This window comes from Erigeron canadensis, chromosome 9, assembly GCF_010389155.1.
Source record: "Erigeron canadensis isolate Cc75 chromosome 9, C_canadensis_v1, whole genome shotgun sequence".
NCBI classification, from domain to species: Eukaryota; Viridiplantae; Streptophyta; class Magnoliopsida; order Asterales; family Asteraceae; genus Erigeron; species Erigeron canadensis.
Window position 1 is genome coordinate 8,518,868 of NC_057769.1, and position 71,865 is coordinate 8,590,732.

The 71,865-nt window shown below is 33.1% G+C and overlaps 6 protein-coding genes, 1 long non-coding RNA gene and 1 pseudogene across 8 annotated transcripts in view; 5 read left to right on the plus strand and 3 right to left on the minus strand.

The window, feature by feature from the left end:
* The window catches only part of LOC122582872, a 1,847-nt gene extending 117 nt beyond the window's left edge, over nucleotides 1–1,730 (minus strand). The window contains exons 1-3 of the long non-coding RNA XR_006321268.1: nucleotides 1,589–1,730; nucleotides 1,091–1,248; nucleotides 1–332 (exon numbers count right to left, since the gene is read on the minus strand). The exon at nucleotides 1–332 is cut by the window's left edge and continues 117 nt beyond it. This is a non-coding gene — a long non-coding RNA (uncharacterized LOC122582872). The remainder of the gene's footprint in view (nucleotides 333–1,090; nucleotides 1,249–1,588) is intronic.
* Nucleotides 1,731–5,193: 3,463 nt separating this feature from the next.
* On the plus strand, nucleotides 5,194–9,264 carry LOC122582388 (U1 small nuclear ribonucleoprotein C-like). The gene is made up of 5 exons (XM_043754774.1): nucleotides 5,194–5,279; nucleotides 5,399–5,441; nucleotides 7,207–7,248; nucleotides 7,327–7,579; nucleotides 8,648–9,264. Exons 1-5 carry the CDS (start codon nucleotides 5,272–5,274, stop codon nucleotides 9,091–9,093), a joined length of 792 nt encoding a protein of 263 aa, XP_043610709.1. The 5' UTR covers nucleotides 5,194–5,271; the 3' UTR covers nucleotides 9,094–9,264.
* A 2,151-nt stretch (nucleotides 9,265–11,415) lies between these two features.
* On the plus strand, nucleotides 11,416–22,324 carry LOC122581769 (protease Do-like 2, chloroplastic). 2 transcript variants are annotated; one of them, XM_043754044.1, is made up of 22 exons: nucleotides 11,416–11,674; nucleotides 12,817–12,993; nucleotides 13,601–13,651; nucleotides 14,354–14,427; nucleotides 14,576–14,639; nucleotides 15,100–15,144; nucleotides 15,699–15,806; nucleotides 15,998–16,075; nucleotides 16,460–16,526; nucleotides 16,680–16,738; nucleotides 16,936–17,035; nucleotides 17,440–17,519; nucleotides 17,642–17,698; nucleotides 19,124–19,227; nucleotides 19,444–19,531; nucleotides 20,026–20,111; nucleotides 20,218–20,242; nucleotides 20,347–20,418; nucleotides 21,005–21,055; nucleotides 21,201–21,261; nucleotides 21,680–21,967; nucleotides 22,054–22,324. In XM_043754044.1, exons 1-21 carry the CDS (start codon nucleotides 11,471–11,473, stop codon nucleotides 21,925–21,927), a joined length of 1,899 nt encoding a protein of 632 aa, XP_043609979.1. In that variant the 5' UTR covers nucleotides 11,416–11,470; the 3' UTR covers nucleotides 21,928–21,967; nucleotides 22,054–22,324. The 2 variants fall into 2 exon arrangements, with proteins under 2 accessions (XP_043609979.1, XP_043609978.1); XM_043754043.1 differs by having other exon boundaries at nucleotides 21,680–22,324.
* Nucleotides 22,325–27,893: 5,569 nt separating this feature from the next.
* LOC122582685 (classical arabinogalactan protein 26) lies at nucleotides 27,894–28,811 on the plus strand. The gene has a single exon (XM_043755111.1). It carries the CDS (start codon nucleotides 28,054–28,056, stop codon nucleotides 28,477–28,479), a length of 426 nt encoding a protein of 141 aa, XP_043611046.1. The 5' UTR covers nucleotides 27,894–28,053; the 3' UTR covers nucleotides 28,480–28,811.
* A 7,974-nt stretch (nucleotides 28,812–36,785) lies between these two features.
* Nucleotides 36,786–38,911, minus strand: LOC122582317 (protein NETWORKED 3A). Its single transcript, XM_043754687.1, has 3 exons — nucleotides 38,757–38,911; nucleotides 38,298–38,414; nucleotides 36,786–37,858 (listed from the first exon to the last, which is right to left on the minus strand). Exons 2-3 carry the CDS (start codon nucleotides 38,395–38,397, stop codon nucleotides 37,242–37,244), a joined length of 717 nt encoding a protein of 238 aa, XP_043610622.1. The 5' UTR covers nucleotides 38,398–38,414; nucleotides 38,757–38,911; the 3' UTR covers nucleotides 36,786–37,241.
* A 1,824-nt stretch (nucleotides 38,912–40,735) lies between these two features.
* Nucleotides 40,736–47,444, minus strand: LOC122582019 (sodium/hydrogen exchanger 2-like). The gene is made up of 15 exons (XM_043754364.1): nucleotides 47,435–47,444; nucleotides 47,075–47,264; nucleotides 46,866–46,984; nucleotides 46,093–46,190; nucleotides 45,729–45,788; nucleotides 45,244–45,290; nucleotides 44,959–45,153; nucleotides 44,257–44,303; nucleotides 43,698–43,764; nucleotides 43,515–43,615; nucleotides 43,308–43,409; nucleotides 42,803–42,941; nucleotides 42,329–42,391; nucleotides 41,736–41,822; nucleotides 40,736–41,137 (listed from the first exon to the last, which is right to left on the minus strand). Exons 2-15 carry the CDS (start codon nucleotides 47,252–47,254, stop codon nucleotides 40,826–40,828), a joined length of 1,617 nt encoding a protein of 538 aa, XP_043610299.1. The 5' UTR covers nucleotides 47,255–47,264; nucleotides 47,435–47,444; the 3' UTR covers nucleotides 40,736–40,825.
* Nucleotides 47,445–55,812: 8,368 nt separating this feature from the next.
* LOC122581508 (tubby-like F-box protein 3) lies at nucleotides 55,813–61,661 on the plus strand. Its single transcript, XM_043753739.1, has 6 exons — nucleotides 55,813–56,413; nucleotides 57,932–58,019; nucleotides 58,659–58,788; nucleotides 58,861–59,040; nucleotides 60,002–60,475; nucleotides 61,464–61,661. Exons 1-5 carry the CDS (start codon nucleotides 56,072–56,074, stop codon nucleotides 60,462–60,464), a joined length of 1,203 nt encoding a protein of 400 aa, XP_043609674.1. The 5' UTR covers nucleotides 55,813–56,071; the 3' UTR covers nucleotides 60,465–60,475; nucleotides 61,464–61,661.
* Nucleotides 61,662–68,796: 7,135 nt separating this feature from the next.
* LOC122583143 lies at nucleotides 68,797–69,785 on the plus strand (annotated as a pseudogene).
* The last annotated feature ends 2,080 nt before the right edge of the window (nucleotides 69,786–71,865 follow it).

The following is a 71,865-nucleotide window of genomic DNA, read 5'->3' on the forward strand; positions in this document are numbered from 1 at the left end:
ACAATTAGGAGCTTGACACATGAATTTAGCCAAAAACTTGTCAATCCTAGCCGATTCTTGCCAATGTTGAGGGTGTAGTGTCATTTTTTGCCAATTTGTGTCAATTCTTGCCAAGCGGTCACTTTTGACCAAATAAAAAAAACACGCTCCCAACATTCACATGTCAGGCCTCAACGTTCACTTCCATCGGTCAAAATTAGTCGATATACCTTGCCAAAAGTTGCCGATACACGTGTTATAGTTTTGTCAAATTGCTGAAGCTTGCCGATGGTTTTTGCCGATAAAACAAGTCGACTACACCCTTGCCCCTTATATTGATCTTTGTATTGACTCTGGATACATGATGTTATTATAAGATTTTATAACAAGATATATAACTTATAACAATAAAATAGAACATATACTATACGTATATAACTAAAAAGAAACAATCTACATATATGAAAGAGAAAAAAAACATGATGTTACTACATTTTATTAATAATATAATAATATAAATAAATAAAGATGAAGATTTGATTACTACGTTAATGTGCATATGTACTTGAGCCTTATAGTATAGTTTTATGACATAATATATAATATAATTCGAGTAATGTCTACTTTAAGGAAGTAAACGTCTTCCTCACATAGTTACACTGTTAATACTTAACCAACTTCACTTAGGTAAGTTAGCCAGAAGTATCTTTTAAATTCATTATGTGAGCTTCGGAGGTAAGTTTTCTCCAAGGTCTCGGGTTCAAATATTGGGTTTCTCATCTCAAGGTATTTTCCATGAAGAAGGGGTTGGAGATCCAGCGAAAACAATATCTAAATTACAAATATCTCCAGCTAAAAATTTAAATAACAAATATACCCAATTTTTTCTTTAAAAATACATATTTATCCATTTATATACATCTCATTAAGCAAATTATATCTCAAGACCATTATACCTTTCTTCCCCTTTTTTTTATCCACCAAAAATCAAATCTCACAAACTAAAAACTTTATTTGTTTAGTAAATCAAAATTCCATATCTTCTAATAGTATCTAAAAGTTAACACTTCAATCGATCTAAGAGCATAGGGTATGGATGAAATATGCGGACCTCGAATGATGACTTGGCAGTTGGCGCCGAGCAGAAGTCCATTCTTCCTATGTTCTTTACCGGATACTAGATCAAGAATCATCAATATTCTTCGTTAACTTGCCGATGTGCGGCATTGATAAATCTTTTTGTCTGTAGTAATTTGTAGGCCCATCTATCTATTAAATATAGTACGAGTAAAACTTTTGTCTTTGTTGTTTTACTCCGTAATAATCTAATATATTAATATTGCCTTTTGGTTTTTTGATTGGATGAAGATAAAGGTAGCCAAGAGCCCAAGATATGTGTGTTGCAAGTGTTTTTTGTTTATTTAAATACTTAAACAACTGTAAAAAGAGAAAGAAGAAGGAATTGTAGTTGTGTAAAAAAATTTGTTAATTTTTAAATATCTAAAGGTCTTTCAGTGAAGATGTAGTGGTTGGTTTGTTTGAAGCAATCCCATGTTAGATCTAACTAAGGATTCTTAAGGATTCATCAAATGGTTTAATTAAAATTTACCTTTCAATCTTTCACTTAGATCTCTTCGTTTCCTGGCGGTAGGTTGTTGGAAGAAGAAGACGAGGAAGCATATATATTTTCAATTTTCCACTACTGCAATGATGAGCTTGTTTTTTTTTTCTTTGAAAAATAGAAAATATATTCTTATAAACAAAATCGAGTGATAATAGAACTATTCACGTGGTATCCTTTAGTTATCTACAACATGAAAACTTCATTTAGGAATTAAAAGTATATAATTCATATTTTAATGTAACAAGAAGCCATTTGCTAAGTACTCTGTATAATTTTTTCATTAATGTGTAATATATACTTGAATTAAATTGAGTTACAAAAATATTTTGTGTAGTTCATAATAATAAATAAAATAAAATAAATGATGTTCTGCGTGCTTCTGCATCCATAACTGTTTAAAGTTGATGAAATGATGAAAACTGATGTGGCGTTGAGATGACATTCTGGATGGTTCTGTATTCTGCATCCATACCTGATGCTCTAATCAAAGATTCCCATCATTCTCATCATTATCAAAATGGAGTTTTATAAGCATACAATTTTTTCTTTATATGTACAACCCGTTAATCCTCGTCTACCTTATACAATCATTATATCCTCCACCAATAATCATATCTTTCTCCACTTGTGGTTGTTCAATATTCGACACCTCCAGCTGCTGCTCACTGCTACTCCGTGGAATATTTGGGCGGCTAGAAAATAGCCGACTGGATATGGGTAGTGAGAAATAAAGTAGATACGTGATTTAGGCAGATATAGATGAATGTATGTGTGATATTATATATTGGTGATGATATAGGCATATGTGACTTGTGGACAATTTCTTTGTTATTTGAAAGTATACATATACCTACGTGATATATGATATAAGATATACATACATGTATTTGTATACATAAAGATAGATGGCGAATTGGTGATGATATAGAGATAAAGATAAAAGAAAAAATTTGCTGTATAGTTTATGTATGTATGTGTTTGTATGATTATATGTTTGAGAATTGGAACAATTGAGGGTATAATTGTCAAATTTATACGAGTACAAAAGAATAAGATTGGGTATATTTATTATTTTAAGTTTTGTTGGAGATATTTGTAATTTAGATGTTGTTTTTGGGTATATATGCAATTTTCCTTTTTTTTTAAATGTGTGGATCATTTGCTCGCAACATGGAATCTAAGTTACGTTGTCTTAACCGGGTCCGCGTTAAAGTGCCCCATCACCTTCAATACCTAGTAGGAGGAGATCCCCCCAACTAAACCGCCCGAAGGGACGACAATTAATTGGGGTAAAACTCTGCCCCCTCTGTAGGACTCAAACTTGTTTCACTGGAGGACTTTATTTGTGAAATACCTTAAAATGTTCTTCTCATGTCTCGAACTCGAGACCTGCAGCATGAAAAGTTGGTGCTCAACAATTGAGCTAGCATGAAAAGCTTATGGTTTATTTGTTTTTTTAAATATTAGTGACTAAATTGATAAAGTGATTAAATAGATAAATAATATATGTATAGATTAAATCAATATAATTGTTTTATGTTTATTAAATCAAATAAACAAATAATTTTGATGAGTTAATAAATGAAGTGTTTTTATCATTGAACTTTTTATTAACTTAAAAAACACTATAATTAAGTAATGATATGAGTGAGATTTGAACACCTAACCACAATTTCTATAATTCTTGTCCTATCATAACTTGAGACTATCATGTGGACTGTTGATTAGCTTAGTTAAAACTATTACAATATTCATGTATTATCCGGATTACACTTGATAAAAAAGTATTTATCACATACACATTCTCTTGATCAACAAATGGAAATCGATATACAATGTTAGCATAAAGTTGAACATAATTAAAATAACAACTCAAATAAATTGTATACAATATTTGGTTTGCTCTCATTTCAACCTTCAATGTTGGTCTCAAAGTTTGGCCTCTAGTATCTTGTTATTGGTCTTTGTGTTTTAATATAATTTCATTGTTATAAAAAAATGTTGGTCTAAAACAAAATATATGTTGGATATTTTTTTGACCATGAGAAGCCTTGATCTAAATTTACGGTTATAATTTTATCTAAAATGTTTTTTATCTCATATAATTTTTTTCACACCATCATTGATATAATCGGTTGAAATCCTTTATGTCAAACCTAATTTGCTTATGGAATCTTTGTCCAAAAATATGAAGTTAACACGTAACCATAATAAAATCCTCACAAATCTAAATTAATAATCTCGAATATATATTCACATTTTACAGCTACTGATCTAGTAATAATTTAACATCTGAGTGATTTTGCAATCATGAAAGTATGTTTAACTGAATCCAAACCCATTGACCAAACCAAGCACATTAGAGATATGTTTTGAACTAGGTGAAACCCGTGCGTTGCACCGGGTTTGTTAGTAGTCTACGTGATTCATAGAAAATGACCTACATATAATCCAACACATATTACGTACAGTACTTTGTTAGAAAAATGAACCACATACAAATATGAATGATATTATACACGTACAATGATTAAATTGGTCTATAGAATTTGACCAAAAGGAACTGAAAAGGGAAGTACCAAGAGTAGTCTAGATACATAGATTAAAGAGTAAAAGCTTAAAGATTAAAATACAGATGATTATAATAAGCTTGACTTTTGGTTATCATAACATGGTTGACAAAGCTCACCACTAAAAACTATATGTCCAGTTAATGTAGAAGTAATGCAAAACACCAAAATACCTCCTAGTAGTACGAATATATCAAAAAATAAAGCCAACAGTCAAGAATGTCGAGAAAAAGCCATGAGTTTTATCATTATAAAGCAAATAAAAAATGACTGTCAAAAGTCCTCAAAAGTCGCAAATATCGAATGTCAAAACATAACATCAAAACCCGGGCATATAAAAACAAAAATTCAAGTTTAAAGGGCAAAACAAATTGCATTATTCAATAAGCTAATAACTCCGGGGGCTGCAGAAACAATCATCCAGTTATACTACTCTTCATCATTCTGAACGCTTAGTCGGCTGCGTATCTTGTTTGTCGAAGACTTTCAAGATTCAGGGGCAACATCAGGTTCCTATTTGATTTACAGCGGCATACATAATGGTGCAAAAAGAAGACATTAGAACCACATTTGAAAAAAACATCCTATTTGATTAATATTTGATTTTTCTATATTTATCATTTTTCAACTATAAGGTATCACAAATTAGGAAGTTATGTAAAAAAATAAAGGTATCACAAATCTAAATTAATAATCTCGAATATATATTCATATTTTACAGCTACTGATCTAGTAGTAATTTAACATCCGAGTGATTTTACAATCATGGAAGTATGTCTAACTGAATCCAAACCCATTGAACAAACCAAGCACACTAGAGATATGTTTTGAATACCTAGAACTCTAGAAGAAACAGATTAATACGGGAGGGAGATTGTGTCGCCAAACGAAAACATTAACTTCGATAGAAAATTAAATAACTAGAACGACACATATATAGAAAACATATGTACAAGGGTGCAAAGTGTTAAGTTAATATATCTTCAAGTATATATCGAAATAAATACAAACAAAATCAGAATCAAAAGCACTTTGTTTTCCATCAGCTCATTCTCTCCCGCGAACTTTTAGGGTTTTTGCGTTGATCTGCACTCCATCATGCCCCGGTGCCGTTTTATTTTGTTTTATTCTATTCATTTATATATATATTGTAAATCTGTTTATATAATAATTATTTTTTATTTAATTTGAGGTTATATTCTAAAATTTATTTGAATTTTGGCAGGTATTATTGTGATTACTGTGATACGTACTTGACCCATGATTCGGTAATTCTTCTCTCGTTTCTTTCTGTTATTATTTTTATTGCATGGCTTGTAGTATATATTATTTATGTTCATTGTGGAGTAAAATATACTTAATTGTATGGGCAAAATTCAGACAAAAAGGTGACATAATTCCATGAATTTTCTAGTTAGGGGAGCAGAACATGATTTTGAACAAAAAAAGGATTATAAGTTTAATTTTAGTTAGAAAGTCCGTATATGTTTATCTTATAAAATTTGTACCTCGGATTTTGCTTTATTTCGGTCCAAGGTAGGAAACTTTTGTTTGGATTATTAGGTTAGTTCTTAGGAAGTGAGCACAAATCAACAAATCTGTTTAGAGATGTGGAGTTTGGCACGTAGTGATCAGAATGAAGTTCAGCAAACAAGGACCAGCTATAAAGAACACAATGTATAAATAGTTTGGTACAAGGGAATTGCTTATATCTACGGCCCTTCTAGCGAGTTTCGTTGGGTACTTGTATCAGGCTTACATTCTTGTTTAGGATTGCTTTTCGGGAGGCTTTACAAAATGAAACTATCTAGAAAATAGTGTGTGTCAAACAGTCTGAACACAAAGGTTATTTGAAATAAAAAAGATACTTGATTTTTTGTAGATGGCCCAAGCACTGAACCTGTTTAGGGAATATGTATATATACTAGTCATATGCCCGCGTGATGCGGCGGTGTGGTGGTGGCAACGGTGGCTGTGTGGTTATCTTTAGATTTATATATATATATATATGTGTGTATATGTACACATATACATAAATAGAAAAGGAAAAAGCAGGGTGATGTTGAAGTGATGTTGAAAAGACAGCCTTGCCAATAATCCTAGTTATTCTGTGCGTGGGTGACCTTGGACGTCCACTTTGCGTCAACTTCGTGAAATTTCGGGAACGATGATACTACAACTCAACTCTAAATCCATTTGTGCGAGTTTAACTAAAGCATTTCTTGATAAGTAAGGCCCAAGCAATTGCAACATTCATCTTACTATAAACGAAAGTGGTTTTCGTTATTAGATACATACCCCTTCCCGTCATTACTTACTCACCAACATAAGTCACCAGCCAACTGTGAAGTTTACTTTTAAGACAAAATTTGTTGTAACTTGGGAACCAAAGGTTATATTCTATTTGGCTAGGCGTGTCTTTCTGTTAGCAGAGCGATATTCTGAAAAAGGCATAGTATTTAGCTCTTTTGTAGTGAGTGTTATACAGTTATATAGGTAGAAATGGCTGCTTCACCCATTTGTATTCGTAATTAAAAGGAGTGTATAACTTTGCTCTACATAAGGTCCAACTTTAGAGTCAATACATGGTAAGTAGAGCATGGTGTCCATAATTCACCAACATAGATAGTGGAATAATAAGAAAAAAAGATGAATTACTAGAATTCTAAAGCTAAAAGGAACAAGCCTAACAGTGTAGCTTGCTACTTGGTGTAATGCATGTCAATATATTATTAGATTATCTCTTTTTCTGAAAGAGAAGCGTTTGAGCATGCCAACATGTGTCAGTTTATGGACTTAATAATATTCTTACGTTATGCTCTCCATGACTACCAGTGCATTGCTTTCTAGAAAGGAAAGTGATATGCAAGCTCTTCTCACCGATTTGAAATATTGTTTGCACACTGGAAACTAATTTTGTTTCTATTTTATCTGATGGTTTGTCTAGCACTTGAGTATATTACTTAAGTTAGTGTTACAGGAAGTCTATTTACATTTAGCATGTGATTGACACTTTCTTCTTGTTTTCTTCAGCCTTCTGTCAGGAAGCAGCACAATGCCGGCTACAAACACAAGGTACTGTCCACTTAAGTTAGAACTACATTATACAACAACTTTAGAGATTTTTTAAATGTGTAGTATTATCCTTTACAGGCAAATGTTCGAATATATTATCAGCAATATGAGGCACAACAAAACCAATATTTAATTGACCAAAAGGTTAAGGAGCATCTTGGACAAGCTGCTGCATTCCAGCAAGTTGGTGGTGCTTACAACCCACTGAGACCCCGTCTTCCTATTTTACCTATGCCAATACCAGGAAATCCACAGATGGCGATGAATCCAGCATTATACCCTGGAATGAGACCGCTTGCCCCTTTGCCAAGACCTATTCCTGGTACTGCAGGTAACTTTTCCATTTGATAGATTGTTAGTTTATATATTGGCAAATCAGACAAACATGCCATATTTTCACCCTTTGTGTATGTATTTCCTTTAAGAGGATTCATCAGTTACATAGTTATATCATATATCTGTGACCTTCTTAGTTATAATCAAACCATCTAACGTTGATAGTTAATATAAGGGTTTGAGAAAGAAAAAAAAGGGCATTGGGAATAACCATTCTTCAGAGAAGGTGTTAATCATCTTGGCTAATTGATGATTTATGTTAAGATAGTTTGTTTAAGACTTTAAGTTGGACAAAAGTGACATGTTTGATGTACCTACAAGAAACAATAGTAGGAATTTGGTAAATCTTATTGAATTAAGAAAATGTGTTGGTGGAAAAATGAGTGGGTCAGGCTGGTTGGGTAATAATGCAAGATGGTGTGTTAAGCCTTTGATGTTCAAAAACAAAAAGTATGTAAAGGCCATCCAAATGATGTAAATGCCTTTTAGGCAATGCAAGTATGCATCTGATCAATGTTTTACTAATTCTGGTCAAACATATGGTGTATGATGAAAACACACTTTTTATGAACAGCCAGCTATACCTATGACAATAATTCGATAAATCAGTTTATCATAGGTGGAAGGTCTTCTTCAATAAATCTTAATAATGTTTTTGTCATTCCACATGTTTTTTTATATGAATTAGTATAAGTGAAACAAGAAAAATAAAATTTTTCAGCTGTCTATAGAGTAATTTTAATACTCGTAAGTGGCCTTAATGGAAAGCGTTGAATACTTGGATGGCCACTACGTTTGTTATCACTACATCTTATAATGAAATGTACCAGAAAGTGTTTGCAGGTTAACATGACCCGAATCGATTATTTGTGCTTAAAGTTACTGTACCAGCTACCCTCAATCTGGCCCGTTTTGCTACCTTTATTCTTTCTTCACCACTATTCCGGGTTCTGTAAAAAGTTAAAGTAACATACCTATGTTATTTATTTGATTTACAAATATATTGATGGTGGCTTTTGAACCGATCTTAACCCTTTTTTTTCTTCTTGTTTTCCTCTACCAGGATACCCCGGAATGCCACCAACGCTCGCACCACCTGGTGCCCCTTCCATGCCAGGTCAGGTTAACCCGTCCATACCAGGTCAGGGCAACCCATTGTTGTCTGGTCAGGTCAACCAAACGATGCCTGGGCAGGTCAACCCATCGATGCCTGGTCAGGTGAACCCATCTATGCCTGGTCAGGTGAACCCATTGATGCCTGGTCAGGTCAATCCATCAATGCCTGGTCAGATCAACCTATCTATGCCTGGTCAGGTTAACAATGGTATGCCAAGGCCCATAACGTTAAATGCCCCTATAATGGCCCCAGGGAGCGCAGGAACCCCTGCTTCTGGTGCACCACCTACAATGTTTACACCAACCATGTATCAAGCCAACCCAATAGTACAAGCTCGTGGAGGTTTTGAAAGTCCAAATGCCAATACCCAACCTCAGGAGGCTAACCGTTAATGTCTTCAAAAACACTGTTGTCGTTCCTTGTTCTATAACTAGCCTTTACAAATTTGATACATCCAGTATCTATTCTATCTCTCTATATATCAGAGTTGATTTTGTATGAGATGTCTCTTTGAATTTACAACATATGCCTATATAACAATGGAACCAAGTAGTTGTTTCCTACGTTTCAGTAGTTTGTTAGTTGTTCCCTATGTTTCAGTAGTTTGTTTGAAATTTACAATGTAAAGCACTTTCCTTTTGCTTTGTGTAGCTACTTAAGAAAGCAGATATATGCACTCTGTCACTTCCGAGTGTTGCTGCATATCATAAAAACTAGTATGCTGGCATCAGAATGTTATTTTGAGGTTAGGGTTTATAATAATATGTAAAGTGAAAATTTACAGAAGAAATTTTAGAAAGTGAGTTTCAGAGGATTGTGTTTGTGAATGAAAAGATGCAAATGAACAGGGTTGCTGTTTTGCTTCCTTGTCTGCAGCTTTTTGTTTCAATCTGTTCATTTTTGGCTTGTTGCCCTTAATGTTCAGTCGATCATGGTCATCAGAGATGTCCCTGCCTGTGTTTTGCTTGATTTTCTTTATTTTGCTATTTTCTTGGAGTCCTGGGCTTTACTTGGTTATCTGTGTCTAGCTCCGGACCACAGATAGGTAAGATGAGCATCAAGGTTGATGTGGAAGTAAATAACCTGTTGAAATGTTTTCTAGTCCTTTCATCATTAGTGTGCATTAATGTGGTTTTCTTTAGGGCTTGGCGAATAGCATAGTGAAGTTTATTAATTATTCTTCTTCTTGGCTGAGTGATTAATACCCAATGCAACTCAAGTTTTTCGGTACTTTGATTGAAAGTTTGAGTCACGCTTCCGGCTTTCTATTGCAAGTTTCATGGGTGTAGCAAGGGTCTGTTAAGTCATGTGATGGAATTGTGTTCAGATAATTTTTGTCTGGCTCGGGTAATTTTTTAACTGGCTCAATCATTGTAGTCGTCTATTATTAGTTTTTGAGGCAATCTCAAGTGGACAAGTTACTCTAGTCATTTTTTGCAAGGTTTTGTAGCAAGTTTAAGCTGTCAGGTCATTTTCAGCTATATGATAGTAGTTTGAAGCCTTATTTTGTATGTCCTTTATGAAGCCTTATTTTATAGCTGTTTTGATCAAGATGGTTTATTGTTTTAATATCTTGTTGGAAGTTTGGATGTGGATTCAGGTTAGAGATGGGGTATTTAAGTTAAGGGTTTTCAAACATTTTCCACCTAGTGTTGTGACTAAAGTACGTATTTGGTATCGGATGGTTAGCTTGGTTAGGCCATCTTGAATGATACACTCAGTTTGTTCGAGCACAATGGCCACCTCAGCAACATATTAGTAAACTGTTTCAGAGTATTGAACCAACAGACTAAACTCATTTTGCTTCCAACCCAGCACATGAACTACAAAGTTTAAAAAAAGCACATGAACTGTCAATATATTCTTGAGACACAAATGTTATGCCCCACTATGCACTTTGAGCTAACAAATTGGTGAGCAAATTGAAAGTTTAATGGTAACAAACTGCGCTTTAGTTTGCCCATTGTTGCGCAGGTTGGTATGTCATCTCCATTGGAGAGGACCTAATAGACAAGTTTGTATGATCATATAAGTGTGTGTTTGATCAATTTTCTATTCGTTTTTTTTGTGTGTCTGAATGTAATTTCATGTTAGCAACGTTTAAGTTTCATTATAATTGTTAATCTTTTCCAAATTGGCTCATCTACACTAACAAGCAGATAAATTTCCACAACTTAACTCTTATGAAACCAGATAAAGTGTTTGATCACACAAAGGATTTAAGGACACTATATTGTTGTCCACATTACTTGTTTAATAACTCAACTATTTTATATCACAGTGATTAATAGAGAAACTACTAGTCAATACTGTCTCGTAAGCATGTAATCATAGATTAGAAGTGACTTTTTACCTTTTTGGATAATGTAAACATCAAATGTACTTTTGATTTATAAGTTAAAATACTACCATATTAATCTATAACATATCCATAGCGGTCCCCAAGTTTCCATCCTCTTGAAATCGAGTCACTTAAAAAAATGATTTTGGATCACCGTCCAACAAAGATTAAACAAGTCTTAATTAGGTTGGTCAGTTGGTGTTTTTAGATTTACAAATTAATTGGGTGTTTAAAAATTCCAAAATAATAAATTAATTAAAAACCTTCATAACATGCAATAAATTAAAAGTAGAGGGACTATTAATATAACTTTACTTTAAACTTACTGAACAGAGAAAGGATAAGGCAACTCAAACTTCATTTTAATATCTCCTTTCTTCAGTGCATACGTATACATACAGTGACACACTTTCAAGCCGCCGTGGAAAATGGCGATCACCGTCGCATCTTGCTGGTTTAATGCCGTCGCATACGCCGGAACTTCAAGCTATTCCGTCTCATCTCAACAACGTTTATTCGCATCTTCACAAATATCTGCGACTCGTTTAGTCATTCCAAAAGCTACTAGTCAAAGCAAAAATCCGAATAAACGAATACCTAATGAACGTCTTCATAAATCATCTCCACCTGAGGTATGTATATATATATATGTTCAATTATATATGTATATATGTATAATGTAATATTATGAGCCAGTTTAGTTCATTTCAGCAGCTCTAAATTTGAATTTTGAATTTAAATTGTTGTTGTTGTTACTATATAACTTTAAACCTGAGGTGTATGTATATATATATATATATATATCCAGTAGTATAATATAGTATATTATGTATTTGTATAATATAATCTGAATTTGTTTAGCTGATTTTAGCAGTGATAAATATGAGTTTTGAATGTAATTTGTTTTTGTTAGTTCATAATTATATCACCTTAGTTATATGCTAAATTGTAAGTAATTATGACCTTCTTTAGATGATTTTAGCGACTTAATGTGTGAAATTGAGTTTATTGATTAGTTTAATTTGTTGTTAGGTCATAAATCTATCATGTGAGGTGTATAATGAATTGTAGGAAATATTGAACTTTTAAGCTGATTTCAATGGAGGTAGAATTTTCACTTGGATGTAATATGTTAATGTTACTTTGCAAATCATAACATGAGTTATATAATGGACTAAAGTTAGTAATGAGCTTGTTTTAGTTGAGTTCGGTAAACGTATTTGTGAAAATGAATCTGTATTTGAGTGTTATTTGCTGGATTGTTGCCTGCTACAGAGTTTGTTATGTAGGCCAGGTGGTTTATTTACTAGTACTGTTTTAGGGCATTCGTTTTTTTTGGCTGTTGAAACTGTTTTTCATATGAGGTAAGCTATGAATCAATGTAATTGTTGATTAGTATTTACACGAAATGTGAGGTTATTTCTGGCATTTTGGCTCTTTCTAAGGCTTAATGTTTCAGACTCGGCTGGATAATGGATCATGTCTGTATTTGTGATGTACTGCTATGTAAAACTGACAAAGAGCTTGGTTCAGTTCATTCTTATAGTAGTCTCATTTGCACAAGGATTCTAGCTGGTTGAGCTTATTAATTTTTTTTATTGTGAAGTATAATTTGCTTCTCTCATTTACCTTATGTGATGTTGTTAATGCATGAAAACACCTCTAGTTGATATATATGCTCTATCGTTGCTTCTTCTTTTGGATGCTTGAAACTCAATTCTCACTCTGACATGTTCATGATCTTGATTATTTGATTTATTTCTGGTATATTTAGAAAGAAGTTAATATTCAAAAGATTTCAAGAAGATCACGGGATGAAAGACATTATTTGAACGCTGATGATCATAGCGGTTTAAAAAATGCAGAACAACCTCAGTCAACGGCCTTCAAGTCATTTGGTACACAGAGAAAAAATGCCAAAGGATTCATGGGTAACTTGAAGGATGAACAGGTATGATTGCATTTGATTTCATTTGGATTTGGGGAAGACAATTGGTAGGATTTATGGCAACTCTTGCAGTATATAACATTTACAAATTTTTAGCTGTTCCAGACATGTGTTGGATATGTAGGTAAATGCACATGCCTTACTGCAAATATCATTATCTCTTGTTTTTGGAAAAGCAATAGTATTGCCAGATGCATACCTTGCGATTATTGTCTTCATTTTTTCTCCTATTTTGAATTTTTCTAAATAAGTAATTACAATACATGTCTGCGTAATTTTATGGTATTACTTGCTTAACTATTCTGAAAGAAAGAACGGTTGCTATTTTTCGTATTCCTGTGCCATGAAACTTAAGAATGAGAATCCAAGTTCACTTTCGTTGGACTGTAGTGAGTGACAGAGTGCTTTTTAACATATATATCTAGGGTTTGGTGGTGATGGTTGTTGATATGCATCCATCATCTTTCTGATCCTGCAAAAGTCAGACACAGAATCTTCTGTTATCTAAATATGTTCAAATATATGATGTACCAACTTGACTTTTCGGTTTAACGCAGGGGCAGATACAGAACCTCATTTACTGCAATTTTAACCACCTTTTCTTTTCCAGGCTGAGACTGCTAAAATTCAAGATGCTTCTTTTCTTAATGCTGTTGTGAAGGTAACTTAATATATGAATCTACTTGAAAGCTTTCAAATTGTTTCCTTCATACATAGTAGAACTGTGTTCTATTGTTTATAAGTTCTTTTAAGTTCCCTGCATTAAAAGAAATAGATTCTCTTTTACAGCAAGAGAAAGATCCTAAGTGTGCATTTAGTTACAGAAAATATGTACTTTTTAGTTTTTTCTTATTTGTAAGAAAATGTAAGGGGCTTTTTATCTCCAGAAAGCCATTGTAAATTTCCAAATGTGTTTAGCTGTCTTTATTTTCAAGTTTAGAAAACCAACGACTTCCCATTACTGAAATACGAAACTATAAACAGGAGTTTTCAAAATATAGTTATAAGTTAGAAAGGTGAGCTTTCAGTATTTACTGCAAGTTTTATGAAGAATAAATTCCAAGTTGGGTATGATTTCTGTTTTTAAGTTTTTTCGCAAATTTTCTTAGAAAACACCCGTAGTTTTCTTGAAATGAACAGGCCCAAGAATCTCTTGGGTTTAAGTTTGATGGTGAAAAATGAAGTAATCACATTTTACCGATAAGTAGATTCTCTAATTTTTTTCAAACAAGCAAAATGGGCCGTATCTCATATAATGTGGGTCTCTGCATGCACATAGATGCAGTTCATCCCAACACATTTGTCATTCTCATTGCTTTACATGGTTAGTTTTTACATGTTTCTGTTTGTTTCTTTTCTTTAGGTTTATTGTACTCATACTGCACCTGATTATTCTCTCCCTTGGCAAAAGCAAAGACAATATACAAGTACAGGAAGGCATGTATTAACCTCTATTCCTTTCTGAAAGCGAAAAGTGCTGTTAGGAGTTGCAATTCATATAGAAATTGTAATTATTATTTCCAATGTCCATGATTGTGCATTGTTTCTCATGATCGCATTGTTAACCTTCTCATTGTGGATGCAGTGCTTTCATGATTGGTGATGGAAAGCTTTTGACAAATGCTCATTGTGTTGAACACAATACACAAGTAGGTTATTTCACTGTCCTTGTTTATATTGCAAATTGAAGTTAGAAGATATGTACATTTTCCTGTACCTTGTACAGTAGTTAAACTTAACCAATGCCAACTAAAAGATTTCCCAAGTCTATTGTTAATTTATCATTGTGAAGTAAACATAGGAGTTATTTTTAAGTGTTTAACATTTGTTTTCACATTAAAAACTTAAATTGCCGACATGCCTTTTAAGAATTTAACCTATCATTTGGTTTCTGTGGTTTTTGCATTACGATATATTATTAATAACAGCACCACCATATGAATGGAGGAAATATATATACTTATATGGAGTCGTGGATTTTTTATTGTTGCACTATCTATTCCATATAATGTCAATATCAGAAAAATATTACTTGAGTTGTATTAGTTTATTTCTGAAAAGTGGCTGATATTCCTTTAGCTGAGTATCATTATTAATCATTTGTTGCAGGTCAAAGTCAAGAGAAGGGGTGATGATACCAAGTACGTGGCTAAGGTATTCTTATTTATATAATAGATAAGTAAACTCATACGGTCATACCTTTCCTCTCCAAGTTGATATGATCTCTGCAGTTATTACAACTTATTATAACACTGTAATGCTAACTATGGTTATCTATATCTATATCTATATCTATACTACTCTATAAAACAAACTACCCCATCCCTTTCAAGTAATTAAAATTTTGAAATGACCATATTACCCATCTTCTTTATTCACTAGTTTAAACTTTTCACGTATTTACCTATAAGACCCTTAATTAAATAAATTACAACATAGATCCTCTAACCCTTAAAGAACCATATTAACCCCTCTTACATTAATCAATCACCACCACGACACCACCACCACCGCCTCCGCACATCGCCGCCACCACTGCCACCGTCGCCACACCTTCGTCGCCACCACCATCACCGCCACATCGCGCGGGTATCCATCTAGTATAAGATCATATATATATTTTCCATAATTCTTTAGCATTGTCAACATTTCATCAGTACCTATGCTGTACATACTGTTTCTCATGTGATCACAAATACACTTTACAGGTATTAGCTAAAGGTATGGAATGTGACATTGCTTTGCTCTCAGTAGAAAATGAGAAATTTTGGGAAGGAGCTGAACCACTTCAGTTTGGCCATTTGCCTCGTCTTCAGGTTAAATCTCCTGCACACTTTCCACCCTCCCCAAAAAAATAAAGATAATATTCAAAGTAGTTCATGTTACAAGATTTATAAATATTTCCAGGATTGTAACGCTAAAGTAGTGACTGAACTGATTATGACACAGAAATAAAACAAAGAAAAGATTTGATCTGTGATTGTAACTTTAAATTTCTCATCTACAGGATCCAGTTACTGTTGTAGGCTATCCACTTGGAGGAGACACCATTTCAGTTACCAAGGGGGTTGTATCTCGAATAGAGGTTTTTTCTGCAATATGTTCATCACTGTTATAACTTAAAGTTCTTAGGAGTTCTGCATTAGAAAATTATTGTTACTACTCTACTATGAGATATTGTTAACTGCATTCCGACTAGCAAAATTTGAAGTTAAAATGAAGAAGTATTTTCAGAGCTTTAGAAAAATAGAATGTAGCTCTTTTAGCTGTTTGCATAAGGTGAAATTGGTCCTGCCAGTCTTCATAGTTCAAATAATAATAGCAGTCACATTTGGTTCATATTACTTATGGTTAAATTTAATATTTTGAATATGAAATGTGCTATAAGATAAATAGCATAGACCTTAAAACCAATCTAGTTTGCATTCTAATGGTGGTTAGAAGTAATATTGTAGTTTTCCACTCTCAGGTTACGTCCTATGCTCATGGATCAGCTGAACTGCTGGGCATTCAAATTGATGCAGCAATTAATCCTGGTAAAACCTACAATTCTTATCATTTTTGCAAGATAATTTAGTTTGTGTTGGTACTGGTACTGCCATATTACAATATTCCGTATGTTTTGCTAATTTCATGATGCTTTATGTTTCTTCCCACTGTAACCACTGCTTATACCAGCCATTTTGTAGGTAATAGTGGTGGTCCTGCTTTCAATGATCAGGGAGAATGCATCGGTGTCGCATTTCAGGTAACTAATACTCGAATATGATCAAGCATTATAAATAAAAAGATTGTCAGAAATGTGAAAAATCCCGAAGTATAGTAAGTCAACATGCATAATCTCCTGAATGGATTGAATGATTTATATAAGTTTGGCTTGCTTCTGTTACAAGAACGAGCCGCTTATTTCTTGCATAAGTTACTCATGCCTATTTCTGCTTGCAGGTGTATAGGTCTGATGATACTGAGAACATTGGGTACGTGATTCCATCAACGGTTGTGTCTCATTTTTTGGATGACTATGAGAGAAATGGGAAATACACTGGTGAGGAACTGTTCTTTTAAACTTATTTTTGTCAAAACGTTCTATTCACTTATGAATGGGTCAATATGTGTTATGTTTTATATTCGATGGTCAGCTGGGTAGAACAAAAAGTAGTAGCTAGAAAAGAAACAAGCCAGACAAGCCAAACATGCCTAAAGTTTTCAAAGTGTACTTTCAATTTATAAAAACCCCATTTTGCCCGTTCTAATTACAGCTTACTTAGCCATATTGTGTTTTTAATGTCGAAAGAATTGTTTACTATATGCAACTGATGTTGATCTTATATTGGCTACCTTCTTTGAGTTTAACTATATCAATTTTTTGTGCAGTTATTTGCCGTGTTAAACAGCTCATACCATGCTTAATAAATTTATCTGTTATAACCAAGATCATTCAAATTTCAGGTTTTCCTTCCCTTGGGATATTATTGCAGAAGTTAGAGAATCCAGCTTTACGGGCCTGCTTAAAAGTGCCATCTAACGAGGTTCAATTATCTAACAGAAAAGCACTACTGTATTTATCACTTCAAAGTTCATACGTATGCATGACCATAGAGGCTTTACTAATACCTTTGCCTTCTCCTTCCTCAACTGATTGTAATTGCAGGGTGTGCTTGTTCGTCGTGTTGAACCAACTTCCGGTGCCAGTAGTGTCTTGAAAGAGGTACACTACTTTTTAGTCTCAAGATAGTCATATTTATAAAGTTGGTGATCTCGACAAATTTGCTTATGAGTGGGATGATGTTGGGTTATATAACTATTTATCAAATCAAATCACAAAGCACGCAGCAGAATAAAATCTATGTAGTTAATTAATTAACCAAGATAAGAAACGTGTACCTTAAATTGAAGAGAATAAAGCAAGAAACTTTATGAAAAGGTTTAAAGTAAAACCTCTCTACGATCGCACACACAACGTTAGAATGTATGTATGCTAGTACTTGATCACGAACCGAACAACCCTTTGTCAATACCCTTTAATTCGAACCAAACAAAAACCCGAAACCCTTTGTTGTTGGTAGAATCGGCCGAAGCCAAGAGAGAGGGAGAAGGAGAGATTTTTAGGGTTTTAGAAAACCTTAAGATTTTTGTGTATTGAAAACAATTAACTTAGGCCTCTATTTATAGGATTAGGTTTACTTGATGACCAAGTTTAGGGTTTGTGAAACCCCCTCCTTCACCTATTTCGATCGGCCCCCCTTAGAATATTCTAGAGGGTTTCCTAATTGTTTCCTAATTACAACTCTCCTTCGTCAAGTCCGTTAATTAAGTACCGTTAACTATTAACCTTTTAACGGACAATCGTTAGTTTTTTGTGATCTAATTAATTAATAACTTACATTTAATATATTAATTAATTACAGTTACATTCGTGTTGAACATGTGACCCCGTAGGCTTAAATACTTTCCGGACATACGTTCATTTTACGTGATCATATTCTAACAGATGATTCATCTCAAACGGTTGAAATTAAGAAATCACTTAAAAGGAAACAGGTCAAATGGGTGAATGGGCCCAAAGAGTTAGAAAGTACATTCTGAATGCATAAAACTCGTATGTTGTTTTGGTATGATATACTGTTATTGAGATAGTATACTTGCTTAATGAAACTTGGCAAACTGGTTCTTTATGTAAATACTCGTATAATATTTTTGCAAAAAAGTGATTCACAGTCTCACTACTAAAGTTGTAGGGAATATAAGATATCAATGAAACATGTATTTTTGTGGGCACTGAAATTAGGAAAAACCAAGGGCAAAGAGTAAAAGAACTTAAGAAAGCCACCCTTAAAAAGTGAATAGGAAGTACAAGTCTTGCCCATCAATAAATTCTTGATAAGAAATTAGCCTTCAAAAATACAACCACCGAAAGAGTGATGTGAAATCAAAAACTTCCTGGGTACACATAATGCTTAATATGCGAGGGCTGCATCTATTTAGACTTGGTTGATCACTTGATTTAGGAGTTGAATTTCATCCAAATTGTCTATTATATTATGGCAGCATATAGGTTGCAATTTGAATCACAAACTACTCTTCCATATGTACTAACAATTTGATTTTGACAAGGAATTTTATTTCTTTCCAGGGAGATGTAATTGTAAGTTTTGATGGTGTAGACGTTGGGTCAGAAGGGACCGTTCCATTCCGATCAACCGAGCGCATTGCATTCCGCTACCTCATTAGTCAAAAGTAAAGCCTTTGATTTAACGTTCACAACTTGTTGCATATAACTTGTCATAGCAATAATACATAAAAGTATCTTCCTTTCCTTTGTTATTGTGATCATCATAGCACTACCAACTATGAAATTAAAAGTAAAATATGAATAAAGGGTCCATTTTTTGTTTTTATTTTCATTGTTGGTGTTAAATTCACGTTAAAATTTCTAATAGTGGTATACTTCAGATTTACTGGTGATATAGCAGAGCTTGGTATCATCAGAGCAGGAGTTTCCATGAAAGTTCAAACTGCTATGAATCCACGAGTTCATTTGGTAAATAACCATTGCCATGATTCTATGTTGTCATGAATTAGATGTGGAAACTTGGACCTGTTTACTTTTTGATGTGTTGAATTGGATTCTTTTGAATCTCAAAAGGGTCAAACACGTCAGATAAAGTAATTTAGCTATAAAGGGATTGGGTGAAATGAGTCAAATGGGTAAAATATGGTTTGGAAGTCGTCCAAAGTGTTTTTTTTATGCATACAACCATCTAAATCGTTTTATTTAAAGATTTAGCTTTACTATTGCAATAGGTTAACGTTATTGAATTTGTAATCGTATTAATGCATTTATTTATTTTTTTGATTTTAAAATCTAAAAACTGGATCACAAAGTATTTTGAGTCAACCTGATTTTTAACCTGTACTTAAAGTTGACTCATCATGGAACCTGCTTGATGGGTCTAGGTCCTCACCTCTAGTGAAACTATCAATAAAATTTCTAGTATAGCTAATCCGTTATTGTATGACATGGTTACATCGCAGGTACCATATCATATCGAAGGGGGTCAGCCATCATATATCATAGTAGCTGGCTTAGTTTTTACTCCTCTTTCAGAACCACTGATAGAGTATGTATTATCTAAATATACATGATTTCCTAATTTATCAAATATATTTTTGGTTAGTTGCTTATGCCTTTATTTTTTATTTTTTTTGCATTTTTTTTCTTCTCAGCGAGGAATGCGAAGACAGCATAGGGGTAAACTTGATTATCTCTTATTTATTGTAGATACAGTCATATATTCCACAAGCTCATGTTGGTTTAGAAGTTGATTTTGTTATCCTCTCTTTTTTCATATTTAGTTAAAACTATTGACAAAGGCACGGTACTCCATGGCAAGGTTTAAAGGAGAGCAGATCGTGATCTTATCACAGGTAATCATTTATGAATCTTAATGTAATGGCCCTAATGTTGCAGTTGTATATCTGTATACACAAGGTTTCATCTAAAGAAATTGACTTGATCTAAATAAGAATTGGCAGTTTTTACCTGTTTACTTATAAATGGGGTTGATTCGGTTCATGTTTTATTTCTAGCAGCTCAAACAGGTCAAGAGTTGCCTGCAATGTATTATCTTATGTATACATATACCCTTCGAAATCATTTTACTAAAAAAAGATTATTATTGAAATAATATGATTTACACTTTAAGTTTTTGATTTAAAGTCGGGTTTGGCGGAAATAGTATTTTGGGTCAACCCGAAGCTGACCATTGTTTATTTTACGTGTTATAATCTATTACCCAACCTGACTGACCTCCCATTGCCATTAAGGGTTTGGTATTAATAGACCAACGTTGATGCTTATATAAATGTATGTATTTATATCAAAGGTTACCATTTAATGTAACTATATATCTCTTTATGTGACAAAATAGCAATTTCCTTCCTTGATCTATACTTGCATTGATTTACTAAGAAAATGTAGTTCTCTTGATCTTGTATTCAATTAAATTTGCAGGTATTAGCAAATGAAGTTAATATTGGGTACGAGGATATGAGCAATGAGCAGGCAAGTAATCTTTTTTAGGTTCACAGTTCTATCATTATAGTATTATTATTATTATTATTATCATTTTTATTTTGTTTACTTTATTTGTCTTTCCTTGTTTATATTACTCGGAAATGCTAACTTTCTTGTGAAATTGATTTGGCAGGTTCTGAAGTTCAATGGAACTCGAATAAAGAACATTCACCATCTTGCTCATCTTGTTGATAGTTAGTTCCTGCTCTGACCTTATAATTTGCATTATTAAAAGGAGACAATATCAACCCATCTACTAGAAATGGGTTGATTCAGGCTATATTTTACTTCTAATGGGTCGAGTTGATGAAGAGTAAAAACTTCGGTTGAAAATTGGAATTTGTCAAGGTCACCCTAGTTCTTTATCAAGGCTTACAAGTTACATCATCTTGAATTGCTTTATTCAAATAAGTTTAGATTAATATGATGCTTGTAATATAGTAAGTACACATATTTATAGATTTTAAGAAAAGATATAAATGTGTTTGCAGATCAATCAACCTCGACTCACTAATTAGAAATTACCCGTTACCTGTATATCCGGACCACTCATTTTGCTACTTCTACAACCTTTGGTGATTCCAGTCCTTACTGTGTTTTTTCTTTCCACAGCATGCACGGACAAGTATTTAGTTTTTGAATTCGAAGACAATTACCTTGCTGTTTTAGAAAGAGAAGCTTCTTCTGCTGCATCATCCTGCATTCTTAAAGATTACGGCATACCATCTGAGAGGTCTTCTGATCTTCTGGAGCCATACTTGGATCCTGTTGGTGAAAACCAAGTGATCGAACACCATGATCTTGGTGACAGTCCAGTAACAAATTCAGATTTTGGTTCTGATGGGCTTCAATGGGCTTGATTTCTTTTCCTGGCCAAAAGCTGTCTTAACCCACATACAGGTCATCTGCAGCCATTTTTTTAGGCTCGAGTGCAGCTCCGAACGTCGTTAAAATGTTATCACTTACATTCATGGACACTGAAACAGGGCTGTTTTTGATATTCTATCAGAGAGAATTATAACTTCTTGGAGATTTGTAGAAGTCACAGCTTTGCGTCCAACAAGGAAGTTGCAGCACTGAGTGTCCACCGGTAAGCAAAGCAAATTGTTGTATCTGTATCCAAAGTTAGTTATTGATGAATTTCATTATTTCATCATTTATAGGAAAAGACACAAAATTCATTTAGTTCAGTTGACTCATAATCCCAATTTTCATTTGGGTTAATTAATTGAAACCAAAATCCCAATTTTGTGTGTATCTACTATTGTACAAACTACAATCTCAAATTGTAACAGTATCCATTACAAGGCTGTAAAAGTTATCCTCCATCAACCTAGTGGTAACTATAGTTATTATAACACGTAATTGATTGGTCAAATTACGTCCCACAGACAACCATAGCCTCTTTATTTACAACTTAAAACTTTGGCAGTTCAAATGTTTATACATGTTAATAAATGATAGTAATTTAATATAGGATTTTGCTGACCATATCAGCAATAGCTAACAAGCCCAAAAGTATATAAAACGTAATGGCCTGTTAGAAATGAGGATCAACTACCATTGCAATAATTCTTAATGCCTGTTACTTAATTGTATGAATTATGGGTAGTAAAACCTTTTATGTCAACTAGCTAGTGGAATATATCCTTGAACGGAGAAATATATAGAAATATGGACTGCAGTTCAAATAACTATGTATATATGGAATTATGGGCTACCAAATATGCAGAAAAAGAACTAGGAAAAGCATGTAGATTTACCAACTACATTCAAATCCTACAGCTACATGATGATCCATGTTTAAAATTATCACCTTCAATTACCTGCCCTGCCAACTACTCACTTTTTACTACTTTTATGTTTTAACCGCAACTTTGCAACCTGATGAACCCATCCTAAAGTTAAAATTAGTCAACAACAAATGCCTTCAATTTATAACAACTCCATAATCTTCTTTGACATCAACCAAACACCAACTTTCACGCTAAAATTTGTGTTTCATTTTCATACATTACTATTATATTATATACTTTACTAAAGGAATTGATTGTAAAATTTCATGTATAAATAAAACAAATACCATTTACTAACATAAATATAGTTTGGAAGGAGTCGTTTAGGCCTCTTAAAATTTCTAAAGAGGCGCAGGTTTAAAACCAGGCAGTCCTATCTCCCTTGAATTTTTTTTCTTTCCTTTTCAAACTTACATTTTGCCCCCCTCCTATATTTTTTTTCTCTTACCCCTTTTTGTTCTATTGTTTTCCTTTTTAAACCCCTGAGGTTGTGCTATATATTTTTAAAATTTTTTAATAACTTTAGTTGTATCATTTTTTTTGTTTATTTTTATTTTTTACCATTTTTGAGATTTATACTTTGTAATATTTTATTTTATGTACCTTTTGATTTTTTTTAACATAAAAGTTTTTATAATTTTTTTTCTTTTTTGGTTTTCTTAAAAATTAAAACATTTTCTCTTTGTTATTTTTGAAAGTAAACATTAACATGTGTTGGATTATTTTTGCTTTTATTTGGAATATTTTGTTTATTTCTTTTAATTTTCTAATTTATTTATATCAATAATAATTCTTTTTAAGCTAAGAGCAAGTTTAGACTATTTTTAAAATTATTCTACTTTCTTCTATATTTCTTTAGATTTTAAAGTTTTATTCTATATGATGTTTTTACGCTTGATAATGTGGTTGGGGTCTTGCCCTTAAGTAAACATTTGTTTAATTTTGATTTGTTTCTCTAAAGGGTTATTAAACATTATGTTTCGCAAAATTGTTATTGCAGGAATAAACACTTTTAGGTTGTCGCTATTATGGTATTGTCCTAAAGAAAACGCAGATGGGATAATTGTAGCCCTGCAACGCGGGGATTCGAACTACCTATATATATTAAAGGGCATGGCTATGAATAGTGCCATGCCCTTTAAGATTTTGCCACATGTCACCAATTAATGTCCAACATGTGTCACTTGATCAATGGTTGATTTTATACCCCGTAACGTTATTCGGATTTTGTCATATCGGATTTCGTTTAAGTTTTTTCTCTTTCGGTTATTCTTGATTTTTTTCATAGATATTTTTGCATAGTAACCCGCTTATGTAGCGAGTTGCTATTTGTTAATGTCACACCTCGTAGACTTTGCTAAATCGCAACCCTTACGGATTTTATTGCTTGTTAACTGCTCCATCTTGACTAACTTTAACATCTCTAGATTTAGTCATTCAAAGTCGTATATTGCATTCTGGGTTAACTCTTAACCCCTTGTTATCTTTATTATATAATTGTATTTATTTGTATCTACAAAATGAAACCACCATAGGTTAGGCAACTTGATATACTCACGAGCGATCCCAGGTTTAAACCTCCGGGCAGGAGAAGCTTTAAGGACTCCGTTGTTTATTTCGCCTAGTGATGTAGTTTTATCCGTAACTCATTCAAAAATTATTTTTCTTAATGATATTATTTAAGTCCTGTAATCTTCAACCCCTTGAATCTTTAATTATTTTTGTTAGTCAGATCAAATCAGGGGTGAACAAAAACCGGACCGAAAATCAAAAAACCATGAAAACCGAAAAATGCGAAACGAAAAAACCAATGGATTTCAGTTTTGATTTCTTATAAACCGAATTTTTTGGTTCGGTTTCGGTTTCAAATGAAAAGTTGAACCATAAAAATCGAATCATAAAAATCGAATCAAACTAAAAGTATATCTTGTTTACGTACAAAATAATAATGGAATATTCGTGCGAGTAAAAGAAACTTGTCATTCTCGAGTAACCTGTTATCTGACGAATGACATATATGTTGAATTGGACTTTTACGAGAAATCAAGCTTTAGCATTTCAAACCAGGTTTTTTTTTTTTTTTAACGGCATGTATGATAAATCTATTTTATTAGCAAAATACCAACCAGCAACCACCATAATTGGCGGAGGCTTGGACAAAATTCAATGTGCCGTCATAGAATTATTTCTTTCGATTTGTATATATTTTTTGAAGAAATGAAATTCTGTTTAGGAGTAACAAGACAAACTTCCACCACATGTTACACAGACACAATCTTGTCCCTTTCCTAAACCACTTATTATCTGACAACCTGTTTTCACACTACCAATCCGCTGACACTTTTTATCCTCACACAAAACTCCACCAAAAAGTTACTACTAATAAATAAATACAATTCATGGTATATATTTTATCGCTGGTTTGTTGTTAACTTAAACGGGTCAAGTGTAAAACTATAAAAGGAGTAGGGGTTTTCATGTAGGAATATCGTTCATATAAATACTAATCGTAATATTCGAATTATAATACAAAATTATTAAAAAAACTTAAATAGAGGTTGAAATTACAATACATAAAAAAAATCCGCAAAGAGAAAATGTAAAGGAACTAGTAATTTTGATTTCTCATGAGGATTCAAGTTTTAGGAGGAGGTTATTTAAGAGTATTTTCATGAAGACCTATGCTTCATCCTAGGCTTCCGAACTAGTTTAGGAGTAATATATAAGATAGTTTACAAGTTAAAAAAATAAAATTAAAGATAAAATGAGAATTTCTATGCCGTTCTTAAAAAAAATGAGAATTTCAATACTGGTTTCGCACCCTCCTAACCGCCCGCCACTAGGTGTTAGTTATAAGAAAATTTTATTCCACTAATTAGATTAAAGCTCTTCCTCATCATAAGTCGTAAACCATTTACAAGTACTATTTAAGCAATGTGGAATCCCTTCATGAATAGATCGATATTTCTAATTATTACTGTTTAGTTTGTTGTAATCCTCATATATAGACGAACACATCCGGCTAAATATATCAAGTATATTAGTAACACATACTATTTACTATTTGTGTCCAGAGTAGGTGAAAAGTCATATTTTTCACAAAATTACCAACATATATATTCGATAGGATGTTTAGGTTACAATAGAAAGACGAGTCGTTGATTGTATATTTGTATGTAAGTTAACTAGCTTGGCTATTTATTATGTGACAATTTTCAAATCTTTTCTTGACTACTTCAACATGTTTACTTAAAAAGTATTGTTTTTGTTTGTAACTTTAATGAATAGTCCGTGAATGAAATAAATCTTGGCTACTCTTGTATTATACCGGCCTCCTGAAGATATCCGACAGAATTACATAGAAAAAAATTCACTTACATCAATCTATCTCCACCCGTACGTTCTAGATAAAAACATGCGTGTATATAATATTAATATTAATTTCTACCTAAACAATACTTTAATTTCTGCATAAAATTTATACTCCGTACATTTCTTTATTAGACCACGAAAACCTAATTACCTAAACATTGTATTATTGTTTTGTGACAAGGGAAAATATGAACTAATTAACAGAAAGTTAGAATATACATGACTTTAATGTACAGTAGTTATGTCAGATTGAATATATATTTTTGGAATTCTAACAGCAGGGGGTGAATTCAACTATTCAAGGTGCCAACGTATATAAAAAGAGATCCACTTGACTAGCTTAATTTGCTAACTATGGTTCTACGCGCGCCATGGTCTAACAACTATACTAATTTTATTTTACTTTTATGAAAAAAGAATGAGATTTTTCCTATTCCGATTTCCAAGATTGATCTAACAAAATTTAAGCCTGAAACTTTTTGTGAAAAGTTAAGACCAGGATTAATGTTATTTACAAAACCATATTGGTTTGCAATTGTTGATCCTATTGATGTTAACTAGACCTTTTGAATTTTTGGGGATTCTTAGCATTTGTGGTTTGATCATAATTAAATAAATGGGTACGTAATTCATTCAATTATCAGTTTCTTATTAGCTAGGCAGAAAAGAAAACACTACAATAATTATAAGTTGAAGAATTTGACTCTTACAAGAGATCGAGTAGTATGCATTTTCAAGTTGAAAGTTTACAAAGGAAGAATTACTTGTATTCGCATAAAAAGTCACTCACAGTTGTTGGATGGGGTCTCTATGTCTTATTTTTTAAAATTTCTCACAGATGCATCAAGAATTATATTCTAAATAAGTAATTAAATAGACAATAGAGCATTTATGTTATTTTGTCAAAACAATGGAGTAATATTTAACAAGGCCTTAATTGATGAACTTTTTTATTAACTTTTTTTCCTTACTTTTTTGTATCGATCTTTTAGTGAGAAATAATGATGTTACTAATGAAAACACAAAATGCACATGAGTAATTGTAATGTTCTTGTTAGAAATGAAAGGTTATATAGCATGGTCGTTACAACCAAACCAATTCAATATATATAATATGAGGGATTGAGGGGTAGTCTCCGGAGTGGGAGACTTGTTATTGAGCAAATTAAACTAGCCCGACCTTGTAGATTTTGGCGAGCAAAATGCCGCAACACGCACACATGCCCCGTTTCATTCGTTGTTCACTTGCAAATTTTTCTGAACTCATGATTGTTGCCAGCAAAAGGTCTTGATTTCTCGCACATCGCTCAATTCCTTGGTCGTTCTCGAGGAAAATGACCCGACGCGATTAAAAAAAAAAAAAAATCAATATAACATGGATTGGTTTATTAACTCATGGATAGTAAAGTAGTACTGTATTAAATTTCTTGAAGAGTTTCAAACCTCCCAACAGTTTACTTGAAGTCAATAAATCAACATTAATTTATAATACTACTCTTTATTTATGACAATTATATGCTAATAATTTTGAGTGAGAAAAAGTACACAAAACATGTTACTTTTGTTGGACATACCACACCACCTATATTCCAAATCCCATATGATTCCTAGCTACATCAATTATTCTAAACATTCATCATGTACATAACCTCTCTTTCTATTTCTCACTCTCCACATTCTATCTATCTTTCTATACTTACACTACAAACACACTTTTCTGTCTTTCTCTGCATTCCCATAAACCACAAGAAAACACATTGATTACACTTTCTTGAATACAACTTGATCATTTAATTTACTCCATCATCATCATTTAATATGGCACAATCAAGACTACTTACTATACTTATGGCATTATGTGTCATATTTTCTTTACAGCTATCATCATCATTTGCACAAATGTTGCCAAATACAATCTCTGCAGCACCTGCATTACTTCCATCAACATCTTCACCACCACCACAATCTTCTTCTTTATCCCCTGCTTTATCCCCTGACATCACTCCTTTATTTCCTTCACCTGCAAAAGGTGATCAACTTTCACCTAGTGAATCATCATTGCCCACTATTCCTTCTAGTCCTAGCCCACCTAACCCTGATGACATTTCAACTTTTGGGCCAAATACTATGGCCATTTCACCATCTGGGTCACTTCCTGTTTCCTCTTCTGTTGGGCTTGGAAGCACTTTCTTGATGGTTGTTATGTCAATAGGGGCATTTTGGTCATTTCATGTTTTGATTTGAAAGGTGTCATGACTGTTGTCTTCTAAGATGCTCGGTTAAGTTTGGGCATTGGAGGAGGAATCATTTGGTGATGAGGGCATTTTGGTCATTTTGAATGATGTCACTTATGGTACATTTTTTGTTTGATTGTGAATGGAGATGGAATCATTGGTGGAAGAACAACAAATCATTTGTCATCTTTATTACTTTTTTTTTTTTTTTTTTTAATTTTCTGTTATTCTACTCAACTATTTGTAGATTTGCTATTCAAAAAAAAAAACTATTTGTAGATTTCACTTTTACTTGCCTTTTTCAAGGAGTATATATAAATATTTTACAGTGATATCTTGTTATGTTCTTGTGGTCATGTTACTTTAGTGCATCATGTGATAAGATTTGTCTTTTTATTTTTATTTTTAAAAGTGTATCCAAAAGCAAATAAAAGTCTTGCCTTTTAGCAGTCCTTATCTATTCTTTAATCTCTTTTTGGGACTTGAAGGACTGAGCTAAACAAAGCATTACAATTATTAATCATTGAAGCATTATTATTTGAAGTGAACCATATTTTAAATGTCAAGCACCATCTATTGTTTAAGTTTTGTTCTACTTTATATGCACTATAAGTTCAAAACCATGATCAAGTGATCATATGTCTAGTGTGTATCCAATTATGCATTCAGACCCTACAATCATTATGTTATGAGTTTAAAATTTAGTATAAAAAAGTGCTTATTGGTCCCCCTTTGCTCCATTTCAAAATCATGATCGATTAAGGACTTAACTTATGACCTTATAATTAATCAAACCTGTGTGCTTTTCTCAAATAAAGTATATCACAGTTTTAGGTTTCATAAAGAGATCCACATTGTATAATACAGTCTTCCTCAATGATTGTCAAGTGACCATTAGTCTTGTTTGTTTTTTTAACCATTAAGTGACTGAATGGATAAATAATGTCTGTGTGGATTAAGTCAATATAGTTATTTTTTGTTTATTAAGTCAATAAAACAAACACTTTTGATGACTCAATAGATTAAGTTTCTTTGATTAAGTCATGACTTAATCTATTAAGTCTTAAACAAACACCACCTGAGTAGTATCCCATTAAGATCCTAAAACCGAGGTTGCGAGTTTAATTATCTTCAAAGACCATGTTTAAGAGGCATGGCACAAATTATGTCTGTTTTCCATTTCTATATTTGGTATCCTCAGATATAGTCAAACCATAGTAGTGTAAGGTTTTATCGAAAGAATTAAGATCTAAGATGCATGATGATTAAGGTATATCGGTATGACAATAAGTTTTACTTTTCGAGTAGTTAACCTTCATACCCGAAGCCAAGTGAAAGCAATCAAGGATGCGAGACAAATTTGAGGCATTGTTCATGGACCAAGCTAGTACGCTCTCATAATGAGACCATGCTCCTCAAATTAGAGATGATATAAGAAAGAAAAAAAATACGTGATTAGCCAAATTTTTTATAAAATATATCAATTTAGCCAAGTTTTTTTTTATAAAGTTTTCACAAAATAGTCAGCAAAATAGCAATAAATTGTCAAAACCGTAATAAGATTTTCAAAATTGATATGAGATTCATAAAAATGCAATGTGAGTTTGCAAAATCACAATGTGATTGTGCAAAATCGCACACATTTTGAAAATCTCGTAGAGATTTTGCCAAGTCGTAATACTTTTTTAAATAGTTTTTTTAAAACCGAAACCGATCCAAACTGAACCGAAAAAACCGGCAAACCGATCGAACAAAAACCTAATCCAATGGATTTGGTTTTCTAAAAACCGAATGTATCGGTTCGGTTTTCGGTTTTAGCTAAAAACCGACCTAAATCGACCCATACTCACCCCTAACACAGATACATATATATATATATAATTCCACCATTTTTATAAATGAAAAAAGAAAAAAGGGTAACAAACAATCACACGCTCCCTCTTTCTTCCTTCCCTTCTCTTTCTCCTTCTTCCCCCATCGTTGACTTACCCCGATTTTGCCTTTCTCTCTCCTGGGGGAACTGCTGGTGGCGGTGTACCCACACAGGCTTGCTAGCAGCAAACGTCCACCCTGCGACCACTCCCTCCCCTCTAATGCAAATACTTTGCGACAGTTCTTACCCCTAATATATTTTTTTTTGGAAAATGCACAAAATATATAACTAAAACTTAAAAAATATGATTAACGTGGAATATAAAAAACACGGAGGCATATATAATACTAGTTATAATAGATAGGCCTACAAATCTGGTCTAAAAATATGACTAATCCATTCAATTCTTAATACATTTTTTTGACAAGTGAATTTTATCCTAGACGCGTATGGTGTGTGCTAATCGCACAACGAAAGGGTCCCGCATTAAGCGGATCTTAAATAGTCTTTCTCACCATACCACCTCCTTAAATGGAAAATACCGTCGAGGAGAACCTACCGCTCGAACTTGAGACCTTGGAGTAAACTCCCCCGAGGCCCCACATAACAGGTTTAGTAAAATACTCCTGGCCACTGGGGTTTTTTAATACATAGATTACACATTTTTTCTTTGTTAATTTTTACAACTGATTTTGTCATGTGTCAATTATTCCTTGTTAAGCATAGTTTTAGGCCTACTTTTTAGGCACATTAAACATTCCCATATAAGTACTGATATCTTACTTATTTGTAAACATAACATCTACTAACGTTCAAAAGAACATTCAAAAATGAAGGATTTTGGTATTCGACAAAAAAAAAAAAAAGGATTTAATTTTAGGTGAGATGTTGAAGGCATCAAAAATGGAAACTAGACTCCTGGATATGAAAAAGATTGAACAGTTCTTCGATTGCGTGATTATCATAGCCATGAAATGGTGATTTCTTGTTTTGAATCGATAATTGGTGGCACCATTTTCAGTTTATCACAGAAAAGGTACAAGCATTTTTCTTAAGTTTACAGTAAAATGCTGTTGTTGGTATTCATATTCCATTTAAACCTGGCATACCCATTATTCTATTACTACTTTGATGTTTAAAAAGTTATATTTTTTTCAAACATTTAATCGGTATACGACATCAGGGAAACCACACCATATAATGGTGAAGCCTTGCACGTACTCAAGACAACAAGATATTGACCATGGGCCGTTACAAGTATTCAGAGAGAAAAACTTCAAGGTTTTGTCATCCCTAAAGATCGAACTCAAGACCTTGGGTAAAAGCGAGAATGTCTCTAACCAGCTGGGCTAGACATCATTGGCTAAAAATAATAATAAAAAAAGAAGAAGTTATATTACTTTCCAAATTGAATGACTAAATCTAAATGTATGCTGTTTAATAAATTTATTACTTTTGAAATGTTCATAAAATTTTATTACTTTCTTGATATTCAAAGAATTCTATTACTTTTTGTATGTTGTTTAATACATATAAATATAGCATGTTATTTAATAAATCTAAATGTGGTATACTGTCTTATAAATCTTCATAGGCGAGGAAGCTAAAATCGTCATATTTTGAGATTACAAGAATGTAAAATTGTTAACATGTTCCAACCGGCATAGTAATCAATTGTTATTTGGTCAATTACTATGTCAGACGGGATATCTACTCTTGACTCTTGAGAGTTCTACATTCTTATAGTCGCAAAAGCTGAAAACTTTTAACCGCGTCCCCGATCAAGATTTATTGAACACCATACTAGATTTAGATATACTAAACCACACGTACAGTACATTTAGATTTATTAAACTGACATACAATAAAGTAATGGAACTTTTGAATACCAAGAAAATTATAGAAATTTTTTAACATCAAAAAATTAAAAACCTTAACTGGTGTGCTTATGACTCTTATACAATAACCTTAACTGGTGTGCTTATATCATGTAATTTCTAGTTGCTTGACGTTTTGTTGTCTAGATGTTGCACTTTTAGTGCATGGACATTTGTAAAGTCGATTGGGATCAACCTGATCACTTGTTTTTATTTGTGATATAATAACATAAATAAGGGGTAACCTTTTACCAAAAAAAAAACACATATATTTAGATTTATTCTTTTAGATCATAAAGAAGTAGATTTTTTTAAAATCCAGAAAGTAATAGAATAATATATATACCACTTTTAATAGAGAGTGAAAACCAACAACCATTTTACTGAAAATTTAAAAAATCTGCTTATACCTTTTAAATGAAGATTGTTCGTCAATTATGAGTTCAAAAAAAAGAAACCACTGTTCCCATAGCGTTGGTAATCACGTAGTCGATGAATATTGCAATCTTTTGTATATTCGCTAGTTCCATTCCTGATGCTTTCAACATATCACCTAAATTTAAATCTATTTTCTCTCTTTTTGTTGTTGTCAAATACAGAATAAATCCTACTTTTTGAATGTTTATTTTGAACGTTAGTAGATGATATGTTTACAATTGAGAAAGAAATGAGTATTATACACATTTGTGAAACGCGTATGTTTTCCAATTTAGTCCTCTAAGCATTCAACGTTAATAACTTTAGAGTAAATTATTTTTTCGTTCCTGTTGATAGTTTTTTTACTTTTAATCTTCCAAATGAAAAAGGAAAAATTAAACCTTTGAATTTGATAAACATATAAAACCCCTCATATAACCCCCCTAAATTTTATATAATTCTCCTTGTTTTACTTAAGATAGGTACTGCATATTTTACCTAACTTTTTTATGAAAAAAATATCAATTTTTACATTAAAGTTGGGGGAAATTTTCAATCGTGGCACTAGTGAGTTTTTGCCCATTAACGGAGGCACGCCCAAGAAGAGTGAGGGCATGATGGTTTTTTTTACCTTTTGCACTTTCAAAACCATGATTAAGGACTTAACTTATGAGCTTATAATTAATCAAATATGTGTGCTTCTTTCGAATCAAGACTATTTTAGTGTTAGACTTCATAAAGAGATCTACATTTCATAATACGGTCTTCCTTAACCGTGGTGACCATTTGTCGAGTAATTGCCATTATGATCCTAAAACCTTTAAGTTGTGAGTTTAAGTATATTCGAAATGCACATATTGGCTTGTTAATTGGCTTTCGAAACCATACCTCGAAGACCAAGTGGCCAACTGGTCCAATGGTGGCCAATAATCTTGGAACGATTCCTAACTTCATTAAAATCACCAAACACAATTGTAAGAGTGTTAGCATTAGTACAAATATTAAGGAGGTCAAACCAAAGCTCCCTTTTCAAATCCAAGTCTCGAGGGACATAAACATTGATCATGATTAACTACGGGATACTGAAGTTACACCAAGGATTGAAGATGACCAGGAAGTCAGGAACCCTTTTCCCTCGAGTTTGAAGATAAAAGTAAAATGGGTCGGGCCACAAATTGCAACAATTCCACCTGATTTACCATCCGAATGAATGACCTTGGAGTCATCGCCCCACATAGAACGAATGATATGTAACGGAAGGTTTTTAGACATTGATTCTTGAAAACCAATGAGGTAAGAAGAGTCCAAAGAGACCAAATCGTTGTTACTAATGAGGCCATTACATTTAGAATTCTAACATTGAGGTCAGAACTCATAATTACTGTCTGAAAGAGTATCTTTTTGATTTTCCCTAATACTATATACTTAGAAACACCACCATTTAAAGGATCAGAAAGTTCATAGAAAACGCACCTTTTAGAATGCTAGGATTTTGAGAAGTCATTCTGATAACAGAATGTTCTTTTTTCTTTTTGTTGATGGGCTCAGCTCCATTACTAGAGGCAGTAGTAGTTTGGGTCGAGAGGTTGTTAGGCCCAAAAATGTCATTTGGGTCTATAGCCCGATAACTGGACATAATGTAGGTCTCGGTTCAAGGGTCCTTTGAACTTATGACATAACAATAATGTAAACAACATTTGCTATTCTCAAGCTCTGGATTTACAACCTACAAGATCTGGAAAACCAAATTACATTATACAACTAAAATACAAATTACAAGCATGACCCGACATTGTCTAAGAAACAAAGAATGACCCTTAAAAATCGAACATCAACACTTACAACGCTGTACGTACTTTACTACTAGAAAACGTGGAGGATTAACGTGGGAAAATAGAAAACGCGTTTCACAAAGGTGTATATAATAGGAGTAATAATAGATAGGCCTTAAATTTGGTCTAAAAATATGACTAATCCATTCAATTGTTAATACATGGATTACACAGTTTTTCTTTTTTACTTTTTATCATTGATTTTGTCATGGGTTGATTATTCCTTGTTAAGCATAATTAGACCTACTTTTTTGCACATTAAACATTTTCGATATACTCATTTCTTCCTTATTTGTAAACATAATCTATTAGCGTTCAAAAGAAACATTCAAAAATTATAGTTTTTTTAGTATTCGAGAACCAAAAGGAGAAAGATTGAACATTTCATACGTCATCAACTGTGCGTGATTGATTACCAAAGCCATGGAAAATGGAAATGGTCGTCTCGTTGGCAGCATCTTCACAAAAAAGATACAAGCATTTTTTTTTTAAAGTTTTCTGTAAAATACGGTTGTTGGCATTAATCCTCCATTAAAAAAAATGGTATACCCATTATTCTATTACTTTTTTATGTTTAAAAAATTATATTGCTTTCTGATTTGAATGAATAAACCTAAATGTATGTTGTTTACTAAGGTTTTTAATTTCTTAATGTTTATAACATTATTACTTTCTTGATGTTCAAAGAAATCTATTACCTTTGTTTAATAAATATAAATATAATATGTTATTTAATAAATCTACATGTGGTATGTTGTTTTATGAATCCGATCAGTGGAAAGCTAAACTCTTCATATTTTGAAATTATGAGAATATTGAAAATAGATTTTTATTTGGTCAATTACCATGTTAGTCGGGACTCTCTTGACACTTTTACTTTCTCATTGTCCCAAAAGCTAAAAACTTCAGCTTCACACCGATCAAGACTCATTAAACACCATACTAGATTAGATATATTAAACATCACACTACATATAGATTTATTAAATAATATACAAGAAAATAATAGAATTTTATGAACATTAAGAAATTAAAAAACATAAATTTAGATTTCTTAGATTTAATCAGAAAGTAGTAAACTATTTATAATAATAATAATAATAACAATAATAATAATAACAATAGTAATAATAATAATAATAATAATAGAATAATGGGTATACCAACTTTTAATAATGGAGGTTGAGTACCAACAACCAAAATTAAAAGAAAAAGGTTATCTACATACATTAACTGTTCATTGAAATCATATCTGAAACTTCCCGTTTTATGTAAAACGAGGCGTTTATCGTCCCGTTTTATATAAAATGTCGCGTTTGGCCGGTGTGTAGATAGTAAAAGCTACAAAGAGAATTACATGTGGTCTGACACACATGTCAGTCATACCCCTGTTTTATGCACCGTTTAACCTAATACGTAGCCTTTTATGTAAAATGGTATTCAAAACGGGGGAATGACTGACATATGTGTCAGACCACGTGTAATTTTCCCTATAGCTTTTATTATCTACACTCCGACCAAACGTGGCGTTTTACATAAAACGGGACGTTTTAGATGTGTTTTTATTTTTGATGTATCTAGTAGCACTCAAATAAAAACTTTAAGTGAAGATTGTGCCCGCCAATAATGAATTCAAAAAGTAGAAAGTAAAACCACTGTTTCCATGCCTTTGGTAATCACGCAGGATATTTCCATCTTTTTTGTATTCACAATTCACTAGTTCAATCTTTTAAATACGGGAGAATTGCAACAATTCCACCTGATTTAGCATTTGACCGTATTACCTTGGAGTCATCGACCCACATAGAACGAATGATATGTAACGGAAGGTTTTTAGAGATTGTTTCTTGAAAATCAACGAGGTAAGAAGAGTCCAAAGAGACCAAATTGTTGTTAATAATGAGGTCATTACATTAAATTAGAATTCTTGGACTCGGAATGAGGAACATTGAGGGCAGAACTCAGAATCAGTGTCTGAAAGAGTAATTTTTTGATTTCCCTTATACTATACTTATAATAAACACCACCATTTAAAGGATCAGAAAGTTCATAGAAAGCGCACCTTTTAGAATGCTTGGATTTTGAGAAGTCATATTCTGATAACAGAATGTTCTTTCTTTTTTCTTTTTGTCGATGGGCTCATCTTCATTACTAGAGCCTAGTGGCAGTAGTAGCTTGGGTCAAGAGATTGTTAGGCCCAAAAAAATCATTTGGGTCTCGGTTCAAGACTTCAAGGGTCCTTTGAACTTATGGCATAAGAATAAGAATGTAAACAACATTTGCTATTCTCAAAGCTCTGGATTTACAACCTACAAGATATAGAAGCCAAATGACATTACACAATTAATACAAATTACAAGCATGACCCGACATTGTCTAATTAAGAAACAAAAGAATGAAGCTGTACTCACTACTAGACGACTTACAAACAGTTCAACAAACAATGGCCCCGAAAGTTCCTACACAAATACTTTGTGACATCAAAACGACTATCCATCTTATATGCTAACTAATCTATTTTTGTTTAAACAAACAACATGAAACCCTACTTGGTCTTAAAATATAACTCTGAAGGAACTAGTGACGTTTGTTTAGGATGACCCGACATTATTTAGAAAGAATGTGTCTAACTATACCTTGACTGACTCAAAACTCAAAAGGATGTCTTAGTGGTATGTAGTACTACTATTGAATAACTTTACAGTGGAACAACACCATTGAATAGCTTTCCCCAAAATACTTCTTTCAATTTGTTGAAATCAAATGGGTTGCTTCAGCTATTTGAAGAATCCTTCACGATTCTTGTTTTTAGGATCACATTTTCTTGCTTGAGAAAATCGACAGAAAAACTAAGTTGTCGTATCACCTCCATCTTCTCTTCATCTTTCTGAGCCAACTGCTCTTTTTGAACCTTGTTTTCTTCTTTCAACCTTTCAACTTCTTCCCTCAACTTCATTATCTCTTCTTCATTAAAAGGGTCCACTTCTAAATCAACGTTTTTTACGTCTACAACAACTTCTTGATCATAATGAGTATCTTGGTCTTGTTCAAGATCATCTACAACTACAGAATCAGTATCACCAGAATCATAGTCATAGTCAAAAGACTCGGAATAACTGTCATATGATTTTTCTGATTCTTTTATTAGTTGGGAAGTTCGGAACTTGGATAAGGGTAGTGGGCAAGATGTCCATGGAGTTATGTTTCGACTTCCAGAATCAAACTTGACTTGATCATATTTCTCAGCTAGTGAACGATGGGCTCGATATAGATCCTCAACAATGTTGATAAGTTCGGGTCGTTTCTTGTAGTACATTTCTGCACGTTTTGCGAATGAATCTGCATCTTCCTCAATCAGTTTCAGCATTGCCTCTGTCTTCTCATCCAGCTCTATCAATTGATAACAATAGTAATTTTAGTTAAACATATTAATGAAGTTGTTTATTAAATATTTTCTTATAAAAAAATGCCAAAATGGAGTAGCATGTTAAGTATCATCTTATAAAAAAATGGATATATAACCTAGTAACCTACATATTCAATTAAATCTGATTTAGTAGGTTGTGTGCGTTTTCATTACCCATTTGGGCTTGTTAGAGATAAATATAACCCGAATTGACCCATTCGGCCATTCATAAGTAAATGGGTCAAAATCGTCACACTAAGATATAATAACCCAAAGGTCCACTTATTATAATTCTCACTTCTAAAAGTACTTTGAGGGTGACTGGGGGAGACAACTAAATTTTATTTTAACCTATCTACAAAACTATATATATACAAACAAAAACAAACAAACAGGCATAATGTATGTAAGTAGTTAAATTACCTGCAAGAGTGGAATGTAGCCATGGGGATTTCCTTGGAATACTATTACTTTGACTGTCAAACCACCACCATTGTGCTGATAACTTACTCTTCAACTCCATTAGTATTTCTTATTTACCTTCCAACATTCCAATTTCCAAATTCAGTACACTTTAAATAAAACAGGACAAATGCTACAAAATAGTACTACTCGTAGTAATTAACTTTTTTCCCAAATATCCACTTAGTTAATTAATAGTTTTTAAAGTCCATTTAAGTCCCAAAAAAAAAACATTTTAGTAGCTTAGCTACATAGGGTGGAGCTAACACAAATTCTTATTTAAGTTCTCATTCTAAAGGTTAAATCAACATTATTTTTCTAATTGACCCGTCGGGCAAGCGACTTTGGCATATGTAAAAAAAAAAACACAGAAACACAAGCATTATAAAAAAAATGGACAAAGTAACAAATAGAGTGTACCTTAAAGAACAGAAGCAAGTGTTAATGGTGTTCTCCCTCTCTCTCTCTCTCTCACTCACTCTCTAATGAAGAAGATGGCTGTTAACAGTGTTAAGATATATATATATATATAAGCAGGATGTATCACAAAAAAATGGCATGAGTGTTAACGGGCATGAAGAAGGGAGCGTGTAGAGTGTGTGAAGACAAAAAAGAAGCATAAAGAAAGAAAAAAAGTCATAAAAATAATAAGATCATGTGTTTTACATTCATCACCTAACGGTCGAAAAATGTCGGCCCAATCATCATGAGCCCAACGGCTCACACAATATATTCATGCATTGGCCTTTATTGTTGACCAAGTCAATAGCTGGAAAAATAAAGGGGAGTACCCAATGTTATAAAAACCCATTTTTGTAACCGAACTCACCAGTTGAACCGGTCAATCGGTACTTTTTAAACGGAATTCGCTAAATAGTGCCTCTAATGCATATGTTAAAAAGTATTCAGTAAAATATTTAATGAAGTCTAATTTTTTAAAAGTATATAAATATGCTATCAATTATTCATTTAAAAATAGAAATTGTTTGGTTAATTAATAAACATTAAATATAATTGGGGTTAATTCATACAAACAATTTATGCACCTTAAATACAGCCCTTTAAGGCTGTATTTAAGGTGCATAAATTGTTTGTACATTTACCATGAAAATCAAGGACGGACTTTTAATATGGAAGGTAAATATAATTTTTAATTAATAAAGAAATAATGAGTTCATTAAATGCTTCTTATATAACCCACTATCCTATATAACCTATGAACACACAACTCGTTTGACCTAAATTCAATTTGTTAACCTAAGGACCTACCAACCCATATGACTTGTGTCAACTAAAATTAATCTACCAACTCATTTAACCCGCCAACCGATTTTTTGTGGATAGGTGGATTGGGTTTGGATTAACGGATTGACACGGTCATCTCAGTTAAGTCGACCGCTAACTACCAATTTCATTTACAAACATTTAATCTGTTTCGTTTTTTATGAATAAGTTTTCAAGATAACCTTTGTTGTTTTGTTGTTTACACGTAATTATTTCATATCCCGTCTTTAAAACGCTTCCTTTTTTCTTTAACATGAACTAAAATAAAAGTAAAATATGTGCATTAGAAATTTTGAAGTCAACAGTCGATAAGTCGATCGTTATCACTTTCACTCTTTTCATGGGTAAAAGTTGATAAGCATCGTTTTTAAATTTGATTTAAACCTAAACTAAAATATACTGATAAATTATTCACCATCTTACGCATTGTGCGTGTACAATTTTAGTTTGTGAATAAAATCGTTACACATTAAATTAATTATGTTGTGATTTTTATTGAAACACATACTATGAATTGTTTGACAAATAACTTTTGTGTTATCCAATAATCATATTTTCTTTTTCCTTTTTTAAAATACAGAAATATAGTTACAAATATAATATTATTCAAGATGTCATTACCATGTCGCATTCTTTAACCAAACATGTTTTAAGATACAAAAGACATAATTACAAAAATCGTGTAATTCTAGATCTCATTACCCTGCCATATTCTTTGAACAAACTTGTTTTGTAATTCTAATTTTTAATTAAAACATACATGCTTCCTTCCTTTTTAAATTATGTTCTTTTTATTCTAATTCATTAATTATATGTTTTAATAAGATATCTTCCTTCCTAAATTATATCCTGTATATTTAATGGTGGAGATTAAATGTTAAATATATTTAAAGGGTTAAGATTAAAAACAAATCAAAATATTTTCTCTTAGCTCTACCAAGAATATATATAATATATAATTCACATGAATAATAGTATTTTCTGTATGCTAATTGCTTAAGCGATCTCCACTGAAAATCTTCAAACCAGCAAAATATTGTATAGGTCGATAGAATGCAGCTATGAACCAACCCAAACTAATGAGACCAAACTCGACTATTTTCATTTCTAGATCAAGTAAAGTGATTTATGTTATTTCTGTATTTAGTTGTGACTTGATCGATAACACAAAATTCCGACTATATACAAAAACATAGTCCACATCATTAAGTTAATGCCACGTCACGGGCACCAGTGACATAAGATATGAATCCCCTTCCGCCAAAAACTGGACGCATGAAAGCATCATCAAAGGTTCTCCAATAGTGATGAATGCTGTTGGTAGGATTGTTAAAAAGCATTTGTAGATTGGTTGTGTTCTGTAAAGTTTCATCCTCTCTTCTTTCCGCATCTACATCAGGTCCGTGGCCTAGAAGTGGCATCATGATGGACTTTGGACTTGATGGTTGCTTGTGGTCCACGTTTGATGATTGAGGCAATAAAAGGTTTATAATTGGCTTAGTCAACAATCCAAACACCTGTAGATAAAACATTAAATTGTTCATTTTAAGTATCTGATTAAGTAATGTAAGTAAAGCTGAAGTAACAGAAATTAGACATATTGACGGATAATACACATGTCCTAGTCCGACTGGTACTCCTAGAGTGACACTGCCACAGCCCATAACGATATAGGACAGGCTTATTTAAAACTAAATTACGCTAAAATGGGTGGATGGGTTGTGTTTAGATTTTAATAGGTCAAATGGGTAATAGTGTAATACTTAAGACCCAATAAAAATGTAATGGATTGAATGTCAAACAAGTCTCTCAACTCGATCGCTTTATTAAAAATAAATTATTATTATTTTCCCATACTTGGGTATTGTTGTTCATTCCATTAACGTTTTAATGCACAATGTATTCATAAAAACTTTTCAAAAATGGACAAAAGAATTGATTGCAGGTTCACCAATCCAACTCACCTCTTTTGACCTGTATCATTACACGTTTAACCCAACTACCCGAAGCCCGCCCATTTTGAAAGTATAGTGTTTTTGTAAATCAACGAGAAGATATATATTAAGCTAGAACTACAATTACGAAGAGACTGAATAAAGGCGTATAGATAATTACCACGGTACTGAAAAGAACTATAATTATGGTACTGGTGATCAGTAGTGCATTTGCTGGCTGAATAGATTGCTCATCAGACCCTGTAAACTGCATATGTATCATATAACATAAGCATGCAAGTTAATACTTAATACTACAAGCAAGCGACATAAATCATTCTTATCCAACTACTCGTACAAGTTAATACCCAATAAGACCCCAAATGAGCATTGTCAATATATGAAACGTCAGCTTTTAATTCACTGAATCCAAGTTATAAACCGTATGGATTTGACTTTCTCTTAATAGGAACACGAACTATCCAGCTTAGGATCAAAAAATTATACCCATTGGTGAAGAGAGCAGTTTTCAAGATTAACACTTGATAAATTTGTTCTTGTGGCACAAGAGAATAACTTAATCTATCGGGAATTGATAAATTGATAATGTTAGCAGTTTACCACATATCTTGATAAATGACACGGTGGTTCATTACAAGATTGTACAATATGCCACAGCGGTTCATCACCTCCCTAATGTATAGTATCAAAAATATGGTAATTTATTAAAAAATCGGTGAGCAAAATTAAGTCTTAAAAAATCTCTGTTTCTACCTTCTTATAAGCAAGCGCCACAGAGACAGCGCCCCTCATCAAACCAGCCCACCAAACTGTGACCTATGAAAGATTACTTCAAGCTCATTAGTAAAAGCATACACATTATAATCTATAACTTATATAAACTATAGGAATTTCAACGGTCAAACCGGCCATGCTAAAGGATGCAACTAAAATGATATCAGGTCAAACAGGTTAAGAATGATCCACAGTGTATTGTGTTAAAAGGTTAGATTACTTATGTATTTATATAGGTCTTGTAATCAAATTTACTAAATACATATATAAAGTCTAAAAAACCAGACAATTCTATGGTCAGACCAACCTGTAACAAGTTACAACGCACACCGAAGATTATGGGTTTTGAACCAAAAAAGTTTTTACCCATTACCCAACATGCTCAACCTAACATTATTCAACCTCTGACATTGATGGGTGTAAAAGCTTCAGTGAATACTTGCAGTTTCTTACCTGCTGCTTAAACTCAATCTTGTTACTCATACGGTTCGTGGTTAAGTTGGATATTATTGAAATAGGAAACACAAAACATGCTCGGCCAACCATCATTAGTCCAAGCAGTACAGCACTTGCTCCAAAAGATTGTAAAGGACTGCACAATTGAAACCACAATTAAAAACAAGATGCTATAATACATGTGTTACTAAAAGGATATAGATACCAAGATGGGTGGATCAGGCTGGTTGGATAACAGGTCTAAAAGTTGAATGTCTATACCATGTCGGGTTGGTCGCTAACACTTTTCACCCACTAAGTTCTTTTTATATATAAGAAATGTGATAATTATAATCACAAAAGCAAAATTATTATAATGATACTAATAATCTCATAATAAAACTATTTAAGAATTAGAGTATTGTACATGGGCGAATAATAACCCGTTCGACCCATTCCTAAGGAGTTGAAATTGCCACCTCTGCAGAATTGTTATGGTAGTAAACGATATGAAGAAGGTTACCTGTCTTTGACAAATTTCCATTTTTCCACATCCAGGGAATCCATACCAACATACATGAAGATGAAGATTTCCGCAATAAATGACATTGTTGCAAAAGCATGCCTGCAATCCAACAACCTGGTATGAATACTCTTTTAATAAATTCTACAACGATACGTCTTTCTAGAATTAGTTGTCTTGAGACAAGGTACGTAAAGGGTAACACACTTTGTAGTTACTTGTGAATTGATGGTTACATTATGCCAAGCATAGTGTGACATGACAATACCACAAAAGAATACAGTAAGGATCCCACTTAATCCAAAAACCTGGGAAAAACAAAACTAAAAAATTAGCCAAGTGTGAAAATTAAATTCCATATGTGAACCATTAATGGTATAAACTACTTACTTCAGCTAAAACGTATGAGAGGTAAGCCATGAGTATCATAAGAGAAACTTCACGATCTGTTGAGTTCCTGAATATTGACATAACTTGAACTTTAGCCAATGAATAATGGTATGAACATGTAAAACTTACTCAAACATGCTCACAAAGATAGTCACCTCTACAAAATGTAGTTTGTTAGTCTAAGTACGCGGACTCTTTTCATATTTGGCATGCAGAAGAACTGTTTTACTTATATTGTCACTCCTAATGTGAATCTAGATATGTAACTGAACCCACACACTTTGATGGCCATTAAAGAAATGCAAAATTAAAGTTAAACTGATATATGTGCATATGGAACTTTTCTAGGGATCATTTTATTAATAATCTCATGTGATAAACAATTAGAGAATCATTGAAGAAAAATTTCTAGTACATAACCAGATCACCGTTATTCAAGCTTTTATCTGTTGGACAACCCACACGATTCTCATGTACACAAAAAGGAAAAGAATTAACAGCATGCCAAAATCCAACTTCTAAATATAAATGAAAGGTCAAGGGCAACATCAATGCACACCTTCCAAAATATAGAGTTCTAATGGTGAATGAACAAACCAACCCAACCTACAAATATAGCAACAAAGGGTCATTTGCAGAAAAAACTGAAAGAAGAACAAGTATGAGGTATAAGCATGCATAAACAAAAATGCGTAGGAGCAGCTAAAAGGAAAAATAAAAATCAATAATAGGTAGGTATTAAAGACTTTGTTGTCAACCCGTCTCCAGTGTCAAGATATGTGTGATAAAGACATAAAATCTAATGACAGAGGGAAGGTCAAAAGTCAAAACCAAAGATCATGTTCATTCAGATCAAGTTAATTCCAATGCAGGAATGAACCTAAATTTTGTAAATCCAGATAAGAAAAATGGATAGGTGCATCCAATCATATGTTTCTAGCAAAGTAAAGTTTCAAAACAATTTGACCAGATATTTAGGTTTTCGACCTATAACCTACTAAACCTCTTTAGTCTTTATGCAAGTCCTGTAGCAAACTAATTAGTGATCAAGATGGTTGACAGTATTATAAAAAGTTGAATAATATGTCTGTAAATTAACCTATGCTCATTCAGGTGATTTGGGAGACTACTTTTAAAAACAAATATGTAACGCAAATGCAAATTTTCAATGGACAAACATACCGTCAAAACATAAGAAACTAAACCTTGACTAACAGAAGATAGTATGTGTATGTATAGAGAGTGAGAACGAGAAACTTACCAAAACTCCCAAAAAAGTACTTAATACGAATAACGACAAAAAATTTCCAGCAAACTTAAGGGCAGTGTATGTGTTCATGTCTGATAGGTCAAATTTTGTAATTGCATTGAAAAGTACAACTGATGTGGCATCATTAACCACACCCTCCCCAAAAACTAGACTGTATAGTAGTGGCGTTTCTTCCTGATTTAGAACCTGTTCATAAACTACCAAATTAATCACAATTGATAAAATTAGTCATTTTTTCGTTCATCAGCAAAAATTTCTTAAATCTGGAATCTTTACCTGCAAGGTGCAAACGGAATCTGTTGCAGAAAAGATGGCTCCAAGTGCTTCTCAAAATTAAGCCAAAAGACAACATTTTGAATGATTAACAAAACATGATCTAGGCTGACAATAACTGAAGCAAAACATTTCCCCATAGACATAAAACTAAAGAAAAAGAAACCACTGCAAAAGCTCAAACATATCACAAAAAGACCAACGGATGCTTTAATGAACAAAATGAAAATCATCAGTAAATTATACCCATAGAAAATATATATCTTATGATATCTCAGACAAATGAAAACAATTGCTTAAAGAATCTTTCAAATGCAACACTATACTAGTATAGTACTATATTTTGAGCAGATATATTTATTGAAAAATCAACTTTAGATGTGTAATGTTATACACCAAAATGAGCAATTCCTTGACTTCTGTAATGGAGTATAAAGGAACATGTTTATGGAATAATAAAAGAATTTAAAGGAAAAGAATGTACATACAAAGATAATCCTTCATTTCAAGGTAACCGATGTCTAGTTTAGGGAACAAACGTGTTGCACCTGAATTAAAATCGAAGTTACAGTTTAAGAAACAATATAACCAAATGGAATCATCATCCATACTCGTGAATTCAAGCACCCCTGTAATCTTAGAAAATATCAATAATATACTGTTTAAGGCTATTATTTACATGTGTCGAGCCTGGACACAAGCAAGCAACAGAATAACTACTAGCAATAACAAAGTACAAGTAAGTGTGGACATCTAAAAATTATGCTTTGTCAGATTACAAATGAATAAAACATGATATAATAAGAAACAAATAGTTCTTCCATATAGAACCTTTAAAGCATCTTAACATACCGAATGATATAATGGCAAAGGATACTAATGTACCAATGGCTCCAAATGAAGTAATAGTCGTGAAATTCTGGAAAAACCGTTTCTTTTTAACTTGAAACCTGGCATATAGTTCATGTAGATTAGAATGATGTTAAATGAAATGTCTTAAAGCATACATCAGTAAAAGAGAAGACATAAGTACAAAAGATGCCATCATATAGTCTGCTTGCAAATTTCATTAAGCCTCGTGATATAAAAAATGTTATGTTTGACCCAATGTCCAGATTATCCCTTCACAAAAGTAAAGATAGTGAACCGAGTGAAAAATATTTACCTTTATAATGGACAAAAAACTGTAAATTATCTTAAAATGGTTCCTCAAGAAGAAAACGCTGCCTTTATGATAAAAACATATGAGAGAAGAATGTGGCAGCTCTTGTGAGACAGAGGAAGTGGCTAAAGACCAATCCTTTTATACCTAAAAGGTCTCAACATGCCAATATGAAGCATACTATAACCAAATTAAAAACATGATAATTAAGTAGCCTATTCAAATTGGTTTTTAAAGCTTTTGGTAATTAAGAAAGTCAAAATAGATGATCTTTATGTATTTGACACAATGAAATACATACATAAGGTAATCAATAGCTTCCCGTAAACCTGTGTCACATATTCACTAGGATAATAACGACATTGAACTAGATGTCCATGGATCATATGTCGACTTGATTATTTGGAAATCAATTGACAAGTTGAAAGAAAAAAAAGAATAATGGAAGGAAGATAGAACATACCCTGCATTGAAGATAATCGGTGGAAGGAGATAGATAAAGAAAAACTCCTGCTTGAACTCCAATATGTGTGAGCTTGTACCACCGGAAGTTAGTAATATCACACAACCCGTGCCTAAACCCTGTGAGCAGAATACAATTCCGTAAAACTAGACTTGTCATAATAAGTTATGTACAATAAGATTTCATTATATATATATAATGTAACTCACAATTGCAAGAGCGGTAATAGATTCATTCATCCATCGACTTTCTTCAAGAAGATGACCAATTACAATGCAAGCACAAAGAAGTGCTGCAAATAAGGCTATGTGGTGAACAAAATCTGTTTCGGATTCTGAAGTACTCATTAGACCATAGCTTGCTTCTATAGGGCTCACATTGATACTCATGTATAACTTGCTGAAATTTTGCACCATATCATCAAGCATAAAATCAATTTAAAGTCAACATACGGTGATTTTGATACCGTTTTTTGTATCATGAAACTTGTTATCACATGCAATTTGTTTATGCATCAACGGATTGCATGATTACGGAAAATATATAGATATACCAGAAAATGAAATTACCAAGAGTTTGTACCTGATGACAATTGATTTTGTATATTCAATTCCTTGTGCTGCATAATAAAATAAGAAAAGTTTTGGAATATCTATGAGAAACTAAGGAAAAATTTGAGTGGGAAACAAGAAGAGTGAGTTAACAAACAAACAAATCAACTTTGTAAAAACCGCTAAACATAGTTTTCTTTTATCTTTTTATTTTTGTAATGTGGATTACATATAGAGAAAATTCTATTATAAAACCTAGTTCTATATTAATTAAAATGAAATTACTCAATATATACAAACAAACATTCACAAAACAATTTATATAAGAGTTAGATTTATGTTCAGACTTTTACCCAATGTTTTAAATATCAGTATATATCGACCGGTATTTGAGGGTACTCCGGTATTTTAATCCCAGTATTTTCACTATTCCAAACCGGGCCGGTATTTCTGGTATTCCCGGTATTTTCATTTTTTTATAATTTTTTCAAAATTTTTTTTATTATAATTTAATGTTAGTTTTTGTTATTTATGAAATTTAAACCATATATTTTGTTATAAAATGCTTATTTGGTATTATTTTTTAGTGAAATAAATATGTTTTTTGACTATTTTTGTTAAATTGTAACAAATTTTGTATAATAATAATAATAAAATAAACTAAATAGTCGTACCGACCGGTATTTCCGATAATTCCGATAATACCTGTAATACCAGAAATTTTTTCCACACCGGTATGATTAAAATACCGGTTTTTAAAACATTGCTTCACGGACACGGGGCACGGCCAATCAACATGACGTTTCAAAGAGGTTCAACAGTTTCTTGGTTGTAAATATGTGTTCCCAACAAGATTGTGGCCGAACACAACGAAGAGGGTAACGAACAACACCATATAATAATTAACTGCTCGATCCCGTTTACCGGATTGAACACCACCCCCGTCCGACCGGTACCGGTGGGGTGGGGACCGAAATGGAGACCATGGTGCCGGTTGTGGTGCCTATCGATTGGAACGTTACAAACTGTAACATTCGCGAAATTTGACTTTAGTTGACTCGTTAGACATATGTACTTTTGACTTAATTGGTATTAATTAGGTGTTATATGATCGAGTTGCTTGAGATATAATCGTGTTCAAGGTGTTTATGTGAATTAATGATCGTATGAGTAAATTATGTTCGTGTACTAGTCAAGGTTGTTTGGTAGTTTTAGTTGGTTGATTAATGAATGTTCAAGGTGAATTATGGTGGAATTTAGTTAGTTAAGTGCATGGACTATCCATGGGTTAACCCTAACCAAAACCCATGTCCATCTACCCAACCCTATCCCCACCCCAAGTCTTGCCATCCCCCTCCCATTCATTCATTTTCCTTATCTCTTTCTCTCTCTTAAATGCAAGAACATTTAACTCTCTTGCACTCTCACTCTCTCTCTAAATTTAATACATCAGATTAAATGTTTCAAGCAAGACTTTGTTAGGGTTTTTCATTAATATCATCATCTCTTCATCATATCAAAAATTTGGGTTTGTAAGTGCAAGGAAACTCCTTATTCGGGTCATTTTCGGGTTTGACACTTTGGTGGAAGATTTGGTAGGTTAAAACTATCTCATATTCACCATTACATGTTTATAATCCTGTTTCTTGTCATATTCAAGTGTTTTCGGGTCACGAATTGAGCCAAAAGTCGAATTAGGGTTTGTTAGGATTTGTAATGGGTCAAAGCGAATTTGAAACTAGATTTGATGTTTTGAAGTGAAATCTTGGAATGGATTGTGTTCATTTGAGTTTGTTTATGTCCAAATGTGTGCATTTAAGCTTGAAATCAGGTCCTAGATCCTCCTAGGTCGTCTATGGGGTCAATATGAGTGTTTTGGGGGTATTTGGCTCGTGTTGGTGCTGAACTGGGTGGGTTGCGGCGCAACTATACAAGTTGCGGCGCAGCTGAAGTGTTCTATTTTTGAGCTGCGGCGCAACATTAAGTTGCGGCGCAATTGGGGTCTTTAATCAACTAACTTTTTCCTAGCTTTGGTTCTAGAATCCTAGGATCGTCCCGACCTTTCCGGAATGTCCTCTTATGACCTTATTGGTGCTCTACAAAAGACAAACCATTTGTTCAAAGTCGTGAGTCACTTTTGGAACCAAACTTGAGATATCAACTCAAACTATATATACATATATACATGTAACTTTTGATCCGTATGTCCGTTTTAGACGTGTGACCTATCACTGGAATCGTGAGAAAGTCTACTTTCTCATGGTATCATCCTTTCTAAGTAAATCCTTTCCCAATTCTAAAAATGTCTTGTCACCAATTTGTTAGGGTTATTAGAGTTGAATTTGATTGTATTGGGATGTACATTGATAGGTTGTGATCATGTGGCGAACATTGCACGCTTGTAGATTAATCTAAACTTTTTGTAGCCGCTCAAGATGAGTTCGTAGCCCCTTTTCTTTACATGATTTTGGGGTGAAAAGTGTACAAATTGTTTCATTGGTTCGTTTGATCCTTATGTGTTCCGTTTATGTAAGTAATCAAGGTTATGTGTTCATTTGCTTTGTGAATCAAGGTTTTATGATTGTTTGCCTAGTTTATCAAAGTTATGTGTTCGTTTGCTTTATGATACAAGGTTGAATGATTGTTTGACTAGTTTATCAAGAGGTTATGTGTTCATTGGCTTTGTGAATCAAGGTTGAATGATTGTTTGGCTATGTTATCAAGGTTATGTGCTCGATTAATTTGTAAATCAAGGTTGTATGATTGTTATGCATTCGTATCAAGGTTATGAGGTTCATTAAATGATCCAATCAAGGTTTCAAGGCTTGGTGATCGTTTAACAATCCCAATTATGAGATCATTTAATGACCCAATCAAGGTTACAAGGTTATATGATCATTTAATAATCTAATTATGTTCGTATCAAGGTTAAACGGTTGTTATCCCGACACTTGTTTCTTATAGTCAAAACCTACGAACTCACCAACTTTATGTTGACGCTTTTTAGTACGCTTTTCAGGTAATTAAGTGAATCAAAGACGTGATGGATGATTGCATTGCATGTGATAGGATTGAGCTTGGACTTTGTGGATCCGTGATTCATTGCACCCATTTATGGGTTATGCCTAGGATCGTTAGCCATCATTTGGACTATCTCTTTTGTAAACTATTGATGGTGTTGTGCTCTTTGTGCATTATTTGATCCGTAACTTGTATTTGTACTTGAATTATGTATGGATTACTCAATCCTTGAATGCATTTAGCACCTCTACTTAATTTCCATGTCACGCTGAGCTTTTCTACTAATGACCTAAATTTCCGCCTTGTTGGGGTGTTACACAAACAATATGAAAAAAAGAATTAAATCGAATGAGCCCACACTAACGGTGGACTTTCTCCATCTTTTTCTCTTTTTTTTTCTTCTTCACATTCTACTTCTTGTAATTTTTTTTTGCTCCATCTTTTTCTTTCCTTTCTTCTTTGATTTTAAATCTATCATACAACACACATATAAAACATGGCAAACATGAACCTAAGGGATATTAAGATGGCGGTGCAAGCCCACATGGTCAACGACGACAAACACTGATCTCAAGTGAACATCGTCATTCAAAGTGTATCCGGCTTACCAAGCCGAAATCAACCGAATTGAAGCTCCCGATCGGGTTCGCAACACTGCCGAAAATGAGTATGTTGTATATCTTCAACAGAAGATCGACTGGCTAAACCAAACTATTTTCCAGCTTACCACGACCTCTTCCACCTTCACAGCCACGCTTGACCACGCGTTATTATCACAAGGCAATGTCGGTGGTGATCATCATGTAGATTATCATACTGACCCGGAGGAGGAGTACGTATCTCCTCAACCCGGCGACACTACCGGGTCTCTTGAACCCTATCAATACATTCATCGTAACGACGATGACAGTACCGTGAACTCCGACTATTCCGAGTGTTAGGTTTATGTAATATTTTTAATAATTTTAGTAATATTATGTAATGTAATTGTTTTTAATGATTTTAGTAATGTAATGTAACATCCCAAACTTTTCAAGTTTGACTATTTGACTATTCCGTTAGTTAACGTTAGGTTTGTTAAGTTTATGTGCCCTATATGGGATTATTTGATTAAATGCTTATGTGTTTAATATGATATGATTAATATGATTTAAATGAAAGTAATTCAAAGTAAAGTATGAACGTTAAGTGCTTGTTAGATCGTTAAGACTCCCGGTAGGAAAGTTAAGCTATGAAAGTAACGTTTATAAGTCAAGGGACCTAAAATAGAACTTTAGAGTGATGGCCAGGGGTTAAGTGGTATTTAGGCATCCCTAATTGTCATTCATCTGCACCATTACGTGAGTGAGACCCCATAGCCTCCCCCTTCCCTCTTCCATAGCAATCCTTCATCAAATTCTTCCGTTTCTTGGTATTTCGAGCAAGTTTTGCTAAGATCTCTCATCCTCTTGATCATCTACAGGTAATATAGGTGATTTCGCTTTGTTTTGTGATCTTATGAGTCGATCATATGGATCTTGTTCCTGGTCTTAGGGTTGGGAAGAGATCATTACAATTTCGTTACCTATTTCCAGTCATTCTGGTGATCAATGGAGTGGGTAATGTTTGTAAATGGTTAAGGGATCCTTTGATGGATTAAAGTCATCAATTGTATAATAAAAGATGTTAATTGTAAGTCTCCGGGTCGTTAATGGGTGTTAAGGTTGTAAAGGGTTTGTAAAACCGAAGGTTTGTTCAAAGCTACAGTATATGAGACTCAAACAAGGGGATGAGACTAATAAACTGATAATTGTCGATTATGTTTTCCCACTGTTTGCTAATATGAGACTCATAAAAGGGTATGAGACTCATGACCTGATCGAGTTCAATTTATGTTTTTCCTTTTGCAAATATGAGACTCATAAAAAGGTATAAGACTCATAAACTGTTCATGGTCGATTTATGTTTGCTACTGTTTGCTCATATGCGACTCATGGCCGATGCATGAGACTCATAAAGTGTCTTTCCAACTTTTAAGGTTTAAAATAGGGGTTAAGTAACAAACAAGTATCCATACGACTTATGAAGATCCTATAAGTCAATAAATCCTCGTTTAAGTTAGTTTCTTGATTCTATACTTATTCTAGATTGTCATGAGCACTAATCAAGCACAGTAAGACATACTTAACACGTTATTAAGCTATACCAAGATAAGATAACATCTTTTGTCACCTGATGGTACAACAAAATAAGATTTTCATAAGTAAACTTCCCAAATGGACATGTATATATGTTTATACGTTTATGGGTGATTATGGGAGGCTACTATGGGATATGATACTTACCATTTGAGATGTATAACATGCTTATGCAGGTTGCAAAGGTATGAATTAAGTATATACGCATGAAATGATGAGATGATTATGTTATGTGACTATGAAATGATGAAACATATGTCATATGATTGCATGTGTGGCTTGATCACATAGTCACTAGTCCTTTGATTAGGATTGTCATGTTCACGTGCACGTTAAGGGCCTTAAAGTAAATGATGATATGTGATTAGCTTAGAATATAAAGATTAAAAGTCTCGAGCAATATGTAAAGTCTTGTGTTAAGCTTAACCCGTGCTAGCTCCTCGGGGCTGGTGCGTACGTAGTCACGTGGTTCGGGAATCATGATACCTCCCATGGCATAGTTACGTTTGAGTATTCCGGGTGGAGTAACTAACCATCATTGCAGAAAGGCATAAACGGTTTATTCAGTTGAAAATGACTTTTTCAATTCCTTAACGACACTGATGGACCACCTTATGGTTTACCCATCATGTCGGGTGTGAGGACACCATCTATGGTCTACGACCGCCTACACACAACCAAGCTTGAGCTAGGAGAAGATTGGCTTGGTGAGATGGATAGAATGAATAAAGAAGACTAGCAAAGACTTTTGAATGCTTAGACTTCCCATTAACCTTATGTTTTGGCTATTTCATTTACGTTTAAAGACCTGTAGTAATGTGGCATTTATGTTGCTGCCAAAACTTGGATTTACTTTTATTATTTTGATGATGCTTATTAGTAAGGGTGAGCAAAAACCGAAAAAAACCGACAAAACTGAAAACCGAACGAAATCCATTGGTTTGGTTTTTGTTTTCTAAAAACCGAACGGATCGGTTTGGGTTTCGGTTTCATATGCCAAAAAACCGACAAAACTAAATCGAAAAAACCGAAAACCGAACAAAATCCATTGGTTTGATTTTTGTTTTCTAAAAACCGAACGGATCGGTTCGGGTTTCGGCTTCATATGCCAAAAAACCGATCAAGAACCGAATCAATTATATATTAATTATTTAATATTTATATCATATTTCATTTAAATTTATTACTTATAATTTGTAAATATGTTAATATATTTAAACTTTTTGTCTTTTTAGTATACAAATCTATATAAATTGTATGTTTAGATGAAAACGTACAAGAAAATCAATTCGTTTTATAAAAGTCATATCAATTTTAACACCTAAAAAATATAATTAGTTCATAAAAAACATCTTTATATTTTAATTTCTATATCATAATTTATTTTGTTAACAACTGAAAATTAAATTTATAACATAATAAACAAAAAAGTTAAAAAAAAATTATAAAAAAAACCGAACAAAAACCGAAACCGATCCAAACCGAACCAAAAAACCTACAAATCGAACCGAACAAAAACCGAATCCAATGGATTGGGTTTTCTAAAAACCGAATTGATCAGTTATGGTTTCGGTTTTAGCCAAAAACCGAACCAAACCGATCCATACTCACCCTGCTTATTAGTAACACCATTGATAAAGGTACCATCCGTTACGGATGTGGCAGATTTTGAAGTGATCTTACTATTCTCTAAGCATTCTTTATTACAAATATTTTGATCAACTAAGACTTCGTACTCGGTCACTAGGATCTCCAAACTAAAAAAGATGTAAGATACAATGTACATATAGCATATACAACCTTATAATCACTCGCTAGGGTCTACTAAAGGGCACATCAGAGTAGTTTCCGCTTCCTTGATTGAATAAAATACAATTTTTTTATCGAGTAGAGTTTTTCATGTGAGCTAAATTATACGGCTTAACTTTTTGAGTAATTGTTAAAATTTGTAATGGGCTTAAACAATTGAGCCGATTAAAAAACAAATTAAAAACCTTTTTAAAAAAACTTAAACAGTTTTGCCCCTTTAAAAATTCGACCTTGGTCATTTCTTCATCTCGGCCTATGCCTAAGCGCCCCGATTGACTCAAAATTCAAACCCTAGCTCGACCCAAAATGATGATGTTGATAGATTGGTTGGTTAAAAAGTTGAAAATTCACGTATTTTTTTAGGTCCAATTTAGGGATGGCAATAAAATCCGAAGCCGGTGGGGAAACCCGATACCTGAAAATTTCGGATCGGGTCTGGGCGAGCTTAACGGGGCACGAGTCGGGTTTCGGGGCAGGGACCGGGACATGTCTAACCCGACCCGAACCGAACCCGATAGGGTGAAATTATATCTATATATAACATCTGTATATATGTTACCTAAAGCAGCATAGTTTTACAATCTCGTAATCAAATAAAGTAGTATAAAATGACAGAAGTTCCACATTCATGGACCATACTTAAAGCATCATGGAATATACCTTGAATTGTATTTTTATAAACAAGAAATTATAAAATGTATATATATATATATAGGGTAAAGTTATTTTGAGAAATTTTTTTTTGTGAGAACCTTTGAGAACTTTTCAAATCAAGCTCAACCGATGATTGTTCTTTACATGAAAATTGTTTTTTGATTGTTTACTGAATAACTTATGTGTAATTTTGAAGTTTATAATTGTATGGAGCATGGATTATCATCCGTTATACAATTATGTGGAGATTTGGATTTTTGATCACATCATGTGCACGAATATTGCTATGATGTGAGTATTTTTATAAACAAAAGTAAGTAGTTTGAAATGCCAAAAATTCCACACTCGTGATGGACTACGTGATTTTCTTTTATTTTTACAAATGAATTCGGGTCGGGCTTCAGGTATCTTAACGGCTATCGGGTGTCGGGTCGGGTTTGGGCGAACCATTAGACCCAATAGGATGCCTCGATAACATCCCCGATGGGTATCAGGTCGGGTTTGGGTACTATATTTTTTATTGGGTTCGGGTTCGGGTTTAATAGTACCTGTCCCATTTCCGATTTCGAATTAGATTTGACTTTGGAGCATAAAGGATAAAAGGAATATGGAAATGAATACGGTGCAAAGCCAATGGAGCCATTACTTGGATACTCCAAACAGGAACCGGGTCCATTTTGCAGGCCAAAAAAGATGCCACCCACTAAGCTTTCACTTTAACCAACTACAAACTTATAAACCCAAACACACCACACTCCTAAAACCTAAATCCCGGCCATAACTAATCTTATCTTCTAATCACTCTACCTTAAATTAAACCTAAAAAACACAATTAATTTATGTTCCAAACATCCTTAAAAATGTCTTCGTTTTAAATGGGTATGAAACAGTTCACTAATGACAGAACAAAACCCATGATTATATTCTTCTGTATGTGTAGTTGTATACATATATCTATATATTAATTTTAATTATATAATATATAAAAGAAACAATGTCGTTTAAGAGTATAATTCAAGATATGAAGGGAGAGTTAGGCAGCATTTCTCGAAAAGGGTTCGGGTTAAGATCAAGGTCACAAAGAGGTATGGGAGATTGTAATGGATCAGCAGTGATTGCTGTTGATGGGTTGAAGCAGAGTAGTTGGGCGAATATGCCGCCGGAGCTTTTACGCGACGTGTTGATGAGAATCGAGGCGTCTGAATGCGCGTGGCCTGATCGTAAGAATGTGGTTTCATGTGGTGGTGTTTGTAGGAATTGGAGAGACATTATCAAGGAACTTGTTAAAAATCCTGAATTTTCGGGCAAATTGACCTTTCCCATTTCGCTTAAGCAGGTTTTGTTTTAGATTTATGTTGTTTGTGTATACTTTTGCTTTGTTTATTTAGCGTTTCCGTGGTTAAGTGTAAAAAGGATTATAGGTTAAGTTTGGTACAATGACGATAGATGAAATGAGGGTTTAGTTCAAAGCTTATGGGTGGTTATTATTTAGGGTGTTAAGTTCTTGGAAATGTATCTAATTATAGCCCAAAATCTATAGTATATGTTGTAAATTCATATATTGTGTGTATCTAACTTTCGGATATTGTTGTTGTAGTATTTGGTGGTATTTTTTAACGACATGACAACTAATATGGATGTCACGTCAGCAAAAGTATCACCGCATACATACAATTGCAATATCTGAAAGTTGTATATACACGAATGAAACAAGCTAAGCTTTATGCATACAATAGACTTTCAACTAAAGTTGAATACATGTCCAAACACTTATCTTTATTATTTTTAAGTAAAGAATGATTGGTCATGGATTGACTTGTATTAAGTTTGTGTTTTTAGTGTTAATATTGGTACTCACTTGTGGTAATGATAGCAGAAAAGTAGAAATCTAGATGTGATATTTGACATGGTTAAACAAATTGCATACAGTATAAGCATTGTTGAGTCTTATTCTAAGTTATGCCAGTAGTACTTTTGTAGATAGCTAATACAACTGAAAATATTTATTATTTAACACTTGGACCTTTCTAGCCAATGATCATGTTGCAATTTCATCAAAGGTTTAGCAAGTCATTGCAGTTCAATTTTGACCAGGTTTCCTCACATTATTCACATCTATGAGATTGTTAGTCTTGACTCCCTTTACACTTGTTTTCACTATTTTAGACAGCGGAATTAAGTCAAATCACCTTATCTACCTATCAGTTTAGGGTTGTTAACCATGAATCCGCAGTTGTGTAGTTTGTTTTCCCATGTTTGTGTGCATAGTTAATCAAGTCGTTCATGGTTCCATCATTGGTATGTGTGGGCTTTTATGTTGTGCGTCTATGGGTATGTTTTACAGTTTAGGGTTGTTAACCATGAATCCGCAGTTGTGTAGTTTGTTTTCCCTTGTTTGTGTGCAAAGTTTATCAAGTAGTTCATGGTTCCATCATTGGTATGTGTAGGCAAATAAGTTTTGCGTCTATGGGTATGTTTGGCAAAGCTAGTTTATAGCTGGAGCTGGTAGCTTGTAGCCGGAGCTTTTGTTAGTTCATAAAAGAAAGTGTAGTGCTTCTTTATATTTTGTATGGTAAAAGAATGACCAAGAGAAATGTATTTGGGTGATGTGGAGTCTTATTACAGAATTTGACTATAAATAAATCTTAGTGAATTGTGGCTTCCTTGAGATAACTTTTTGACCTTTAAAACATTCGTGACTTACAGTAAGTATGGCCATGTGGTCCTCGTTTATATATCATTTGGATGCTTTTGACCATCCAAGAGGGACTTTTTTCAGTCAGTTAAAGATTTCTGTAAGTTGATGTATAGCTTTTAGCAATTATCACTGAAGTTCTTTATTACTTGTTTCTAGCCTGGTGCAAGGGGATCTCTAATACAATGCTTCATAAAGCGGAACAGAAGTGCTCAAACATATCATCTGTATCTCAGTTTGAATCAAGGTGACATAATAATCCTAATTATACTTTGGTACTCATATCATTACTATTCTCTTTAATTCTTTAATTCTCAAAAATGGCTGCTCAATTCAACTTATAAAGTTACAGATATTAGATATAGCATCTTCTATAAGTTATAATGTTTTTAATTGTTGATAAATATACTATATGCCATTGGCCAACCTATTGATCTACAATATATTCATCTCCAATCTGATTGTGATCATGGAGGTTGATAATCTAGTTGAGGAACCAATTGAAAGAGAAATTATAAATCATGATTATGAGCTTTTGTTAGACAAAATTATTGAACTAGTCTTCTAACCTTCTAATATTTTACTCCTTACACCCTCCTCCTACCACTAACAAGGTTTTAATCAATAGAATATATACTTAACTATCTGAGCTTGTATTAAACTTATATTTAAACATACTTCTTAATACTTTTAAATTTTTAAGCCAAGTGTCACACTTATATCCGTTATTCTTTCTATTAAACTACGGAATGACAGAGTGTGATTATTTTATTGTTAGCTAACCCAATTAGAAATCTTATCTTTTAATTTTATAACTCTATTGCTTAGTAATTCTTTAATAATTCATCTAAGTTCGTGATTACATCTAATAATGACTCATTGGCAGCATCAAATGATGATGGGAAGTTCCTTCTTGCTGCAAAAAAGTATAGACGCGCTACATGCACAGATTATATAATCTCTCTAAATGCCGAAGATGTATCAAAAGGGAGCAGCACGTACATAGGAAAGTTAAGGTAAGCTCACCACCAATAACTGAATCAGTTTTATTAATTTCTTACTATATTTTTACCAAACCGTTTTGACAGATCAAACTTCCTTGGGACAAAGTTTACCGTCTATGATGCACAACCATCTGAGGGTGGAGCTTTGGCTACAAAATATCGTACCTTCAAGCCAGGGAGTATGAAACGAGTGTCACCAAGGGTTCCTGCTGGAAACTACCCGGTGTCAAACATATCATATGAGCTGAATGTGTTGGGGTCCAGGTATAATATCAGCTTTAAATTATATACTACACTCTTTTAGATGTTATTTGGTTGAAGAGTTAGGCAATGTTTTATGGGTGTTTGGTTGATAGGTATAGAATTCAAAATTATGAAATGTAGGCTTGTCTCAAAATCACATCCCAACCTACTATCAAGTGTATATCAATAGTGATTTTTAACTGTTACCTTGTGAATGGGCCAATATGGCTTATGTTTATTTCCAATGTGTTAAACCGGAGATAGAATATTATTGAAAGGAAATGTGTAATATGTGTTGTAAGGGCACATATTAGGAGTGCATTAAATACCCCTGGGTTCCCCTTGAAAAGGTGAAAACCATACTTAGACACATAGTTGAAAGATCTTGCATGATAAAGTTATTTTAACACGATTTAGAAAAACCTTTATAAGGTAATTTACTTTTGTAAGCATATTTAACATACTCATTATTTTTAAAGAATTTGGATAAGAAGTGTTTCGCATAAACCACCTGAAGAACCTATCTGGACATATTCATATTTGACGCATTACTCTTTAGGAAGATGATGCCAGTGTGGCCAATGATCACACAACACACAATATTAGTTTCCAGAATTTTACACCAAGCAGTCAGTACATTTCTAGGCTCCTTATCGTTATGATTGATGGTTTTGGTGGGAACTCACACAACAAGGCAGAGAACATATGTGGTATATAAATTAAAATACATTTGGAGACTTTCTTATGTGATTTGTAACCACTTCTATAGTCTGGTTTATAATCCAAATAAGACTATATTCTCCAGTTATTATTGCTGTGTATGGTCAGATAACATTCTAATTCACCCACCTGAATTTCCATCTCTAAAAGACAATTAGAGCACGTGAGCATAAATTTTGTGTTATGTTGGTTTAATTTTGTTCCATCTTATCTTGATTTAATTTAATGGTTGGTAACAATAGTCATGTTATGTAAAATATAGGGGTCCAAGAAGGATGCAGTGTGTCATGAATGCAATCCCTGAAAGTGCTATGGGTCCAGGAGGAACGGCTCCTACGCAAACCGAATTCCTTCTTAACCATGTGGATTCTTTTTCATCTCTCCCCTTTTTCAGATCAAAATCTGCCCGTATAGATAATTCCCAACCTGGGTCATCATTGGCTGCTCAGAAGGAGTCGATGCTGATTTTGAAGAACAAGGCACCTAGGTGGCATGAACAACTACAATGCTGGTGCTTGAACTTTAATGGGCGGGTCACTGTTGCTTCAGTGAAAAACTTTCAGCTGGTTGCTTCTCTGGAGAATGGAGAACATGATAATGTGATTATCCAATTTGGAAAAGTTGGCAAACATACTTTCACAATGGATTATCAATACCCACTATCAGCCTTTCAGGCATTTGCTATCTGTCTTAGCAGCTTTGACACCAAAATTGCTTGTGAATGACCACCAAACTGGTATGTTTTTTGCACTTATACTACACCTAAACTTTGCCCAGATATCTTTCTTTGGTATTATGGATTTTTTTTTTTTTCCACAGTAGTTCAACATCTATTTAGTCGCCTGGTGAATCATTTTCCTGATTCAATTCATTGGTTGTCTATCAGAACTTCAAGTGATGACCAATGGAACAATGTGTCTCTTTTAATTGATACGTAATGTATTTTTTCAACCATTTAATTTAACTTACTCTAATAATTTTTGTTTAATTTACCATTTCTTGCCAAGATATGCATTTTGTTGCACTAAATGGTTTACAAAGTTCATAGTTTGGTAAGAAATGGCAAATATGTTGCATTAAATAGTGACGAAAAGTGCATTTACATGTATTGGTTAAACGATTCTTAGTTCAACTAGTCTTTTCATTTGGTCTCTTTGGTTTTCAATGGGTCGGTAGATGTAATAGCTGTCAAGAGTGTTTGGTCGTGGTTTTTTCTTTTTTGTTATGGATATCCAAGGTTCATCAAAATTATTTTTCCTTTTTCCAAATTAATCTATCGGTAATAAGGGTATCGTGTTATGTTGCATTTTCTTGCAGTTATTTTTGCCTGAAAGGCTAAATAATAAATGACTAACTTGTCAAATCATTTTACTTGTGTTTCTTGTTGCAAACAAATCATTGTTCTTGTGGAATAACCGAGTAAGAAAAGAGATCATAATAATGTCAAAGTATGACGAAATTAAACTTTTAAAAGCTTTTCATCTTCCCTAGTTGAAACATCTACTTGTGACATTTCGCAAGATTGATGAGTTTGTTTGCAGATGGTTAGAAAAATGTCAATTGCTCTTAAGTTGTATAAGTTGTCCTTCACTTTCTATTGATTTTGTAGGTTTGTTAATCGGTATGAAATTGGTCCTGGATACATGATAGTTAGGCATAAGTTATACTTTGCCTTACATAAAGGTTGCATGAATATGATGTTTTTTTGTGAAACTTGAATACAGGTTTTGGCAAAAAGCTGCAATGCTGGATTTTTTTTAGAGTTGTCTGCAGTATATTCTTTGCCTGAGTGCAATTTGGCCTCAAGTTTGTTTTATCTTGGATGGTTTCTTTTTCTTCGTGGATTGTAAATATGCATCAATTGTAACATGATCAGATATTTGGTGACGCCTTGCTCTAATATATTCGCAGTTGGTGATTTTGAATCCTTGTAGTCCACAATAGATATTGTTCAAAGTTTGTATCAAAGGGTGCATTGTGGAAATTGTATGACTTGTTTTACTGTTAGACGTTGGATTAAAAAAAACCTTGCATTTTCACACATGGTATGTAATGTTTGTTCGTTTGTTAGTCAATGTATACAAGACTAACCCTGTACCCCGACATTTTTCTTCTGAAGTTCTAATTGTGTTGTGATTTTTCCATTACGTAATTTTACCTGGGTAACCATATTTAAAAAACTGAGAATAAAAAGGTAGAAAATGGATATGAATTATTCTGTGTGGTATCAATTTATTTTCAGCATGGGCAAATTAATTTTAAAGCTGATTGTAGAGGCGGATATTGTACGTAGACTTATTGTCAATTAATTGTTTTATCTTTTTTTTTTAGAAAGGTTATCTAGCAAAGTACTAGATATTGTCAAAAGTATTGTCAATCAAATGTTTGCATATTTGGTTATATAGAAAAATAATGAATCATCATCCTTTTTATAATAAGTTCCCGAACATGTAATCCCAGATTCAAATGCAAGAAGTTCAAAATCAAAAGTCACAGAATGAATGCAAGGAAAATATTCTCCGTTTAAGTTCAAAAATAGCCACCAAAGAAAATCCTCACTGTTCCTTGCCTACCCATCAACAACGGTTTAAACTTTTAATGTGATTTTCGGATTATCAATGTGGACTCCTAAGTTTTCGTTTAGTAGTTTTTTCTCTCTTCCTTTTATAACTTAGATATTAACAATAAGTAGTACGAATACTTTTACAACTATTTCTTAAGATTAAATTGTATAAACTACTGCAATATTAGTTAAAGTGAGAAAACAATCGAAAAGAAAAAAGAAAAGGCCTCAGATTAGCATGTTGCCACATTCTTCTTCGCATTAAGGACTCCATGTTGAAAACAACATGGATTGCGCAATTTATTTATTTGTCCTTAACACTCATGGCAATATATGTCCTCATTGGCCCATCACCACATCAATAAGTCGACACACACCAGAATAAAATTTGATTTAAAATAATAAATAGAATTAATAATAAGAGTAATAATAATAACAAAAACAAACGCCAATCTCAAACGATAATAATAAATTATTCGTGATAATTAACGAAGAGCCTCATATGTATTCATCATTATTTTAGCTCTGTTTTGGGATTAGGTTTTGTAAGTGAAAGATGGCTGCGATTGTTGGATGTATATGTGCATATATATAGTTAGGTTTGGTGATTGTTGGGCCTATAATGAGATGCATATTTGGATCAAAACCCGAGTTATTTTTGGGCCTTTAAATCATATCAATTTATCAACAATCTAAGAAATTTAAAAAGAAATAAAATGTTAAAATCTATAGAAAAAAAAAATTAAAAATTCATGAAATTTTTTAAAATACATGATAAAATTTAAATTTTGAAGAGGACATTGGCCCTCTTGCCTCCATATGGTACTGCCAATACTACAGCTACTAAGGGTGCAAAAAAGTATATTAAGCCAAGATCGAATTTAATTTGTTTAAACATTAGATAAAATGTTTCTTTTTTTTTTCAATAAAAGGCAACCCTGATGAATTTTATATCACAACAAATGTTACTTGTAATACAAGTGATGTAGCTGAAATCCATATCAGTTCATATATACGACAAACCGTATACGCGTATAGAAACAATAGAAAGACATGTTAACATTAAGCAACTACTCAACATGAGTAGAAAAACAAGTGGCTACGAAACTTCAGTGCCCGTTGTCTTCAAAAATCAATAAGCCATACAATGAATATAACTATTTTCTGAACATGTGCCTAAACATCATAGTGCAATAAATTAATGCAATGTCTATATAAATTAACTATAACACCAACGCTATATTTATGATTTTCTATATAAAACTCTTTTATTAGTGAAGAAAACATTCGTATAGTATTCAATCGTTATTTTCAATACTACAAGAGTGTAAAATGTGTTCATATATAGCAATTTAGCTATGTGATTATTTTTTGATTAATAATAATTTTAAAATTAATAATTTTAATTAGTAATAAGTCTACGTTATTAGTTCTTATGGCATAAGATCGGTAAAGTTTACTAAGGCTATCCGGAGTCGTATTGCCAGGGGTTGGGCTACTTTCATCACATCGCGTCATGTGGCATTCGGGGTTGCCTGGGAAATAAATGGAGAGTGGAGTTGGCTGGAAGGTGGGATAGCTTTTGTCACATGTGGCAATTAAATTATTAATATTAATAATTAAACCCACTAAAATCCAAAAAAATATGGTACCAAATGTGGACTTTGGTGGGATGTGTCTTATCAAAATGAATTTTGCAAGCGATATGTGGGAATCGCTCATTTTGTGTATCGCCTAGGTGGAATGGTGTGGGCGGCGACTCAGGGGCGACGAGCGGTTGATCGCTTAGGGAAGTTGCTTCATTCCGTATAGCCTAATATATACGGAGTATCACGCATCATGTATGTATCATGCATTCAGTTAAACCCCCTACATAATTTTGTACAATTTATCATTATATGTATGCTATATACATATATGAATGTAATTATGTAAGCATAGGTTTTCCTTATAAAATATTTACCACTCCGATCCGCATATCTCATTTTATCACTATTTCTCAGTACTTATGAATAATTGAATATTGTATATAAATGTACCCAGCCATCTATTGATCGATAGGGTATGGTTGCGGTTGTTTGATTTATGAAAAAATGTACATACATCTATTCATATGTCTTGTATGCATTTCAACCAGGAAAAGGAAATTAACGGTGCCTCTAGGGACTGTGTGGCGTGCTTGGTTGACATCGTTGATCATCAATTCATCATTTTGTGTACTTTACTACTTTCGTGTACGTTTGAGGTGTGAAAGACCCTATTCAAAGCCTTATTGGTGCATGAACGATGATCAGGGTCACGTCGATTTGCCTTGATTCCAAATGTTGTTTGGTTTCATGATCGACTACAATCCAGTGGGGTTGGTATATATACTAATGTCACAATTGAGATAGTATGATAGGTAGTGATACTAATAATAGAACCCTTAAATTATAAGATGCTTTGAATTAAAATGAACAAAATTAGGTGATCAAAGAGCCTAGCTTGGTCTACTGGTTAACTTTATGAATTATGACTTACAACCAAGGGTAATAAACCCCAAGTCATGTGTGAAACAAATACGTGGTATTGTTTGTCAAGGAACAAATATGTAATATATTGTGTATATATTATCTTTTGATTATAATATACTCTTTACTCTTCAACCTAATTTCTAAAACGTGTCTGTTCCTTCAATACTCGAGTGGTCCATGTTTCTATGGACCATTTAATGGCCCAATACATGTCCAAAAAGTTGCCGAAAGTTAATTAACAGGTATCGCACGGGCCATTTCATAGTGTCCGTAAAAATGTTCCGTCTACACCAATGAATAGTACAAATCGATGAAGGACCCTTTCATGATTGAACATTTGAACCTACAATTACAATCAAAGTTACAATTATAGGAGAAAGTTAATTGAGAACACTCCTTAAGGTGTTGGCATCCTTCCACTCTCCACTCACCACTCACTTATCACTCACTTTTAACTATTCCCCTTATGCTATCTCAAAATTCACGACTCACTCATCACTCACTAAAATTATATATGTTGGCATTGCCACCACTCACTCACCATAATTTTATTTTTATTTTTAAAACTAAAATTCCATTAAACATTAAAACCATTACATAATGTAACTAAAAACACAAAAACTACATAATAAAACTAAAACACATAAAAACTACATAACCTTTCTGAAAATACTCGTCCTTCGACTAAATATCATGCACAATCTTTAGAAATAAACGTTTAGGCATACGATACCTATCCTCGAAAAAATCTTCATCGAATTTTGGTTCATCGGGAAAGTAGTCACGGAACAATCTTTCTCCAGCTTCCCAACGGTTGCGGTTAACAACTTTACGCTTTCACCTTGCCGTAGAACTTTTAGCATCTGCCTCGATCGCATCTGCAAATACTTACAAACTACTATCGTCGGACCATTCAAACTGTTCATCTAGTAAAACTGTAGATCCAAATTGTTTTGCCATTTGTGAAACTGCGGTTGTTTGATGTTTGATGTTTGATGGATGTGTTTATGTGTGTTTTTTCTTTGGATATGTGTGTGTGATTTGAAATGGGAGGAAGAATGTGTGGTATATAAAGGGGGAAAAAGAGTTTGGAATCTAGCCGTTTCAGCCCACCAACGGTCACAAAGCTACTCTTTCCACGCGAGTGGAAGTTTCACCTAAAATCGACCACCCACATGTGGAGACCTATCGGCGGCGGTGTTCCACGCGTTGTTTAACCAACCACTCGGCTTTAATCCAGGTAATGTCAACACCCTTAGAACAAAAAGAAAACTCCTCAGTCATTCATTTACATTCCCTATTTCCCACTTATCTTCTTCTTCCACGCGCCACCACCACTGTTATATTGCTTCCACCACCACCAATAACCACCTTCTTCCCCGCCACCACCACAACCACTTGGCGGTCATTCTTAATCTTAATCTTTATTTATATGTATTAAATGGAGGTCAATCTAATAGCTTCGTAAACCAATAACATTTAAAATTAATTATAAAAAATAAAAGGAAAGCTTAGGTAAAACATGTGTATTTCAGGGGGATTATGGGGGGTGTTATGTATGTTTATCAAATTTAAAGGTTTAATTTTTAACTTTTTTTTAACATGGTAGTACCTAAGATATATAAAGTCATGCAGTACGAATCATTTTCCCAACAAAATAAATCAATAAATTTTGTACGTCTAATCAAATCTTATATATTATAAAATCTTTAATTTATCCTATACAAATAATAAAATAATTGTTTATTATTTAATATTTGTTCACACTAAGGCCACTAACCTACATTTATATTTTATGTTTTAATAATTTATTAAAAATAGATGTTTACTTAAACAATATAATAGGGTCATTATCAACCTTCTTCATTCATTTTAACCTTTTTCTCGTATCCATTTTCACTAACCTTTAACAAAAGTCAATGACAATCTATATTCACTATTAGTTTGTATTTACATCGTCTAGTTTTCTTACAAGGATAATCGTACATTACAATCTCTTCAATAAATTTTAACATTGTCTCAAGGTAATACCATAACAAATGTATTCTATGAATAATATTCCAAATGTCTAGACAAGTGTATAGGATGATTTTATTGTGCGTATAAATCAGTATGTATATAGTCAGACTCGTATTAGTAGGTATGTTTTTGTATAGTCAGGTTGGTGGTGAAGTTGATATATGTATAGTTAGTGTGTAAATATTATTTGTATGGATTAGTCAAAAATTTCCCCACTAGAATCAATAGTAGAATAGCGCGCACGCACACACACATATATATATGTGTGTGTGTGTGTGTGTGTGAGACATTGTAAACCCAAATTAATTATTTTTTAGTTGTAGTGCTAGTGCCATTAGGCTAAGAGGAGTGGGAATGAGAGGGAGAGACAACTTACGCTATATATATGTAGGGTAAAAAGAGTTGTCCCTCGTAAAAGATAGAAATGGGTGGATTTTTTAAGGAGGTTCGGCTTGCGCCATGTGACACTTCTAATGATTAATTTTGTTTTTTAACTTTCTTACTAATTTATTATATTAAAAAGAAATGAATATATAAGTTACAATATAAAACGTACTAACTACCTTTATAAGAAATGAAATGGAAGATAAAAAAAATGACAATTCCCAATTTTGAAATAGACGGACGTGACTTCAAAATTTTATATAACCCAACATAATTTTTCTTTGTCTTCTTCTTATTATAATACAGATGCGAGTCCTGAAATTTTATATTTTAAGATAATCTTATACATATATATATTGGGAAAAGAAAATGGTTGTACCATCTCCACACAAACAGTACACACCACACCAACCGCAATTGCTGGGACAAACAACTGCATCATCAACCACCACCGCAGTTCCACCACCACCACATATCCCATCTAAGAAGAAAGAGTCGTCGGAAATCTGTTGTAAAACAAGCATTTCCTTCAACCAATATAAAAGGAATCCGAGTCAAAGATTAGCTTGGGTCGCATAAACCAAAGAAAAAGTGGGGAAAGTCAAAGGAGAAGTTGGCCACTTGTGAGGTTCACTGAAATGGTTGTTCGACCATCAAGCGCGGTGTTCCGGGCGAACTTGCTGATGTGGCGTTTGGTTCTCCCTTTTCCTTATCCCGTTCCTTCCCGTCTTAGAATTAAATATTTATGATATTTTGAACATTAAATATTGTTTTCTTGCAAAAATAATGAATCCATTTAGTACTCATTTTGTAAGTATTGGCTACTTATCCTGTAAGTATTGATTAGTTTTGTCTTTCCATTAACAATACTTAGTTATGTTGTTTGAATTATAATCTTTTTATTGATATTATTTTATATAGTTTGAGCCACTAATCTAAAATTCTAACTCTGTTTTTGTATCTAAATTCGTCATTATCAACAAAACAAATATCATTATATTGTTAATCAACAACAATAAGAGCAACAACATAAGGCTATGTCATATTTATCAAAGATTAATATGACTTTATTTGTTTATTTCCAAAATTCAAAAACCAACGCTACTACAAAACTGGAATATACAGAAGCAAATTGGGCGTCGGAAAAACATGTGTGGGGTAACTCATTTCCATCAGAAATTTTTATTTTAGACTGAAAAATCTATCGAAATTTCGTCAAAAAAACTTTTAAGAATAAAATTAATTCTGTCGGAAAATCAAAATTGAAGAATGTTTATCATGAGTTGTTAAACTTTTTCTTCCATCCTTTCTATTTATATTATAGATTATAGATTAAGTACGTAATATTAATTAAGGTAATTATTATCTGGTAGATTTGAGGTAATCATATATAACATATACATATTTATGTCCACTCTCTTTTATTTGTATGTATGTAAGAAGATTAATCCACCCTTCTTGATATTTACTTTCAAATCCATTAATTAGTCTCATTCTTATATATAAACTCACACTTATACAATAATCAACCACAACTTAATTTCGCACTGTAAGAATCTACCATTATTAGTTTACAACATGAACACAACTCGAAACAAATATTTTTGGCTAATTGTCATTACCATTGCCCTCATTTCCATAATCATCTCGTTTTACACAAAAGATTCAAAGATAGATAACAGAATCAGTATAATCATCAGAAGTGCAACCGAACAAAGTGGAATTTATGACTTCTTATCTGCCATAAACCAGAATTTTAACCCTCTTTATAGTCTACAAAATTTATCTTGTGATGAGAGCAAGTGGAAATATCCACTCATTTGAAAATATGGTGTGGCGATTGTTTTGACAGTAGATCAAAAGGGGTGTGGTAAGTTCAATAACTTTCAAGAGTCCCTGTATTTTGCTCCTGATAATTCTCAGAAATTGACTCTTGTAATATCCAATTCTTGCACATACTTGTAAGTATTTTATTATGTTCGTGTATGTATCTTAATTTATGTTTCATAAAATAATAAAACTCTTAAACATGATATGTTAATTTGTAGAAGGGAGAAAGTCGATGTGCCAAAAACCAAGTCCAACTTGATTATTCAAGGCCAGAGTTATCTTAATACATTTCTCTCTTGGAATGCCGCTGCAGCTTCAAGTAACGGCACTATTTACAGCTACTCTTTTGGAATATTTGCTCCAAAGTTCATAGTTTATGATATCAGCTCCAAGGTAATGCAAGTAAATCGATCATAGATTTCCATATTGTGCAATATTTAATTAGGTGTTTACTCATGTATTTATTCAAGTAGATTAATTGATATTTGTGATTGTTTTGATCATTTGCGAAGAACACATCTCCTCCTCCAGGCCTAGTTTTGATCATTCAAGAAGCGGCTTTTTACAATTATGGGTTCTATGGATACCAAGATACTCTCCATGATGATCATGGAAGGCATTACTTCAAAAACCGTTTCGTCGAAGGCTTAATTGATTTATTCTTGAAAATATCAATGAGGAAGTTTTCTTTCCTAATCATCTCAAAAATGAGAGAAAAAGTCTTGAAGCAAAAATAACTACAACTTCTCCCACTTTTTCTTTTATCTCATTTCCTTTCCATGCCATTTTAAAACTTAACAATGCCTTTATTATTTTTTTTTCTTCCTAATCCTTTCCTCCCCCTTCTTAAAAAAAACTTAACAATAGAAAGAGTGGTGAATCGGCTGGAGAGAGGAAAGGAAAGAGAGTGACAAGAGATAGGAAAGGAAAGAGAGTGACAAGGTGAAAATGAGGAAATTTGTGAAGGAAATGCCTTTTTGTTTTCACATTCCAAGGCTTCACCTTCTTTGACTTCCACTTAACACCATTTGACTCGACGATTCAAAGAGACTCGGACCTCGTTAATTTTTTTTACCGACATAAGTGAATGTAATTTTTCAAAAGCTGTCTAATGCTTATATATACGACCATGGTTTTTCATTAAATTTAATTTATTTTAAGTTTTAGTGTTTCCATTTTATTCGGTATTTTTCTAGATAACGAATAATAATAATAATAATACCAAAATGAATTATTGGGCTAATAATTGAGCCTACTAATAAGCAAATATCAAAAGCTTTAACTTATAGTGATCGTCTAATGGTTGGGCTTAATGAGCCAAATATGTTTCTCAAGGTAACAAATAACTTTAGGGCCCAATAGGCCCAATCAAGTGAAAGAAGATGAACCCACAAACTCATTTGGCCCATTTATACAAATGATGACATGTTTGATAGAAAACATGGTAAGTGTGCAAATTTATGATAGGAAAACATGGTAAGTGTGCAAATTTGATAGAAAATTCTTAAGGATAACTTATTAATTTAAATTTTTTAAAAAGAATATTTCCGACAGATATTAAGTTTTCGTCATTATTTCGTCAGTACATTCCAACAGAGTTTTTAAAATACGTCGGTCACCCGTTGGAAAATTCCGATAGATTACCGACGAAATTGCGATGGCATATCATTTAAATTAGTTATTGGAAAATTTACGACAAATTACCGGTGAAAAGCAAGTCGGCAATCTGTCGGAATTTACCGACGAAATAACGACGGATTTTAAAAATTCGTTGAAATATAAGTGTTTTAAAAAACTAAATTTTAATTTTATATCCGTCGAAAATCTGTCAAAAATTTCCGACATATTTTTTCTGTTGGAAAAATTCGACAGTATTTTATAATTTTGTAGTAGAAGCAGCTTATCTATACTATTGATCATACCACCTTTGTTGAAAAGTAGAATTACGAAATAACCATTATATCCTTAATGATTTAATTTACATCATAAGCCAATTATCTATATTTGTACTATTATATAAAGCAAACTACTAACTACCCCTCATTTCTAAGTAATTAAGACTTTGAAATAATCATATTGCCCCTCTTTTTTATTCATTAATTTAAACATGTTCACCTATATACCTATATTACCCTTAATGAAATACGATTAACTTACAACATAGATCCTTTAACCATTAAATAACCATATTAACCCACTTACATCAATTAATTTACATCACTATTACGTCAACACCATCGTTACACATCGCCACCATTACACATCACAAGTATTTCCATTGTCGTCGTCGCCACACCGTCGTTGCTACTGTCATCGTCGCGACATCGCGCGAGCATCCATCTAGTTTTCTAAAATATTTCCAACACCTTCTTTACATCAGTTACATTATATTAATCTACATCACTTGACACCGTCACCACCAAGGCACCAATAATCACCGTTATCATCACCCGTCGTCAACACCACCACACCGCCCTAACAACCACATTGCGTAGGTACTATACTATTATACAAACCAATAAAATAGCAATAACAATTCCATAAAAAGAAGGACCAAAAGCACAATAAATCCGTAATAAAAAAGAGTTAGGTTTGATAATGGGTTGGTGACATATTGGTAAGGTATTTGACTTTGGAAAATCCATCCGGGTTCGAACCTCACTTCCTACATATGTAGGAGTGAATTATTAGGAGAAGTTTTTGAGAGTCATGAGTTTCATCCTAAGCATGCATGTTTCGAGTATTCTATACTGCCCCATTGGATGTTATTATGATGTTTCGAATACTAACCGACCGCTATCACCTCGGTGTTAAAAA

Excerpts from the sequence above, each read along its gene's own strand:
- LOC122582388 (XM_043754774.1), top strand. Across the intron at positions 7,249-7,326 it reads ATGCCGGCTACAAACACAAG|GCAAATGTTCGAATATATTA; the intron begins GTACTGTCCACT and ends TATCCTTTACAG. Across the intron at positions 7,580-8,647 it reads ACCTATTCCTGGTACTGCAG|GATACCCCGGAATGCCACCA; the intron begins GTAACTTTTCCA and ends TTCCTCTACCAG.
- LOC122581769 (XM_043754043.1), top strand. The coding sequence starts at position 11,471 with ATGGCGATCACCGTCGCATCTTGCTGGTTTAATGCCGTCGCATACGCC. Across the intron at positions 14,428-14,575 it reads CAATATACAAGTACAGGAAG|TGCTTTCATGATTGGTGATG; the intron begins GCATGTATTAAC and ends TTGTGGATGCAG. Across the intron at positions 21,262-21,679 it reads TCTTGCTCATCTTGTTGATA|CATGCACGGACAAGTATTTA; the intron begins GTTAGTTCCTGC and ends TTCTTTCCACAG.
- LOC122582685 (XM_043755111.1), top strand. The coding sequence starts at position 28,054 with ATGGCACAATCAAGACTACTTACTATACTTATGGCATTATGTGTCATA.
- LOC122582317 (XM_043754687.1), bottom strand. The coding sequence starts at position 38,397 with ATGGAGTTGAAGAGTAAGTTATCAGCACAATGGTGGTGGTTTGACAGT. Across the intron at positions 37,859-38,297 it reads GCTACATTCCACTCTTGCAG|AGCTGGATGAGAAGACAGAG; the intron begins GTAATTTAACTA and ends ATCAATTGATAG.
- LOC122582019 (XM_043754364.1), bottom strand. The coding sequence starts at position 47,254 with ATGAGTATCAATGTGAGCCCTATAGAAGCAAGCTATGGTCTAATGAGT. Across the intron at positions 46,985-47,074 it reads CTATTACCGCTCTTGCAATT|GGTTTAGGCACGGGTTGTGT; the intron begins GTGAGTTACATT and ends TTCTGCTCACAG. Across the intron at positions 43,410-43,514 it reads AATTCACAAGTAACTACAAA|GCATGCTTTTGCAACAATGT; the intron begins GTGTGTTACCCT and ends GTTGGATTGCAG.
- LOC122581508 (XM_043753739.1), top strand. The coding sequence starts at position 56,072 with ATGTCGTTTAAGAGTATAATTCAAGATATGAAGGGAGAGTTAGGCAGC. Across the intron at positions 58,020-58,658 it reads GTATCTCAGTTTGAATCAAG|CATCAAATGATGATGGGAAG; the intron begins GTGACATAATAA and ends ACTCATTGGCAG. Across the intron at positions 59,041-60,001 it reads CTGAATGTGTTGGGGTCCAG|GGGTCCAAGAAGGATGCAGT; the intron begins GTATAATATCAG and ends TGTAAAATATAG.